Genomic DNA, 72089 nt, shown 5'->3' with positions numbered 1-72089 from the left:
CCATGCTCAATTGAGCAAGCAGGGGGTACGTGACTGGGGGTGCATACACAGGTAATTAGAAAGGAACCGAACAGGACAGGGATCTTCACAGTGCCTTTTTAATGGAAATAACCAATTAGGTCAGGGGTCGATCTTTAACTACCAGGCCCAGGGTGTGGTGCCAGGCTGTCTGCTTGTGGATTTCATTTCTGTCTTTTAGTTTTTACTTCTTCTTTCTTTGGAGGCAGAACTTTGGCATAAGACAATATGAGGGGTGATCTCCTCCCTTAGTTTGAGATCACAAATAATGGTGGCCTTAAAAGTATGTTTGAGACAACTTCAAAATCTCCATACATTCTGGATTAAAGTCAAGGCAGAATATCCTGAGATTGCCTAAAAAGCATGGAAAAGCCTGCTTTCATTTCCAACACCCTATCTTTGTGAAGTAGGGTTTTCTGCAGTGACAGCAACCAAAATGAGTTATGGAGTAGACTGGACATAAGCAACACACTTTGAGTGTCACTGTCTTCTATCACCCCTAGATGGGACTGTCTAATTGCAGGAAGACAAGCTCAGGGCTCCCACTGATTCTACATTATGGTGAGTTGTATACTTATTTCATTATATATTACAATTTAATATATAATGAAAATGATAAAATTGTAGAAATAAAGTACACAATAAATGTACTTGAATCATCTTGAAACCATCCCCCAACTCTCTGCCAGTAGAAAAATTGTCTTCCATGAAACCAGTCCTTTGTGCCAGAAAGGTTGGTGACCACTGCTGTAACAGGTATTGCATGTATCATTAGCATACAAAATCTCTTCCTGGTGGTGTGTTTTTTACTATCAAAATAAGGAAAAAACTATTAAAAGCTAAACCTTGAGCCTAGCTACACATGCAGAACCTGAAAAATTTCTAGCCACCCAGTCGCCCTCCCCCTGCCCCTCACTCAAGGCAGGAATTTGTAGCTAATAGCTTCTTGGGTTTTGATGCTAATTGGCTGGAAATTGGGGAAGCTACAATATGAAGAAAGGCTTTTGTTCTCTTTCCCGGCTGTACTGGGTGTCAGGAACTTGTAACCATTGGGAAGCGGGCTGGTATCCTGTACAACTTCTTAGCATGGCCTCCTAAGCTTATTTATTCTGCCTCAAATTCACAACACAGTAACTAAAGGGATACTTTTAAGTCAGACCAGGTCCTTTGCTAAAGACACTCCATCCACTGAATTCATTGTTGCTGTTATTGTTTGGGTGAGGGAGAAGGGACCAAAATGGAGGAAGGTGAACAAGATGGCACAGTCCCGATTGCTTCTGGGTTCTTCATCACCAACTTTCCCGTGCCCGGGAAAGTGCAGGACAACCCAGCATGTGCCAGTTGACGTCAATCCGAAGAGATCGAAACTTACCCGGCCAGGCCTACGGAGACGCCCCTATCAGCCCTTATCTCGCCCACTGCCCTCCCCCTTCCAGTACCAATGTATAAAAGTCCACCGCGGGCACAGGCCGGCGCGACTTCCCCGGCCCCATACCTGAGGACCGGAGAACCTCGCCTGAGAGTTGCTGCATATTTGCAATTAAAACCTGCCACTTTCTTACTTAATTTGGTCTCGTGTTAAACTTATTTAACTCCCCTAAATTAATTAAAGCTCCCCTAAATTAATTAAAACAGTTATCTCAAGGAATTCCTACTTCCCTGCCCCTTTTGCTCAAGCCACATTGGCCTCTGGGATGGTTAGTATTGAGTGTCAACTTGATTGGATTGAAGGATGCAAAGTATTGTTCCTGGGTGTGTCTGTGAGGGTATTACCAAAGGAGATTAACATTTGAGTCAGTGGACTTGGAAAGGCAGACCCACCGTCAATCTGGGTGGACACCATCTAATCAGTTGCCATGGTGGCTAGAATAAAAGCAGGCAGAAGAATGTAGGAGGACTAGACTGGCTAAGTCTTCTGGCCTCCATCTTTTTCTCCCATCCTGGATGCTTCCTGCCTTCAAGCATAGGATTCCAAGTTCTTCAGGTTTTGGACTCTTGAACCTGTTGAGGACTAAACTCTGATTTTTTTTTTTATCTTGCCCAAATTCCTATCTAAGGGGTCTGGGGCGTAATGCCCTATGTCCTACAAACCATAAATTCTCATCAGGTGGGTTTTATTTAACCCTGTATATTATGACTTATTTTCCAACCTGATCCTGGCATGACATTATGAGACAAGGAAGAAAATAAAAATATTTTACCCCACAACATGTTTATTTGCTGCATTTTGAAATAGCCCTGCAAAGCTGTTCTTTGTGGGGGAAAATTTGCATCTGTAAAGAATCTCTGTTAAATAGCTAGATCTTTTTCTTCCAGACCCTCCCAAGCCTAAAGAGATTAACTAAGATCTGAATAAGAAACATTTGTCATCTATTTTCTCTAAGTGCAGCCACTAAAGACTTCAAAAGAACTTTGGTCTCCACAATCTTTATCTTAACCTGAACATTCTCTTTCTATCAATCTCAGGTCTTCAGACAAATTCAACCAATTGTCAACTAGAAAATGTTTAAATTCACCTACAGCCTGGAAGCACCCCACCCCCACCCCCGCTTTGAGTTGTCCCGCCTTTCTGGGCCACACCAATGTCTTTCTTAAGTGTATTTGATTGATGTCTTGTGCCTCTCTTAAATGTATAAAACCAAGCTGCGCCCCAACCACCTTGGGAACATGTTCTCAAGACCTCCTGTGTCATGGGTCACAGTCACTCATATTTGGCTCAATAAATCTCTCCAAATATTTTACAGAGTTTGAGTCTTTTCTTCGAAACTATCAATCGAGGAAAATGACAAGTATCAGTCATTTTAGGAGATTTATTTGCCAAAGTTAACAACATGCCCGAGAGACAGTCTATGCCTTTCTTCAAAGATGATTTTGAGGGTTTCAAATTTAAAGGGGAAAGGGCAGGATATTGAGAAGCATACAGTTTTCACATAAACAAAAGGGGGAGAGGAAAAATGTGGGGAATCTGCATTTTACCTAAGATAACACAGCCAAAATGGGGTAGGGGAACAATCACATACACATTTGTGTCTGGCAGGCCAGGTTGACTGCACCTGTAAAGATAAGCTATCAACTTGCATTGCATGGAGAAATTTTAACAGCTCACCAGGAATTTCCCTGTGGGAAAAATATGGGGGAGGCATGCAGCTTTTCATCTTGTAGCCACCTTATTTGGGAACCAAAAGCAGGAGGCAGGTTTGTGTGACCCAGTTCCCAGCTTGACTTTTCTCTTTGGCTAAATGAGTTTGGGGTCCCAGAATTTAATTTCCTTTCACAAACCTACACCAGTGGTTTGCCAGGGCTCTTGGGCCTTTGACCACAGACTGAAGGCTGTACTGTTGGCTTCCCTACTTTTGAGGTTTTGGGACTCGGACCGGCTTCCTTGCTCCTCAGCTTGCAGATGGCCTATTGTGGGACTTCACCTTGTGATTGTGTGAGTCAGTACTCCTTAATAAACTTCCTTGCATACCTACATCTATCCTATTAGTCCTGTCCCTCTAGAGAACCCTGACTAATACACCCTCCTTGCTGATCCTCATGTGGCTAGAGCCTTTGCTCTTCCCCAGAGAGCAGCATGGTTCTTTCCCTCTTTTTTTTTTTTTTTTTTTTTTGAGATGGAGTCTAGTCCTGTCACCCAGGCTGGAGTGCAATGGCATGATCTCAGCTCACTGCAACCTCTGCATCCCAGGTTCAAGCAGTTCTCCTGCCTCAGCCTCCTGAGTAGCTGGGATTACAGGTGCCTGCCACCATGCCCAGCTAATTTTTGTATTTTTAGTAGAGACGGGATTTCACCATGTTGGCCAGGCTGGTCTTGAACTCCTGACCTCGTGATGCACCCGCCTCAGCCACCCAAACTGCTGGGATTACAGGCGTGAGCCACCACACCCGGCCTCCGTCCCTCCCTTTCTGTCTTCTCACTCTGATTCATTTTTCTTCAGAGTTCTTCTTAGATAAATTCAGACATTTTGCATACATATCTGTGTATTGTCTGAGTCTCCATGTGAGAATGTAAGTTTCATAAAGATAACAGTTTTGTTTGTTCATTACTGTGTCTCCATACATGTTTGAGATGTCTAATAAATATTTGTTAAATGAATGAATAAATAAGATCAAGTAAATTGAAATCAGTACAAGGGACAAGAAAAGGAAAATGAAAGTTTCAATGATGAATTTCAAACTTATTTTTTGTATATCATCCATGTAGTAATTTGCAATAAAGGATTTCTAAGCCACTTTAATGAGTGAATCCATTAACATTTAAAAAATACTGTATTAGTTTGTTTTCATGCTGCTGATAAAGACATACTTGAGACTGGGTAATTTAGAAAGGAGAGAGTTTTAATTGACTCACAGTTCCACATGGTTGGGGAAGCCTCACAATCATGGTGGAAGATGAAGGAAGAGCAAAGGGATATCTTACATGGCGGCCAGCAAAAAGAGAGTTTGTGCAGGGGAACTCCTCTTTATAAAACCATCAGATCTGGTGAGATTTATTGACTATTGTGAGAACAGCGTGGGAAAGACCCACCCCCATGATTCAATTACCTCCCACCAAGTCCCTCTGACAACATATGGGAATTACAGGAGCTACAATTCAAGACGAGATTTGGGTGGGGACACAGCAAACTACATCAAATACTTTAAATAAACTTTTTTATTTAGACTTCTAAAAATTTAGTCTTTATATACCTTTATAAGTATTATTTTAAAACACATAATTATGTAAATATAAAATAAAGGTTTTTAATTTTTAATTTTATATTTAATTTAGTATACAGATGACTAATCTTAAATAAGATTGTATATCTACTATATTGAAATTACCACTTTAATTGTTTCCTTAGTAACGATTTATATTCATTATTTTGTGTGTGTGTGTATATATATATTCATTTGTTCCATGATTATACCAAGTATATTTTTATTGTTATTAATCACCACTTTTAATCAAAGTAATCCACTTTTACTTTCTCCAAAGAGAAAAATAGAAGACAGAAATCTATGAAATGTCTAGCTAAATTTTTATGAGTACATATTTTCGTCAAAGAAAAACAAATCTTGAGGACCCAAAATCACTTAGCTAATGGGAAGAGTCAAGCTGGGAACTGCTTAGGGCAAAGCCTACCTCCCCTTCTACTCAAAGTCACTCCTCTGCTCACTGAGATAAACGCATATCTGATTGCCTCATTTGGAGAGGCTAATGAGAAACTCAAAAGAATACAACCATTTGTCTCTTGCCTACCTATGACCTAGAAGCCCCCTCCCCACTTTGAGCTGTCCTGCTTTTGCTTTGAGTTGTCCCACCTTTCCAGACAGAACCAATGTTCATCTTACATATGTTGACTGATGTCTTATGTCTCCGACTGTATAAAACCAAGCCGTGCTCTGACCACCTTGGGCACATATTATTAGGACCTCCTGAGGCTGTGTCACAGGCATGTGCCCTCAACTTTGGCAAAACAAACCTTGTAAATTAACTGAGACCTGTCTCAGATATTCAGGGTTCACATTTTGGTAACCATGAAGGGAATCTGAGTGGAGGTACCGCTGATCTGTAAGATAAAATAAATCTTTCTGAGTTCTCCTCAAAGTGTTTAGCCTGTGAACTTCCTTACCAAGGCGAGACGTGTCCCACTGCCCCATTGCGGTGGCCTCAGGGACGGGAGATCGAGACCCACCCGTTGTGACGAATAAACCCAGACTCTCAGCAACGTGGGGAGGAGAGGCTTGCCAATACTGCGGCGAACAGGTAAACTCTGTGCACAGACCAAGGTAGGAAACGTCGCAGGGGCGACAAAGTACTTCTTTGGTGGTCGGAGGGTGTGGTCGGGGCATTCCGGAGGTTGAAAGTGCTTGAATGGTAACAAGCACTACTGCTGTGCGCAGTGAGTGAGTCCAATCTGCGGTTCCGTGGTCACCTTATACGGCTTAGGGCGACCCTTTGGGGGTCCCATCAGGGATTTATACTGACCCGCCATCAATGCTAAGAGGGAACTGAAACATTCCCGTGAGGGAAGTGACCAGAGCCGACGAAGCAAAACAAGGGTGCAGGGACCTCCAGCAGGCGGAGATAGGCGAATTAAGCCTTAGCAAAGCTTCCACTGAAGGATAGGCAAGACACTGCTAATATGAGGGGTTGAGCCACAAGGAACTCCCCTAATAGGCAAGAGATCCCTAATATGAGAGGATGAGCCACAGCAAGACCCCGCTAGGCAAGAGATTCCTAATAAGAGGGATTGAGCCTAGCCAGGACCCAGTATGGGAAATATTACAAGCAAAAAAGATGAAGTTAGCAACAAAGATATCCCTCTTGATAGTCCCCTAGGTCTCAAAGATATACCACCTGATAGCCCTCTAGGTCTCATGCTAAAAGGTTGGGAAGATAATGAAATAACTAAACGTAAGAAAAAGCAATAAATGATAAAATATTGCTGTTCTATTTGGACTCAAAGACCTATCCTCCATCCCTCAATCTTCTGGCCAAAGTTTGGGTCAACTGACGATATACTATGTCAACTTTTAATTCAACATGCAAATAATAAAAGCCCTGTTTCTCAAGAAGAACTGGTCTATGCTCTTTGTTGGAAGCAAAGACCTGTCCTCCCTTTTCCCTTATGCACCTGCCCCTACTTTAGAACCAGTGAGGGAAGAGGCTCAGGGGATCCTGGCAAAAGGAACAGCACACGGGATCCCCTAGGCCATCCTCCACCTAACACCCATAGTCCCCCATCTAATACACCCAACCCTTCCCCTTAGGCCTAGCCTAAGTCCCCCTCCCCAAAAGAATTCCAAGCTCCTAATTCGCCAGGTGGCTTTTGCCGGGTTGGCAACATCAAGGATCTGCCACAACATGTTGTTGGCATCATCCAGCCCATAGTACACCCCAGCGAGGGCAAAGCCCATGCTCCTGCCCGCTGGGTGGTCCAAGGTCCCGGCACCATATTGATGGCAGCTCTGCAAGACACACAGGCCAGGCCCCAGCCTATGCCCTGAGCAGACTACATTATGGGACATCTGCCTTGCTTTTGGCAGGGCCAAGTAATACCAGGCCTCAGCCGCAGCTCCTAGCAGCCAGGCATCTCTGCAGCTAAGTCTCCTGAGGAGGTAGTAGATAATCTTTCAGCTGATATATCCACTAGCATTTATTATGGTCAGGCCAGTGTTAAAAGTGAAAATATCCACCTGAAAAGAACTCTGATTCTTTAAAGTTTTATATTATATATTAAGGTTTTATATTTTATATTAAAATGCGCCACCAGAAAAGAATTACATGTGTATAAGTATGAGGCTATTCTGTTAAAAAGGATGGTTTAACATTAATTACTGACAATTCACTTAACCTAGCAAGTTTCTTAATGATATATCCAAATCTAAAAAGAAAGCACACATGTTTAGATTTAACAGATTACCACACAAACATCTGGCCAAACTTAAAATAAACCCCCTTCAAAAGTGATTAAGGGAAAAAGAACACAACAAGTGTTCAGTGATTAATAAAAGTTCCTAGAGAGATAAAATCAAAGTGTTTAATAAGTAGTCTATCCACATTTTTTTTTTTTTTTTTTTTTTTTTGAGAGGGAGTCTCGCTCTGTCGCCCAGGCTGGAGTGCGGTGGCGCGATCTCTGCTCACTGCAAGCTCCGCCTCCCGGGTTCACGCCATTCTCCTGCCTCAGCCTCCCGAGTAGCTGGGACTACAGGCGCCCGCCACCTTGCCCGGCTAGTTTTTTGTATTTTTTAGTAGAGACGGGGTTTCACCGGGTTAGCCAGGATGGTCTCGATTTCCTGACCTCGTGATCCGCCCGTCTCGGCCTCCCAAAGTGCTGGGATTACAGGCTTAAGCCACCGCGCCCGGCCTCTATCCACATTTATAAGCTGTCTGCACTTAGTTAAGCTTTAGAGTATCTGCAAGATCAGGAGAGAACCATCTATACCAATTCTAAATATGCCTTTATGGTGGCTCATACATTTAGAAAAATTCAGACTGAATTAATCATAAAAGTCAAAGCCTTGTTCATGAGGAGTTAATCACCCAAGTGTTGAACAGCCTTCAGTTACCAGAAAAGAAAAAATAGCTATTGTCCATGTACCCAGGCACCAAAAAGCCTGTCTTTCAAAAGTCAAGAAAATAACCTAGCAAATCAGATAAGCTGGACCAGCTGCCGTTTCTCCTGGGAACTCAGAGAAATGTTATTCAAACCTTTTATAAAGAAAGTCCTATCCCACCTACATTAGAGGACTCATTAAAGACCCCAAGCCATGTAGAGTATAGTCAAAGTTTATACCTGTATAGGAATTTATACCCTTAGCCAAACAAGTCTGGAGACTTGGTTGCCAAAAATCAAATATCTTCTGACTTCCTATTACCCTAGTAAGAATCCAAACTACCTCTCAAAGCAATCCAACATTCCTACGTACTTGGTTTATCTTCCACTTTCTCTTCCTTCAGAACTCATGATTTTCCAGTACAGGCTGCCCCTAGAGTTTCCAGGACATTGACACCAGCCTGAGGAGCCAGCCTAGTGCTTCTAACACACTGAAACCATAGTCCAAATAGGAAGAAAAGATGGACCTATCATACCCGAGTCAAGAAAGCACTGCCATCTCCGAAGTCATTGGTCATTATCCAAGAGAAAAACCTCCTCAAAGTTTAACTCTCTTTTATCTATTCTATTACTCTTTCTTTTTTCCTCATTATATTGCTGTCCTTGTTATGAATGTAACTAGGTCAGACTCATTCCAAATCATTACTTTCGATGCTTGCCTTGTCATGCCTTGTCAAAAGGATGAATACTGGCAAAGATATGTCTCTACTTAAGAAAAATACCTCTGCCCCTTCAGAGAAGCCACTGACCACCCCCCCCCACCTTGCTCGTGGCGGGGGTACCAAGGCACCCCAAGTTAGGAGATAAGTTCTCAATGGGCAGATGTCATCCTAACTACCAGAGCACACAGCGGGACCTCCCCATAAGGCTCTACTGACCTAAAATCTTACCTCTGCCTTACGAAAGGAACTACCCCCTCTAATTGTCAATTTGACCATTGTAACCCAGTAACTATCTCTATTAATGCCCCTACCTCCACCAACCCTGCGCCCCCTTTAGAACGCTTGTATGGCTTAGGAGCAGAAGTCAATGGATATGACTATATAGGCTTCTTTAAAATTTGCTTTATTGACCCCCCCCCTTCTTCTTCTCCATCTGAACCTTCTACCCTACCTAACAACGTTAAAGTATATATTTTAGAAGTAAAAGATTTAAGACAAATCCTAACATTGAAACAGGATATCAAGATTTAAATGCCTGGTTGAAATGGATTCAATATTCCCACCACACGTTAAACAAAAGCAGTTGTTATGCTTGCGCGCATGGCAGCCCAGAGGCACAGATTGTCCCATTTCCACTAGGATGGTCATTCAATCAACCAGGCATAGGCTGTATAGTAGCTCTTTTCCAGGATAATACAGCCTGGGGCAACAAATCATGCCAAGCTCTCTCTTTCTGCTATATCCTGAAGTCCAACACCCTGCAGGTCAGTCCCTGAGGGCCATCCAGCTTCCGGTTCCCAACATCAATTTCACCTCATGTCTCTCACAACGGGGAAAATTTGGCGTTCCTTAGAAGCTTAATAGGATGCAGTGAGCTTAAGCCCTTCCAAGAGCTTACCCATCAGTCTCCCCTTAGTCATCTTCAAGCGTATGTATGGTGGTGTTGCGGTGCACCCTTACTGAATACCCTGCCAAGTAACTGGAGCAGCACTTGTGCTCTTGTCCAGTTGGCTATCCCTTTCACCCTGGCATTTCATCAACCAGAAAAAGAACCACAACACCAAAAAATAAGAGAAGTCCCTTATGGGTCTTTTGACTCTCAAGTTTACATAGATGCCATTGGAATCCCCCGGGGAGTGCCCAACAGGTTCAAAGCCTGAGACCAAATAGCTGCAGGATTTGAATCCATGTTTGCATGAATAACTATTAATAAAAATATAGCTTGGAGAGATTACATCTATTATAATCAGCAGCAGTTTATTAATTACACCAGGGATGCTATCAAAGGAATAGCTGACCAATTAAGGCCTACTAGCCAAATGGCTTAGGAAAACAGAATAGCTCTAGATATGTTATTAGCCAAAAAAAGTAGAGTTTGTGTTATGATTAAAACCCAACGTTGTAAATTCATCCCAAACAACACTGCCCCCGATGGGAGCATGACAAAGGACTTGCAGGGACTTACTGTTTTATCCAATGAATTAGCTAAAAATTCTGGAGTCAATGACCCCATTTCAGGATGGCTAGGAAAGTAGTTCGGTAAACAGAAAGGAATCGTGGTCCCAATTCTTATTTCCCTTGCAGTTGTAATAGGTGTACTCATTCCCGTCAGGTGTTGTGTCATACCATGCATCCATGGGCTAATACAAAGAATTGTACAAGCAGCACTTACTAAAGCCTCCCTTAGTTCTCCTCCACCTTATTCAAGTAAGCTTTTCCTTTTAGAAGATCAAATCAAACAGCAAATCCAAGACATGTTATAAAAGTTTGAAGAGAAAGAATCATAAGAAAATTAAAAGGGAGGAATTGTAAGATACGATAAATCTTTGAGTTTCTCTTCAAAGGAATTAGCCTGTTAACTTCCTTATCCTTTGTTCTCAAACTCAACTTTCTCGTTCTTCCTTGCCCCTTGTTTGTTACCGTAAACAGCCTACCCACTTCCCATCAGTTCTAATCAATAACTAACATCTGTTCTTTTGGTTACCTGTACCCACTGTTCCCCTGAAACTGCATGTCTCACATGCTCCACCTCTGTACCTCACGTCCCCCTTCCCTTCTCTATTTAGGAAAATATGTACAAGTAGCCAATTGGGTCAGCTCAGATTGTGCAGTACAACTCCAGCCCATGGGGGAGTGACACAGAGATAGGGACTGCATTAAGGATAAAAACCCTCTGGTCTCCTTTGTTCTCTGTGCACTTGTGATCTTGATTGACGTGAGTGGCACCCTTTTGCAAAAGTAAATTGCCTTGCCGAGAGCATTAAACTTTTGCCTGGGTGCTGTTTTTACTTCACTGCACCAAGCATTTTATATCCAACAGATCTCTGACAAATCTTTTATCAGTGCTTGGTACCAGCATGAGCTAATTTTATGGCTGAAACCAATATGACAATTTGCTGAGGTCTGGGAGCACCCCCTCCAGAGAATCCCTAATCTCCCAAAATTTGGTGAAGATCTAAAGTTTATTTTGCTGTGCAGCTCCCATTTTTGGAGTTTTACTTGCTTCCAACAAGGAAAGAAAGATTTTCTGCTTCCATGATGATGGAAGGCAGGTAACTCCTTTACCGGAGTTTGAGCTTGCTCCTAACAAGAAAGACAAATTTGAGTTTTTTCCTGCTTGTAGGATGGTAAAGCAGTCTTCAGCCTGAGACCCATCCCTAGGTAAATAGCTGAATTGGGGTTTTGTCCTGGCTAAATTTAAAAAGCACTTGGTCTTAATTTCTCTTTACCATTAGAGTGCTCAGTAATCATATTGTTGGGTTTTTGGTTGTGGTTTATTCTGGTCTTTCTCCCATCAGATTTGTCCAACTCTACCTGACTTGGTTAAATCCGAGTGAGAATTCCAAATTATGGATAACAAAGCCTCTCTAATTTGGCTAGAATTCCTCGCAGCTGCAATAGAGGGAAGAAAAACACACAACAAAACAAAACAAAAAATACGATGCACTTGATTTCCATGTTTGCTTCCTGTCCTAAAAACCAAATCTTCTTTCATTTACTTTTTTTCCACCCTATACCTCCTTCCCCCTTTGCCATCTGCAGTACCGAAAAAAATCTAGAGAAGGCTTCTAATAACTTGAACCCCTTTAAAGAATTCAGAACAAAGCCACCACTAACCCTTTTTGGTGTGTTCTGTTTTCTTTGTGGAGTTTCAAGAGTCATGGGCAGACTCTTCTTAGGTCCAAAGCTCTTTTTTCCTGTATTGAATGACCTGACCTCTTTGGCTTTGGGTGTACCAGAGATGACCTTGTACTGTGAGAGGATTTGACCTTGGCATGTGTAATGGCAGATGAGAACTACAATGTTGGGGTGGCTGTGCACAGTTTACAGGAAGTGGTCTTGGCTGTTTTTTGTTTCCTCCTAGGAAGTTGTTGTTTAACAATCCTAATTCTAGTTCAGAGATGCATTCTAAAGGGTCTTCTCTATTGCTTTTTCTCTGAAAATTAATCTTGATTTGGCTTGTTGGTGTACATTTGCATGAGTAACTGAACTATTGTTCAATTCATAGGTAAATGAGACACTGAGTTTTCTCAGCTCAGAAGAGAAAGGGCATTTTGCTTCTCCCAGCCAAAAGGCACCCCTGGGTGACTGGGGGCCTCCTGGGAGTGTCTAGGGGGTTGGCCCCTTGTTGGGAGCTGAAAGCCTGAGGGTCGTGACCAGCTCAGCATTCTACTGGAGGCTATATGATCAAACAGCAAACTGTTTATCATGAATGCAGGATGTGGGCAAACTCACATCTGCACCTGCCGCCAGAAGGTATGCTGAGGGCAATCACTCCCTGGCACCACGCTCCTTGAGGTTATCTACTGGGATATCTGGAGCCTACCGTTCAAAGAATGCAGTCATGCAGGCCTGCTCTAAGTAAAGCAGCTGACTGACAACCACCCCCTTCTCCCTATCTGCTTTACTCAATAAATATGAAGGGCTCTAGAAGCTCAGGGCCCTATTCACTAGAAGCAAGGAACCCCCTGACCCTTTCTTCCAAATATACACTTTTGTCTTTGTCTTTATTCCTGCATTTGTCCTCCTTTGTTCAGTCCACCAGGGTCCGCGGCAGCCCCTCACAACATGCAGTGGCCCTATAGGGAAATCCACAACAAAAATTAATTTTCAAAAAGGCAGCCAGGTGCAACGGCTCACACCTGTAATCCCAGCAATTTGGGAGGCTGAGGTGGGTGGATCACGAGGTCAGGAGTTTGAGATCAGCTTGGTCAATATGGTGAAACTCCTTGTATACTAAAAACAACAACAACAACAACAACAACAACAAAAAATCCAAAAATTAGTCAGGCATTGTGGCATGCACCTGTAGTCCCAGCTATTTGGAAGGATAAGGCAGAGGAATCACTTGAACCTGGGAGGCAGAGGTTGCAGTGAGCTGAGATCATGCCATTGCACTCCAGCCTGGGTGACAGAGACAAAAAAAGACTTGTCCAGGAAAAGCATGTAAGGACTGATCACCCAACATTTTGAGCCCTCACCTCGGGAGAGAGAAACTGAGACATATAAGGGGTAGAAACAACTCAGTGGTGACACACTGTGGAGTCCTGCCCATAAGCAGAATACATTGATCCACCATACAAAAACTGTAATCCAGGGCCAGGCATGGTGGTTCACACCTGTAATCCCAGCACTTTGGGAGGCCAAAGCAGGTGGATCACCTGAGGTCAGGAGTTCAAGACCAGCCTGACAAACATGGAGAAACCCCGTCTGTACTAAAAATACAAAATTAGCCGGGCATGATGGTGCATGCCTGTAATCCCAGCTACTCAGGAGGCTGAGGCAGGAGAATTGCTTGAACCCAGGAGGCAGAGGTTGTGGTGAGCTGAGATTGCGCCATTGCACTCCAGCCTGCGCAACAAGAATGAAACTCCATCTCAAAACAACAACAACAACAAAACCCTAAGCCACAGCTCAGTTCTTCCTTTTAAGAAAAAAAGTAGGGCCAGGTGCAGTGGCTCACGCCTATAATCCCAGCACTTTGGGAGGCTGAGACGGATGGATCACCTGAGGTTGGGAGTTCGATACCAGCTTGACCAACATGGAGAAACCCTGTCTCCGCTAAAAATACAAAATTAGCCAGGCATGGTGGTGCATGCCTGTAATCCCAGTTACTTGGGAGGCTGAGGCAGAAGAATCACTTTGAACTGGGAGGCAAGAATGATTCAACATTTGCAAATTAATAAATGCCATATATCACTTCAACAGAATGAAGGACAAAAACCATTTGATCATCTAAATAGATGCAGAAAAAGCTTTTGATGAAAACTTCAACATCCCTGCATGATAAAAACTTTTAATAAATTGGGTATAGAAGGAAATAACTTTAATGTAATAATAGCTATATACAACAAACCCATAGCTAGCATCTTACTGAATGAGGAAAACCTCAAAGGTTTTCCTCCAAGAACTGAAACAAAAACAAGGATTCCCAGCCTTACCACTTTCACTCAACATAGTACTGGATGTCCCAGCTGGAGCAATTAGGCAAGAGGAAGAAATAAATGGCATGCAAATTGGAAAGGAGGGCATTAAATTGTCCCTGTTTGCAGATGACATAATCTTATATATACAGAAAAACCTAAAGACTCTACCAAAAAAACTCTTAAAACTAATAAAGGAATTTGGTAAACTTGTAGGATACAAAGTTAATATATAAAAATCAGTAGCATTTCTATTCACAAACAGTGAGCAAGCTGAAAATAAATTAAGAAGGCAACCCCATTTAGCTATAAAAATAAGATAAAATGCCTAGGAATAAATTTAACCAAGGGAGTAATAGACCTCTATAAGAAAAACTGTAAAACAATGATGAAAAAAATTAGAGGGTACAAACAAATGAAAAAACATCCCATGCTTATGGATTGGAATTATTAATATTGTTCAAATGACAATACTACCCAAAGTAACCTACAGATTCAATGCAATTCTTATTAAAATACCAATGACATTCTTAACAGAAATAGAAAAAAAAATTCTAAAATTCATTATGAACTAGAAAAGACCTTGAACAGCCAAAGCAATTCTGAGGAAAAAAGAATAAAACTGGAGGTGCCAAACTACCAGATCTCAAATTTTGCTACAAGATATAGTAACAAAAACAGCATGACACTGGCATAAAAATAGAAATATAGACTAGTGAAACAGAATAGAGAATCCAGAAATTAATCCACATACCCACAGCCAGCTGATTTTTGACAAAGCTGCCAAGAAGAGTCATTGGGAAAAGAACAGTCTTTTCAATAAATGGTACTGTGAAAACCAGATATCCATATGCAGAAGCATGAAACTAGACCCCCACCTCTCACCTTAAAAATCAACTCAAAACAGATGAAAGACTTAAATGTAAGACCCTAAATGATAAAACTATTATTAATAGAAAAAAAATAGGGGAAACATTTCAGGACATTGGTATGGGAAAAGATTTTATGAATAAAACATTAAAAGCACAAACAACAAAAACAAAAGTAAACAAATGGGATTATATCTAACTAAAAATTTTCTGCACAACAAATGAAACAGAGAGTGAAAAGAAAATGTACGGGATAGGAGAAGATGTTTGCAAACTGCTTATCTGACAAGGGATTAACATCCAGAATACATAAGGCACCAAACATTTTAACAGCAAAAAACCCAAACAATCTGATTTTTAAATGGACAAATAATATGAACAAACATTTCTCAAAAAAAACATGCAAATGGCCAAAAAATATTTGAAAAAAAAAAATGTTCAACATCACCCATCATGAGGGAAATGCAAATCAAAACCACAATAAAGTATCATCTCACTCCTGTTAAGAGGACTATTATTAAAAAGACAAACAGTACAAATGCTGGAGAGGATGCAGATAATTGAATTTAAGATTATCCATTTTGACCAACTGCTATCCCCAAGCAACTGCAGCTAGAAGAACAACATAGAAATCCTTTTTGAGAGAGAGAGAGAGAAAAAAAAAACAACCTTCAACACAGGACTAAAGAATTATTGGCTGGGCGCGGTGGCTCACGCCTGTAATCCTAGCACTTTGGGAGGCTGAGGCAGGTGGAACAGTTGAGCCCAGGAGTTCAAGACCAGTCTGGGCAACATGGCAAAACCTTGTCTTTACAAAAAATGCAAAAAAAAAAAAAAAAAAAAAAAAAAAATGCAGGCATGGTGGCACCTCTAGTCCCAGCTACTAGGAGGCTGAGGCAGGAGAATCACTTAAATCCAGGAGGTAGAGGTTGCAGTGAGCAGAGGTTGAATCGTTGCACTCCAGCCTGGGTGACAAAAAATTTTAAAAAAAAGGATTCCCACAGATAAAAGTCCAAGGGAAAAAAATAAATGAGTTCATAGAAAAAAATTACAGGCCAGGCACAGTAGCTCACGCTTGTAATCCCAGCACTTTGGGGGTTGAAGTGGGCAGATCACCTGAGGTCAGGAGTTCGAGACCAGCCTGGCCAACAACCCCGTGTCTACCAAAAATATAAAAATTAGCTCGGCATGGTGGTGGGTGCCTGTAATCCCAGCTACTTGAGAGGCTGAGGCAGGAGAATCACTTGAACCCTGGAGGCAGAGGTTGCAGTGAGCCAGGATTGTGCCACTGCATAAGACTCCATCTCAAATATAAAAAAAAGAGTAGAATAGTGGGGTTACCAGAAGCTAGGGACAGTAGGGAAGATGGGAAAATGGGGAGAGGTTGGTTAATGTACAAAATTACAGTTAGAAGTTCTATTTATTGCACAGTATGGTGATTATAGTTAACAATAACGGATTGTATATTTCAAAATAACTAGAAGAGAGGATTTTGAATGTTCTCACCACAAAGAATTGATAAGTATCTGAGGTAATAAGTATACTAATTATCCTGTCTTGATCATTACACAATGTATACATGTATCAAAACATCACACTGTCAAAATTTAAAAATGAACTTGAATGCAACCAAACAATCCAACTATTCCAGGGCACAAGAAGTTTGCTCCTTTAGACTTTGCCTTTCTCACCTCCACACTGCATTTTCAACTGCTGTCTACTTTTTTGCACATTTTTCCCTGTGCTCTGACCACAGCCTTCTCCCAGTGTCAGCTTCCATGTGCATAGTAAAAACAGGCATGGTGGCACCTCTAGTCCCAGCTACTGTCTCTTGTATGTAACCTAGATGTTACTACCATGACCCTGGATTAAAATAATTGGTAGAATGGGCCTGGACGATCCAGAAACTTTAGAGACAGAACTGAAAAATATGTGGCCATCCATATGGCAAGCCATCCAGTGCCTTAATTTTAGAGAAAATATAAAATGTTGATTACGTTCTTCTTGCAAAGTATGGGAGGCAGAAAACCATTTTGTTTTTCAAAGTCAACTACTAACTTGCATTAGTCTGGTTTCTCTGAGAAGCAGATGCCAAGAAAGGATTAAACGATCAAAGATTTTATTAGGAGAAACACCTGAGAGAGAAAATGGAGGTAGCTAGGTAAGGTTGAGAGGGCCACCAGTCAGTCATACAAGTTTGATCCTGAGCGAAAGAGAGAGGGAAAGAAGAGTTGGTGAAAGCATCCTATACTGCCTTTCACTCTCCAGAAGTTTTGGCAAGGCCACTGGGGAGTTCTTGAGCCAAAGTCAGATATCAAAGTCTGACGACTCTCAGGAACAGACCTATATCCCTGCAGGACTTAGTCATTGACTGGGAGTGGCCCATGGAAAGACCATTCTCAGAGAAAATGCAGAGATGGATCAGACCACAGCCGGTCAACCCCTTTGTCAACTAAAATCCCCTGTAGTTGGCCAGCCAGGTGTAGTCTCCTGGTTACCATCCAAGCAAACATCTGGGCTTTGAAGGAGGAGATTTCTATACATATGTAAAAGAAGAAATTTCAGCCTGGTGATATCATTATTGATCAGTTCATTGACAGGACAATCATAAGTTCTCAGATCTTCTATGACAGGAGCCATTCCTATGACATATTCCAATGACTAAACAAAGCTGCCCCCAAACTAAAGAGGTTCTCTACAACTGCCAAGAAGCTAGGACTGTGATGTCACTCAAAGGGGACAATGGACACAAATGCAGGCCTCTGTTTTAGCTCCTGAGCAGAAATATTCTTGTTCTATACTGAAGGGGTGGATATTATATGACTACAATTCCAGAGGTGGAATTCTAAAAGTGATAAGCTGGAATTTACTATACCAACATCGCCATGGCTACAGATAGGGATTGCTATAAGGAGCATGAATATGCAGTTAATAGAGTTTTGAAGACCCTGATAGAAAATGCAAGTAAGATCTTAAATTTACTCTTCACTATCATATCACATATAGGGTTCATGGAATATTCAAAACCTCTTTATTATGTGAAGAATAAGAGCTAATTTTGTTAGATTACAAAACTAAAATAACATGGCTGCCCAGGAGAAAATATTATAATTTCAGTCACATTGGGATACTTAACTTGAAATAATGTGATAAACACACACAGTTTCATGTCTTGCTCATTTAGGAAGAACTAATGATATGACAAGAAATTGCTTATGTTGGAAGCTCCTACAAGATCTGCACTGCTTAAAATGTACAGAAAAGCAAAGCAAATCAGCTGTAAACATATGGAAAAAGATCATACTTCATTAATTATCAGAGAAAAAGTCCAAAATTAAGATAAGGAGATAATATTTTACCTCTATTAAAATTGGTAATAATAAAAGTTTGAGAAGTAACATCTACTATTCTCTTTGGGCAAGGGATATGAAAAAAATGGACATTTCTGGGACATTCATTGGTATGACTATAAATAAGTACAATCTTTCTGTAATTTACTAAAATGTATCAAAAATTTAAAAATAGCTATACTCTTTGAATTGGTAACTCGTTTCCCATAATTATCTTGAATTATTAGCAATAGTTATGTATAAAAATTAGTCATAAAAATTTACAATCGCAAAAATTTAAAACAATATGAAATAACAAATATTTGGAGATAAAGTATGGTACAGCTATAATTAGACTCTGATGTAAACAATGAAACTGAAGATCATGTTTTCAAAGAATACTTACTGTCCTCAAGAAATGGTTACTCCAAAATGTGAAAAATCAGGATATAATTTTACAGTATTTTGTTTTTAAAGTTCTATATATCCACATAAAAGGACTAGAAATGAATACACAAATCTTTCGTTGTTTGGGGGATAATGCGATAATGGGTATTTTCTATTTTAGCATTCTTCTGCAACTTTACATTTTCCATAATAAATGTAATCAAATAGTAAAGTCGATCATTTTAAAGAATGAAAACAACCTGAGAAAGTTCCAGTTCTTGAAAACACACAGATTCTGGTGAGGCAAAATTTGAGGCTGGAGTATTACGAAAAGTTGTTTTTTTCTTAAAAATTAACTCTATGCACCATAGAAAGAGGATTATTAATGTCTATATCCCACAATCATATTTGTATATATGATAGTCTATAAACTATTTTAAGACTATATACACAACGTAACTTTTTTTTCAGATTATTTCCACTCCTTTCACACCGTATCACTCTTCAAGTACCAAAGTCCCTAGCTAGTATTTTTCTCTCTGCTCTAATGTTTAAGAATTATTACCAGAGTTTTTAGCTGTACTTAGTGGGAAGAATACGAAAAAATATGTATGCTCCATTTGTTTAGAACCAGAAGTCACTTCTCTCAAATATCGCTTCATATATTTTAATGCTATGTTATTAGGTATACATAGGCTTAGAATTGGTGTATCTTCCTGATGGGTCAAATCTTTTATTATTTAGCAGGGTCCCCCTTTATTATCTAGTAGTCACTTTTTGCCTTAAATGTTTCATTATAATATAGACATACCAATTTTCTTATGGCTAATATTTGCCATTATATCTTTTCCATCTTCTGTCAACCTTTTAATGTCTTCTGAATACGACTTTGGAAACAGTATGGTGCTAGATTTTTTAAAAATTTGAACTGACAATTTTTGCTTTTTAATGTTTTGCCACAAATTATATATTTACATTTATTTCTCATCAATTTTTTATGTTTTGTATTTACCTTTTCCTCCTTTCTTGCCTTGAGATTGAATTCATTTTATCTCCTTCAAAGGCATGCACTCTATCGCTAGTCTATTCTTTCAGTGGCTACCCTATTTTGACAAGCATTCTTAACACAGTCATCAGTTAATCATTTATTTTTACCTTGAACCTTAAGACTACAAGGACCTTAGAAAATTTTAATTCTGATGATCTTCTTCCAATTTATATCTATTGCTCCTTATTTTAATACTAGGATTAACATTTCCCAAAAGATTAGCCATTCATGTTTTATAAGTCTGGATTATTTTTTTTTACAATTAGCAAATTACATGGAAAGTAATTTCATAGATCTAAACACATTAACTTTTCAGACTCTTTTTTTTTTTTGAGATGGGAGTTTCGCTCTTTTCATCCGGGGTGGAGTGCAATGGCGTGATCTCGGCTCACTGCAATCTCTGCCTCTCGGGTTTAAGAGATTCTCATGCCTCAGCCTCCTGAGTAGCTGGGATTACAGGTGCCCACCAGCACGCCCAACTAATTTTTGTATTTTTGGTAGAGATGGGGTTTCACCATGTTGGCCAGGCTGGTCTTGAACTCTTGACCTCAGACAATCTGCCTGACTCGGCCTCCTGGGATTACAGTGCTGGGATTACAGGCCTGAGCCACTGCACCCAGCCTTCAGACTCTTTTAAGTAGGCACAAGTTAAATCACTTTAAAACACTCTGTAACAGAGCACAGTGAAAAAAAAAAACATAGTTCTTCCTGTAGAAGACTTCCAAGAATAAAACAAATGGCATTCTCATGAAATTAACAATAATGAATACACAGACGAAAAACAAGCTTCTAATTTTTATTTATTTTATTAAAAAACCTCGTAAACTCATGTAAATCATTGGCTCATAAAAGGAGTGGAAATAAAATATTAATCTTAAAAATAAACCATCCTACCTAGTATGTGTATAGATTTTTTTTTTTTTTTTTTGAGATGGAGTCCTGCTCTGTTGCCCAGGCTGGAGTGCAGTGGTGCGACCTCGGCTCACTGCAACCTCCCCCTCCCACGTTCCAGCAATTCTCCTGCCTCAGCCTCCTGAGTAGCTGGGATTACAGGTGCCCACCACCACGCCTGCCTAATTTTTGTGTATTTAGTACAGACAGGGTTTCGCCATGTTGGTCAGGCTGATCTTGAACTGACCTCAGGCAATCCACCTGCCTCGGCCTCCCAAAGTGCTGAGATTATAGGCATGAGCCACTGTACCCGGCATGTATATAGTTTTAAATAGTTTAAGTTTACAGTCTAACAGTATTAAACACCCATCGTAAGAAGTTGTTGCAAACAAATATCATTCTGGGATATAGATAGTGATAGTTATTTTTTTTATGGTACAAAGACAGAGTTGACTTTTAAGAAAGAAACAGAACTTTTCTCAGTACTACCGTCTCAAATTTTGCCTCACCACAATCTCTTAACTGTAATCTGATGTACAGGAATTATACTGTTAAACACAATTATTTATTAAAGGGTGTTTTTAGATTTGACTACAATGATTCAACTTATCATCAGTGTAATGATTTAGGTAAAACGAAAATAAAGTATGTACTTTATTAAGACTTTGCTCTATTAGGTTAATTTATATAAAGATGTTATTTAAAATTTGTGCTGTATGACAATTTCCCAATGTGTTATGGTATGTTAGTAGTATACTAAAGTATGCCTGAAAGGAAATTTTTAACTAATACATGCTCAATTTTAACAATGAATGAACACATTTGCATTTTAATGACTAAAGGCATAAAACATAAACTACTAAAATTAACAAAAATATTATATAAGAAATTAGAGAAGTATGAGCATAGTCATAATTTTACTTATGAAACTGAAAAGAAAAATATTTAGGATTATAGAGTGATAGCAAATTTTGGGGGCTTTTTCCCTTGATAGAAATATCAAACAACAGCCGGGCGCGGTGGCTCAAGCCTGTAATCCCAGCACTTTGGGAGGCCGAGACGGGCGGATCACAAGATCAGGAGATCGAGACCATCCTGGCTAACCCGGTGAAACCCCGTCTCTACTAAAAAATACAAAAAACTAGCCGGGCGAGGTGGCGGGCGCCTGCAGTCCCAGCTACTCGGGAGGCTGAGGCAGGAGAATGGCGTAAACCCGGGAGGCGGAGCTTGCAGTGAGCTGAGATCCGGCCACTGCACTCCAGCCTGGGTGACAGAGCGAGACTCCGTCTCAAAAAAAAAAAAAAAAAAAAAAGAAATATCAAACAACAGATGTGAGTTAAGATTTTATATTCTTATAAACTTTAAACCTAACTTTTATAAAAACAGATTAATGTTTAAATTCTAGAATAAAAATGCTAAAGCTGATTTTTAATGGTACAATTAAAACAGAAACAACTGAATTATTAAGATGTTGCTCAAAACCACCCATCAGCTGTCTAACAAATTCTGAGACAATGTATCATTCTGGTTTGGAGAATACTAAATGTATTTTTCTAAATGTCCCAAAAAAGCTGAGCAGAGTTTTCTCCAAGGACTCTCCAGCTTTAGAATGTTAGTCTTGGAGATAGATGAAGCTGTCTGTGGGAAAGGAGAGCAGAAATATGCCACATTAAGAAGTTAAAGAGAATGGTCAATATGATATCTGATGAATATTAAGAATGTAATATAGAAAAGATACATTCTATAAAGAAATTATAACCAAAACAATCATGTACATTAGCAATTTAAAATATTTTTCTCCGAAAATGAACTATTTGATTATTCTTGTCCTTTATCAAAATAATAACTATTTTCTCATAAAAGAGTACCAGTGTAGTTTTGCTTTATTATTTTTAAAGTTTTAATCTAGCTGGCTGTACAACACATTATAAAATTAGAGATAAATTATTTAAACCTTTATTAATATCACCCGAGTACAGTGTTAGTAAAAACTGAGAAATTTTTAACATTATAATGTCTTATAACTAATTATAAGTGACAGAACTGCTCTGCAATCAATCTTGATAAATATAAAAGAATACCTAGCCAACACAAAAACAACTGGGGAAGCAAAATCAGCATATAAGCTTTAAAAAATCAGTATGTTTTAAAGAGTTTTATATTAAATAGACTGTTTCACAATTTACTCACATTGTTGAAAATCAAAATTTTATTCCTAAAAGAGGGACAATATAAAGCTAGGACCTTCATGAACATTCAGGTATCAGAAGAAAGTTGCCAAGGACAGAACTGATTTAACAGCAAGAGATTGGTCTTATGCTTATTACCCAGCACCATTACTAACTGTTAAAACAACCAAAACTAAGCAAATCAAATGCATGGCTATTTATTTTTTGTTGCTTTTCACAGATGAGCCTTTGATGTGGAGTTTATCCCCCAAAACATTTGATCTTCTTCCACGTTCAATGGCTGGACTTTGTTGAGGTTTCTCCCTGAGAAATATACATGTGAATATTAATATGATTTATAAAATGGCCAATGGTTTATAAATCAATAAACATGTTAAAAACCACTGTAACATAAGAAAACTTTTATCTTAAAAGTTCCTTAATAGCTTTGAAAAACAAGGCTGGCCAGGTGTGGTGGCTTACGCCTGTAATCCCAGCACTCTGTGAGGTCGAGGTGGGCAGATCACGAGGTCAAGAGATTGAGACCATTCTGGCGAACATGGTGAAACCCCATCTGTACAAAAAATTAGCTGGGCGTGGTGATGTGCACCTATAGTCCCAGCTACTCAGGAGGCTGAAGCAGGAGGACTGCCTGACCCTGGGAGGTGGAGGTTGCAGTGAGTCGAGATTGCGCCACTGCACTCCAGCCTGGTGACAGAGCCAGACTGTCTCCCCCTCCAAAAAAACAAAAACAAACAAACAAACGGGAAAAACAAGGCAGACTATTTCAGTGAATTTAAAACAGCAACAGCTGTTTTCCTGAGATAGATTTAACTGTTTATAGTTTAAACACTGTTTAATGTTAACGGTATGGTAGCCACTAACCACATTTATATTTGAATTAAACTAAAATAATTTAATACTTCAGTTTTACCAGCAATGGTTCAAATGTGAATCAACAGCCACATGTGGCTAGTAATTACTACACAGGACAGAATAGATATATAGCATTTTTCTCATTACCGAAGTCATTTCAGGAAATGCCATTGGACAGTGCTGGTTAAGAGAAAATGCCACTGTTAGGGCCAGAAATTTATAGGTCATCCATAAAGAGTATGCCTTCTCTAAGTGGGACCTGGATTTCCTATTCAAACTTGGCACTGCTAGGTTTTTAATCAGTACATTTTTCAAATGAGAAAAATATCTGTAATTAATATAGGAGCAAGTTTTCAAGCAATTCAATAGAAAATACCAGGTCTCTAAATTCCTAAACAAGTGTTTTAGAAGAAAAGATCCTAGCATATGAAATTCTCCATAAGGCTTCTGATTTACTTGATACTCACTTGTCCACCGCTAGTTCTGTGAAGCCTTCTACCTTCTGCAGCAATTCTCCACTCTCTTATAGCTTAGAACAGATTTCTATTTAAGGTCTGGTGAGGCCTTTCTCTTTAGTGTAACTTCATAGGAAATAGATATTATTATTCACTTCCCCCCCCGCAGAGAACCACATTAAACTGTAGCTCCAGGGTATGTACAAAATGTATTTTAAAATCTCTATAATATTTATTTATTCATTTTTGAGATAGAGTCTCAGTCTGTCACTCAGGCTGTAGTGCACCGGTGTGATTTTGGCTCACCACAACCTCCGCCTCCTGGGTTCAAGCGATTCTCTTGCCTTAGCCTCCCAAGTAGCTGGGATTATAGGTGTATGCTACCATACCTAGCTAATTCGTATTTTTAGTAGAGACGGGGTTTCACCATGTTGGCCAGGCTGGTGTCAAACTCCTGACCTCAAGTGATCCACCTGCCTCGGCCTCCCGAAGTGCTGGGATTACAGGCATGAGTCACCATGCCCAGCCAGAAATCTCTATAATCCTTAATATGTGGTTTCAGCAAATTTATTTTTCTCAGCTATACTAAAAGGGAATTGTAAAATAAGCTAATGTTCTTGCAAAATTCTTCCAAAACACCTAAAACACATCAAATATGGTATTGCATGTACTGTTACATATTGTACCCGTGTCTGAAATTTCATTTACGATTACATGATAAATTGTGATTTGTTAAGGAAGTTGTTAAGTCTTCCAAATACAGCCCCTCTCCCCTTAACATATCTCTAGGTATCTTTACCAGTGTGAAATGTATAACTCTATAACCATATTAGAATCTGTTTTACAAGAATAACTACTCCGTAGCAAATCAGTTTTCCTGAAGAGGATTTTGGTCTCTGTCTTCTGAGGCATAATTTACTAGTGAATTACTAACCATACAATCCTAAACTATTATTGATTTTTAGATATAAATTTAAATTTGTGCGGAATACTCAGTTTTAGTATAAAATTATAACATCTTTCACAAAAGATACTGTGGATACAACTTGGATGATCATCAAAACTTTCTGATAACAGAAATAAAATTATGTAACTTTACTTCAAATTCTTCTTTAAAAACCAAACTATTTTAGAAACAACTTTTACCTTCTTTTAAGTTCTTGGGAGCCAGGATTCTCATGACCAACACTTCTCATTCTAGTGTTTTCTAGATTGTGTCGTCCTGGTTTGTACTTCAAAACCTCACTTTGCCATTCCTCATCAAAAGCATGAGCATCATCTATGTTAAATAGAAAAATAATGGGAATAAGTATTAAGGTATCAACTGTCAGTAATTGCCTTGCTCCCACATATTTCAGTCTAGTCTGGTGTTTTCATTAGTGTAACCTCAATATAGAGGCAGGAAGCTGCTTCAAATATAAGGGTCTTTGATGAGAGTAGTATTTCTTTTCCTGTCTGTTGCTCTCCTATTCCTACTGATGACCTAGTTATTGATGATCTATTTTTTCACCTGCCTGGATATCATATTATTTTACCCAATGGAACAACTGACCCAATTATAATAACTAACAGTTTTTCTTCCTGGGTCATCTCACAATGAATATGTTCTTCCTGTATACTGTATACTTCTGTGACTAGCACTTCTATTCACCTAACCATCTTTCTATGTAACTTGACCTCACAAGTTTCTGTTGTCAATTTCCTAAGACAGGTTACTCAGCTAGAATGTCAATTCATGTTGTTATGAAGTAAGTAATCTAACTTCCATAGTAGCAACAATAGAGAATGATAGTACTTCTTCTTTAAGACTGCTTTAAAATATTATGTTCCTTCACTAAATTTTTCATTAAAATGTTGATTATTGTGAAATACTCAGTATATATATAAATGTGATAAAATTACAGAGGTTACAATTAAACACAGGTCACTATATCATGGCTTCTATCTTATTGCATAAGAATAATTTTATCAAACCCCGGCCGGGCGTGATGGCTCACGCCTGTAATCCCAGCACTTTGGGAGGCCGAGGCGTGCGGATCACAAGAGGAGATCGAGACCATCCTGGCTAACATGGCGAAACCTCGTCTCTACTAAAAATACAAAAAATTAGCCGGGCATGGTGGCGGCTGCCTGTAGTCCCAGCTACTCGGGAGGCTGAGGCAGGAGGATGGCATGAACCCGGGAGGCAGAGCTTGTAGTGGGCTGAGATCGCACCACTGCACCACTACACTCCAGCCTGGACAACAGAGCGAGACTCCATCTCAAAAAAAAAAAAAAAAGGAATAATTTTATCAAATCCCAATGTTAACAGAACTTCTTCTTCCCCCCAACCCAAAACGGAGTCTTGCTCTGCTGCCCAGGCAGGAGTGCAATGGTGTGATCTTGGCTCACTGCAACCTCTGCCTCCCAGGTTCAAGAGATTCTCCCGCCTCAGCCTTCCCAGTAGCTGAGATTACAGGTGTGGGCCACCATGCCCGGCTGAGTTTTGCATTTTTATTTTTACTTTTATTTATTTTTTTTGAGATAGAGTCTCACTCTGTCACCCAGACTGGAGTGTAATGACTCGATCTCGGCTCACTGCAACCTCCACCTCCTGGTTCAAGCGATTCTCCTGTCTCAACCCCATGAGTAGCTGGGATTACAGGCACGTGAGCCACCACGCCCGGCTAATTTTTGTATTTTTAGTAGAGACGGGGTTTCACCATGCTGGTCAGGCTGGTCTTGAACTCCTAACCTCGTGATCTGCCCGCCTTGGCTTCCCAAAGTGCCGGGACTACAGGCGTGAGCCACCATGCCTGGCCAGAATTTCTTTTTTAATACAACAATTTAAAATTTAAACACTTTATTATGGAAAAACATTATTCAAACTAGTTTCTGAAACTAGGAGATGAATCCAACTAAATTTTAATATAATTTCATTATTGAATTAATACAATTAATTAAATATAAAAGCTTAATACTGATTTAAAAATTAATAAAAATAAATTTAATGATTAAATTTGTTAATAAATTATAATATTATTAAAAACTACAGGGAGAAAGGACACTAGAAGGACATAAATGCACTGAAGAATAAATATAAAACCTAGAAAAAGAAGATTTACTTGAGAGAGAGAGACATACATGTAATTCAACATACAACAGAAATTAAAATCTTATCTATACAAAAGCCTAAGTACTGAACAGTACAGAATGATTTAAGTAAAAATTATGGCTTATTTACTATAAAAATTTTAGGTAACCACTTAAAATGTTTTTGAAAAATGCATCATAAGTGACTTTACAATTATAATGGTAAATTAAAATAAGCACAATATAAACTATATAAAAGTAAAATAATAATTTGAGGAAAAAGCATGTTTATATATATAAAATGATTAGGAAGTAATACATTAAAACATTACTAGTATTTTGATTTTGGATTATGGATGATTTTTGTCTTTACACTTTTCAAATGTACTTTCTTGATAATCAGAAAAAATATTTAAAGAAGCATTTTGCCTACTGATAATATTACTAAATAACAATTCAAAATATTCCACTTTCCAAGGATAAAATAAAAATAAGTAATATCCCATATTGCCAAAAATCACTACAAAAAAGAGCTCTCCTATGAAAGGATGAAACCACAATCCTATTTCTTTGACAAGGTATTCTCTACACATATTATTCAAAAACTACCTCTTATAACATGTTTCTACAAAAAATATTAGTCAACTTTAACTGTTATTTTAACTTTATGAGAAAGAATATTATTTTTTTGTGATAACTTACTTTCATTCATATTGATGAACTCCTGGTTGACCTCTTCATCTCCAGTCTTCCTGTTCTTTGACTTTTTAATGACATGAGCTCGGTCATGGATATGATGACCAATAGCCATTTTTTCTAGTCCACTGTCAGAATCTCTCATTGCTTTCCTGGTTTCCTTTATCTGTAAAAATAAAGAAATTTTGTTATTATTTAAATATATATAGAATGTATATAACTCTAAAATTCTCAGGGCCAGCTTACCTACTGAGGTATGGCCATAGATCTACCACTCTAAAAATAATGTGTACTCAGTTCCACTATTAACTTGTGGTAAAACTGTGGTGATAAGTCTCTGATATTTCCTGAACTCCTTAAAATGAAAATGTCTAGAACAAACAGAACCCATACAATTTAACCTGTTTCCAAATTATAATCAAATATTAAAACAAAAGTAGCAATTATAGTTTAATGCCTTCAAGACTGTTTTAGACAATGTAATAGAAGGAAGTTTATCGTAGCATTCCTACAAGTAAGGGCAACTAATTATTTTTCATGTTGATTGGCTTGAATCTCATCATTCCCGCCTATCAACTCTATGGAAGTGTTACTAGAATATTTATGATAGCTACTAACATGATTTACTGGGGGACATCTACAATTATATTGTTTACATTTAAGATTGTCACTTTTAGAAAGTTAAAATTAAAATGTCTGAGATTAATTAGCAGAACTATGGCAAGAGCATCATTAAAAGGTTCATCTTCATATGTAAGAACTAAAAAATGTACTACTTCACACTCATTAGATGGGTAAACCTAAATTTTTACTGTAAGTACTAACAAGGAAGTAGTCAAATGGAAACTCACAAGCCACAGTTTGTGGAAGCCAACAATTTCAATCACTGGGATAGTAGCTTGGAAATGTTAGGTAAAGAGGAAAGTACACATACCCTACAACTCAGCAATACCACTCCTAGACTCTTTATATAAGGAGCCGTGTATAAAGATGAATTAGTGAAAGATTAGACTCACCTACATATCGATCGACAGAAAATGATTTAAAAATAATGGTACATTCATATTTTGGATACTACGTAGAAGTTAAAGAAAACAGGGCCACATGTATCAACTAGAATAAATCTCAGAAGCGTATTAATCATAATATATTCGTATTTTGGATACTATATACAAGTTAAAGAAACCAGGGCCACATGTATCAAGTTGAATAAATCTCAGAAGTATATTACTCAGCAAAGACAAGTTGCAGAGGACACATGCAATATGATACCCTTTATGTAATGTTGGGAAATCTGGAAAATAATCCATTTTTTTAAGATAGAAAGATAAGTAATAAAATTGTAAAAACATGCATGAAAATGATAAACTCCAGATACAGGAAAATGGTAATCTCTGAGAAGGGGAGAAAGGGGAAACAGACCTCAGAGGAATGTATTAGAAGCTTTAACTGCCTCTGTACATTTTTGCTTAAAAAGAAAACAAAGCAAGAGATAATTTGAGGCAAATAGAGAAAAATGTTATGATATGATTAAACTGGGTGGCACGAATATGGGCACTTATTATGTTATTCTCTATATCCTCTCTGTACATTTCAAATATTTCATGAGTTAAAAAATTAATTCACTTCAAATGTAAACTTAAAAATAGACATTATTTCACGAAACAAAGGCTTTTCGTGTTTTTGTTTACCTTGTCAACATGTAAAGGTAATAAACATCCATAGATATTTACATGAAAAAAGGCACCCTCACGGGTGTGGGGGCACGAAAAATCGCCACAAACTGAGTAAATACAGTTGAGTTTTAATGGTTTCCACAGTGAGGACTACCTTACACCCGACCCCCACACCGCCCTCCTGTCCCCCCGCCATCATGTACCAGATTAAATTTTAATAGTTATAATTTGATCTAGACAGTCTATCATCCCCTAACTTTATAAAGCTCTAGGAATGCTTATAGAAAACTTACTCCTCCTGGAGCTCTACGGGTTTGAGTTGAGGCCTGAAAAACCTTTGGTGGTTCATCTCCTATTTTGGAATAAGTCATAACTGAGGAAGAACAAAATGAATGTCCATTTGGATCCAGTGAAAGTTGACCCTAAAGGTAAACAAATTGTAAATTCGGTCGAGTCAAATATAAATAATTATTGCCAGAGAGTTCAAATAAGTAACACTAGCTGTAAGTTCTACTAAGGATACTAAACTACCAATATGGTATAGTCACAGGGCACACCCAGGTTCTCAAGTGAGAAGTGACTTGAAAAATTACCTCCACCCAAAAAAAAGGCACCCCTAGAGGGTCCTGATGGTCGTCCATTTTAGGTACCATCATCCCACTCTCATTACAAAGACTAGTAAGTGACTAATTCAGAGATCTTTAAGTCTTTGGGTGCTTGTGGCTTAGATTTCAATGAAGATGCTATGCCCCCAAACCTGTGATACTTCTATAGTCAGTGGTTGACCCTTGTGCGTAATCTTGCCAACGTCAAGCCAATCAGTTAGTTATATATCAAGTTTCCTCCTGTAGGTACCAGATTGCTACATTACTAAAACCAATAATGCCCTAGATTATTTGGGCATTCTGAAATGATCCATAGAATTCAAACTGGATGACTAGAATGATATGGGTCTTCTTCAGATCAAATCAAGTGACTGGTTTTGATGTTAATATAGAGAGTACTGTTATAGTACTAGTTTATAAGTATTTGGACTATTAGGGATCTATACCTAAACATCATTCCTAAAATTTCTGTTTTCAGAGTTGTTTATAAAACCCTAAAACTCTTTAGATGTTACAAATCCTTTTAAGTAGACAGGTTATTAATAAAATTATGCAAATTCAAATAAAATGTTCATTTACAATAGTGACTTTCAATAGAATCAATGTTTTTGAGGTCAATTTTTTTCCAATTTTTAAAAAAATTTTGAAAGTTAACATTATTTTTCAAACTTGGAGGTTATGAACTCAATTTATTATTTTTCAAACTTGGAGGTTATGAACTCAATTTAGTGTGTTGTAACCAGGATTTTTAAAACATGAAATAGACTAGAAAATAACTGTATATACTGTAAATAGTATAGTCATTTTTTCATGAAACTTGTGCTTCAAATATATTTATAAAGTATACAAATATCGCTTACTGGGTTAATCATGTAAGATATCTTTTTTAACCACTATGGTTAAAAAAGTGTTTGAAAGCCACTATGAAATAGAATATACCAAAGTATACACAATGTTCTCAATGCTTTGTTTTCAGTACTTACAAAGTTTCTTTCTAATTTCTGCATATAGTTTCTCATATTTGACACCATTTGGTCCACTGTCTGAAAAGGGCTGACATCTGTATGCTACAGAATATCAGAAAGTATGTTATTAACTATAAGTAACAACACAAAAGATGCAAATACATCTTCCAAAACAGCTAAAACATTTTTTTCCAATTTATTTAGTGAAATCTCATGCAGCAATCAACCAGACAAAGATAACTTAAAGAGGATATAATAACAGTGATTAGTTAAGGAGAAAATTGAAGCATACACAAAATCCCAAAAAGACAGCATACAAATAATTAGGGAATTGTAACATTATAAACATATACACACGTGTATATATACACATACATGTGCATGCATAAATACACATACACATACACATCTAATCACTCATTACTCACTTTTTCAAAACACAATTTGGTATATGTTAAATACTAAGTGATATATTCTTCAGCATATGATCGTTTTCATAATTCTCCTTTTTATCTCTCAATACTCCACCATACAAATAAATAAAACTTGGGTATAAGATGCCAGTGTCACCTCCAGCAGTACCACATGGCTGATAGAAGTTGCCCCTCAAGTAAGTAGCCAGCCTTCCTCTCATCATAGTAGGATCCAGGTGACAGAAGCCAATTCACTTTACTAATAGGCCTTCAATTTGCTGCCTACTGAAGGGTCAGTAGGCTATACCCTTGAAGCACGAGGTATGTGTCTTCAGAAAAACAGTTAAGAATTCCTGTAAACAGTAGTTTCTCAACCAAGATTGATTTTCATTCTCAGGGGACATTTGGCAATAACTATACTCATTTTTGGCTGTCACAGATGAGGAGAGCCTATAACTAGCATCTAGTGGGTGGAGGTCAGGGATGCTGCTTAACAACCTACAACGGATAGGACAGTCTCCCAGAACAAAGAATTACCCAGCCCAAAATGACAATAGTGCTGAGGTTGAGAAACTTTGCTCTAGGAAAATCTACCATTGATTTTAGGTTTTATCACTGGAAGACTCACCAGAAAATAAAAGTCAAGCACACATTCCAATGTATTACCCAGTAAATCACCTGTTATAAAACAGAATGAGTTGCTTGGTTTAATGAACTTCTCTGTTCAAGCAAGCGGAGCTCTGAATCCTCTAAGTTCTGTTTGTGTCTCTGTCTTTTATTGCTATTGGATTTTTACAGATATTAATAATGTAAAATAGGTGGGAAAACCAAATTCCTCCTTAGAACCTGCACTTAATATAGTAGGGAACAACAAAGACACATTTAGGAAACACTAATATATATTTGGGTACAAAAAGGACCGAAGTAGAATTAATTCTGCATTTCAGAGAGGCAAACGCAATCCAGGAAATATTCTGAATATTTGCTTTAACACTAGATTGAGAATCCATTCTTATTATCATGAGATATGGAAGGGTTAACCCAAAGAAGGAAAAAAAGAGAGAGAGGAAAAGATTAGGCATTTGGGTATTTCTGTCCTCTTCTCAATTCACGTTCAAATCAACCATCAAAAGATGTATCTGCACTTGCTCTGGGGTGACCCAACACACTGGAGTGACAAAAAGTTGGGGTACAAAATGGAGTTGAGACTTCAGTGGGCCCTTAAGGCCTTCAAAAATTTTGTACACGTTCTCCTCTTTCTGCCTTAAATGTTTCTTCCTGACTTTTAGCCTAGTTAGTTCCTTCTCATGATTCAAGTATCACCACCTGAGAAAGGCCACTGCTGGTCACCTGTCTAATCCTTACTTCACTTTCCCCCATCTCTATATCATTACCCTGTTTCATCTCCTTCAGGGTACTGTGACTATCTGAAATTATTTTGTTGTTTACTACTGTCTGTCTTCCCACTTTATATAAGTAATCTCTCTGAGGGCAGGGCAATTTTGTCTATTTTATTCACTACAATATCCCCAATACATATATAATAATTCCTGGCACTTAAGAGGGTTTAATAAATATTTGTGGAATGAATGAATGAACAAATTATCTCTAGCTCAGCTCAAATCCATATATCCAACAGTTTACCAGATAAATCTACCTGGAAAACCCACAGATGGCTCAAATGCCAAACACCCAAAACTAAAACGATCGTTTTGACCACCCCACTCCTATATCTGTACTGAATCAATGCCTTATCTCAGTGGCATTCCCATCTACCTTATTCTTCATGCCAGAAAAATGGGTGTGATACTCCCCTTCTCCCTCTCTACTGCTCCTTCAACCCTATCAATCACCAAATTCTATCAATTTACCCTTTTAACTGTCTCAAATGAAGTAATTCATTTTTATCACCACAGACATTACCTAGTAGAAGTAAGCCATCACTAATACTTTACCAAGAATGCTTCAACAGCCTTCTGGCTTCCCTGCCTCCACTACGGTCTCTTCTAATCTTTCAAGAATCTGAACTCTATTACCCCTTTGACATAAGTCATCACTGCTTCCTCTGCTCTTAAGATACTGTTTACTCTACTTACTATGGCCCAAAGAAGTCTCTGGATACCTCTTCTTCCTCATCAATATCTACTGTTCAACTCATACTCTAGGGTTAAGTGACACTAAACATGTTTTAGCTCCCTAGCCTCCAGGTCTTTGCAAATGCTGTTTCCTCTCTGTTGAACAGTATTCCTTTCCCCTCCCTCCTTTTCAGGCTAACTTTTACTAATCCTTAAAGTTCAGGAAGTCTGCTTGGACTGACCCACCCTACCTCAAAAGGTGCTTTTTTCCATCTGTGCTCCCATAGCATGCTGAACTTCCTGATCATTTTATTCATAACTCTGTGTTATAACTGCTTTTTTTGTCATTTGTCTTACTAAGTACACTGGTCAGGAGGGACGAATGTTATACCTTTATGTCAAACTTCAAGGAAACAAATGATTCAATTGTAGCACAAAATAATAATTAAAAAAAAAAAAAAAACTCGTTTCATGAGACTGTAGATACAAATGTTCCAAATTCATGTTATTTTCTGCTACTCCCCAGAATGCTTTTAGTGTGTTGGAAGCTAGCATCACAGACACAGCACAAAAACCCTAAGAAACAGGTGATAGAAATGCTGGTTGCACAGCAGCCATTCTTAAATACAGACAAGAAAAAGCTGCACGGGCAAGGTGGCAACAAAATCCTAGAGAAAGCAGTCAATCTGTGTTTTTCCAAATGTTGTGCTTATCTATCTACAGTTTAGTACTTTTTAAAAAATCTTTTGGAAAGTAATCATAAGCATGTGGAAGTCCTCAACTTTCAAACACAACTATGAGGATCCCTTTTGTAAATCAAGCAAATATTCATCCAATAAAATCTACTTCTTATTTTTGAAGATGAATTTTATATATGTTGAAATGACTTACTTCAGGAAACATGTGCTTAAACTTTTTAAGGTAAGTTTGATACTTGAAACAGAGGTTTTCAGTACAAATATTAAAAAGCCATTATGAAAGTGAGGCTGCAGGCCAATTTAGTCCGCTTGAGTTAATGAAAAATAAATATTTGTCAGAAAATATTGCTAAAATGATTTGTGTCTTAGGATACGAACCATACCACCAAAACTGCCAAAAGGTACAAGAGAACAACTCATTGCCTGGAAAAATAATATCCAATTCATTTTGATTATGACATTTACTATACAGAAGTTTCTCAATTTACCAATTAAATGTTTACTGAGTTTCAAATATCTACATTTCAATTGCTGAGATTCATCTTTATAGAAACCCCTGAAGGCTTGTTATCTTAGAACTATTATTCCTGAGGCTGAAAAAGCAACAGAAAAAAAAAAGGGAAAAAAGAATATGGTTATGATATATAAATATCCTGTTTTTTAAAAAATTTTAGTTGAGTATGTTTGTAACCTCTAGCTTTGCTCTAAGGCAAGACATATGAAAATATATTTCAGTTGTAAGGCTTTCGAGAAACAATTAAAGGTTAATCTAAGCTTTGAAGGTCCAGAGGTAAGATTAGAGAAGATTAGTGTTTCCTGGTCCAATAAAGACAATCCTTTGTAGCTTTTGATACGATTTTCAAGTATTAAAACAATGAGTACGGGAGAGAAAGGATATTTCCTTGCCTGTTCTCATTTCAGATATTGGAGGAAATTATAAGGTGAGAAACATACACATAAATATAAAAAATAATGGTTTAAGTTTTGCTTCTAATATATAACCCTATGGACCTAAAAGTTTTGGTTAGCACAGTGGAATTCTATATAGCTGACAAGTCACTGTTCAAGAATTCACCTTTCCAAAGTTCCCCCCTTTAATATAATAGTGATTTCTACAACAAGAATATTAGTCATATCCTATCATTATACATATATACTTCTGTAATAATTTTCTTCAAATTCCTACAGGGTCTTCTCACTAACTGTCTTAAAAAAAAGAACTTACAGTCAAAGAATCTTCATCATTATGTCCTCTATGATTACGAGCTCTCCCTCTACCATCAGGGATACTGAGCAAGTCTCTTCCAAAGGGTTCAGATAAACTTCTCATCATCTGTGGCATATTTTCTCGGTGTGCAAGAATGGACTCACTGTTGAAAATATACATAATCATGAAAGATTCAGTGTTGGAATTTAAATAGTAAGCAGGCAGTTAAATACTACAAAGAATTATTTTGGGCTAACATGTTTGTTAGATACAAGAAGAGTAGAAGAGAATTCTATTTTATACAAAAATAGAATTATCTCATAAAGATCCACTATTAGATGGTTCCCTACTTACAATGGTTCAAGTTAAGGGTTTTTGACTTTACTGTGGTATGAAAGCACTACACATTCAGTAGAAACAGCACTTCAAGGATCCATACAGCCATGCTGGTTTTCACTTTCAGTATAGTACTCAATAAATTACATGAGATATTCAACACTTTATAATAAAGTAGGCTTTATGTTAGATGATGTTGCCCAACTGTAAACTAATGTATATGTTCTGATGATACTCGGTAGGTTAAGTGTATTAAATGCATTTTGATGTATAATATTTTCAATTTGCGATGGGTTCATTGGAATGTAATCTTCTCATAAGTTGAGAAACATCTGTAGTTACAAATAAAATTAATGAAAACCTGTTTTTATCCAATATAATTCATTTAAAGCATAATAAAAACTACACCTTTATCCCATACTGCATAAAAATAAATATCAACACTCTATAATCTGATGTTTACCCTTTTGTCACAAGTCTCATTCAAGAACCTATTTTTTTTTTTTTTTTTACTTTATCACAATGGTTTTCCAACTTTGTTCCAGTTGGACAGTTACTGACCCACTCATCAATTCCTTATTCCTTATTCTAGAACTTAAGGTACACCATGATTGAAGCTCACTTTACCAAGGCAATCTTATGCTTCCCTGCAGTCCAATGGAATCCCCTCTCCAATAGTCTGGCCTCCTTTTAGATTCTCCACTTCAGTTACATTCTTCTTAGGTCACCCTTCCCCCTTCTAATTTCAATCCTCTGATGTCATCATAAAGCAGCTAGAAAGTTTTTTAAAAAATTTTTCTTGGCCAGGCATGGTGCCTCATGCTTGTAATCTCAGCACTTTGGGAGGCTGAGGCAAGTGGACTGCTTGAGGTCAGGAGTTCAAGACCAGCCTGGCCAACATGGTAAAACCCCGTCTCTACTAAAAACACAAAAATTAGCTGGGCGTGGTAGCATACACCCATAATCCCAGCTACTCGGGAGGCTGAGGCAGGAGAATCGCTCGAACCTGGGAGGCAAAAGTTGCAGTGAGCCAAGATCACACCACTGCACTCCAGCCTGGGTGACAGAGCCAGACTCTGTCTCAAAAAAAAAAAAAAAAAAGGAATTTTCCTTGTAGCTCCAGCTCAGACGAAGCTTAAAAATTCTGTCTTCTGCTCGTAAGTCCAAGTAGAAAGAGCTTTTCCTCTGAATTTCATAGTATTTATATACATAAACCTATTCCAAAAGACCTCAGATTTACTCATACATTACCTTGGAGGTTAAAAAAAGTATAATTGTTCCAAGTGTGAGTTTAAGATTAGCAAACTGCTTAACTGGATTTGTGCTTGTGTGTATAGACAGATGTTTTCATTCAGCCTTGTTTCATTACATTCAATGAAATTTACCAATTTTAGTTGTACAGTTTGATGAATTTTAAAAAGTGCAGTCATAACCTCCACCATAATTAAGATGTAGAACATTTCCATCATTCCAAAAAGTTCCCTCATCTCTTTGCAGATAATTACCTGCTCCGAGCCCCAGTTACCACGAATAGGCTTTCTGTCATTATAGTTTGGTCTTTTCCAGAATTCATAAAATGGAATCACATAGTATGTCATCTTTTGTGTCTAGCTTCTTTCCCTTAGCATAATGCTTCTGTAATTCATCCATGTTGTTCCCTATTTCAGTTCATTCAGTTTTATTGCTAAGTTCATACATATATCAATATCATAATCACAAAACTGTCTTTAGTTTTTGGCTACTATGAATAAAGCTACTATGAATATTTATGTACTAGTCTTTGTGTATATTTAATTTGTCTTAAGTAAACACCTAAGAGCAAGGACTGCTGGCCTGTATTAGAAGAGTATGTAAATTTTATAAAAACTGTGAACTGAGAGTTACAGTTGCACTGCATTCTTGCTGAAATGTGGGATAGTCAGATGTTTAACTGTAGCCATTTGAGTCGTAGTGTCATAACATCTCATTGTGGTTTTATTTTGTATTATTTGTCATTCATATATGTTCTTTGATAGAACTGTCTTTTCAAATACTTTCCTCATTTTTAAAAATCACGTTATAAGACTTCTTTATATATTCTGGACACAGACTTTTATCAGATACAGGTTTTAAATTTTTCCCAGTCTTGGACTTGCCTTTTTCATTCTCTTAACATGAATGTATTCAGCCAAACAACCATGAATCTTTGTTAGGCCTTCAGTTTTTACCACATTTTGCTAATGTGATTAAGGATTTTGAGACGGGAAGATTATCCTGGATTATCCCAATGGACCCAAGGTAATCACAAGGATCCTTATGAGAAGGAGATAGTAGTGTCATAATCAGAAGATGTTACACTGCTGGCTTTTAAAATGGAGGAAGAGGCCAAAAGCCAAGGAACACAGCAGTCTCTAGACGCTAGAAAAGACAAGGAAACAGATTCACCCCTAGAAACTCCAGAAGGAATGTAGCCCTGCCAACACCTTGATTTTAGCCCAGGGAAACCCATTTTGGACTTCTGATCTTCACCATAAGACAATTTGTTGTTTTAAGTCTCTAAAGATGTGGTAATTTGTTGTAGCAGCAATAGGAAACTAATGCAAGTTCTTAAATTTTAATTTTAAAATATACAAAAGTCTCACTCCTCTTTTAGAGTATAAGTTCTTCTAGACTAGGAACTGTATCTTCATTCATATTACCAACCTCTGTGCTTGACACACAGTATACATTATAAATGTTTATGGAGGGCTGGGTGCGGTGACTCACGCCTATAATCTCAGCACTTTGGGAGGCCGAGATGGACGGATCACGAGGTCAAGAGTTTGAGACCAGCCTGGCCAACATGGTGAAACCCCGTCTCTACTAAAAGTACAAAAATTAGCTAGGTGTGGTGGCAGGTGCCTGTAATCCTAGCTACTTGGGAGGCTGAGGCAGGAAAATCACTTGAACCCAGGAGGCAGAGGTTGTGATGAGCCAAGATCGCACCACTGCACTCCAGCCTGGGCAACAGGGTGAGACTCCATCTCAAAAAACAAAAAACATTAAAAATAAATAAATAAATAATGTTTATGGAATTTGAACCATCCTATATATCAGATGGTCCCCCCTACCATTTCTTGGCAAAATTACTAACTATTCTTAATTAAAGGCTCACCTTGGTGCTTTCTACAGAGAAAAATCTCCACTGCAACCAATACCTGCAGTCTTGAAGTTCTTCCTTAGTGGCTTTTGATTTCAGGGGAGGGGAAACTCCTATTTAAACTATACTTGGTTTTCTCTGGCCCAAGTATTTTAGTACATGGGACTTACATGTCCTGACAATAGTTCCAAGGGCTTCTTGTGCTTCAGTTTCAGCTGCTGCAGAGTAAGACCACCTGTATGTCTGAGAAACTACACCTTCAAATGAGGTTTATGCCATAGAAGCTTATGTCTTAATTGAGGCCATCCTGAATGTGGTCTCAAAATTTTGCAAATATCTATAAGTATCTGTTTCTTATGATGCAGAAACAGATGTATAAACTTTTTGTAGATTTGTAGTTCATTTTCCTGTCTTTAGATGAAACCATCAAAACTGATGACTTAGAATGAGGGCAGTTTTAAATGTGTTATCCTTGTATTAGTTATCTATTGCTGTTGTAACTTAGCTTAAAATAACATTTGTTATGTCACAATTTCTATTGATTAGGAATCAGGAGCAGTTTAAGTGGGTAGTTCTGACTCAGGGCCTCTCTGTAGGCTGCAATGAAGTTATCAGTTGAGGCTTTAGTCATCTCAAGTCTTGACTGGTGGAGAATCTACTTCCAAGTTCCTTCACATGGCTGTTGGCTAGTGTCAAAAATGTGCTTCTAAGCTCATTCAGGTGGGCCTCTCCACAGTGCTGCTTTACATTATAGTAACTGCTTTCTCCAGCGTAAGCCACCATGTGTGAGAGAACACCTAAGACAGAAGTCATGCGCTTTATTTATTTATTTATTTAGAGACAGAGTCTTGCTCTGTCACCCAGGCCGGAGTGCAGTGGCGCGATCTCAGCTCACTGCAAGCTCTGCCTCCCAGATTCACGCCATTCTCCTGACTCAGCGTCCCCAGCAGCTGGGACTACAGGCACACGCCGCCACGCCTGGCTAATTTTTTTGTATTTTTAGTAGAGACGGGGTTTCACTGTGTTAGCCAGGATGGTCTCGATCTTCTGACCTCGTGATCTGCCCGCCTTGACCTCCCAAAGTGTTGGGATTACAGGCATGAGCCACCGTGCCTGGCCAAGCCATGCTCTTTTAAAAATGTAATTTTGGGAGTGACATCTTATCTCTTCTTTTGTATTCTGTTTATTAGAAACAAATTAGTAAGTCCTAGCCCATGTTCAAGGGGAGATTACACAAAGGCATGAATACCAGGGAGTGGGGATCACTGGAAGCTATCTTAGTAGCTGTTTACCACACATAAATTTGTGGGTTCATTAGCTTACCAGAGACACATATAATCAAGTTTATAATATTCTTAATTAAAATTAAGTTCAACAATATCAGTATATTTTGCAACATGCCATAAACAAATACTGATATCAGATGATATTAAGATAACAAACTTTCAGACAGGAAATTCAGAAGGTACATTAGAATAATCAACATAATTATTTTAAAATTTGTAAAGAAATAAGTGAATGAGCTACAAGGAAGTAAAAGACACATACAGATGACTATTTGAAGATTTTTCAGTGCTAAAGGGAAAAAGATAATAGCTTGCGTAACAGCAAAGTTTTGGGAAGAGGGAGGGAATGTATATGAGAAGCCTTTCTTCGCTAGATTAAAACAGTTCTCCTTGGCATAGATGTCATAAATTCTGATTATTTATTTAATTTTGTAATCTTTCAATAGTCTCAGAAAAAAACTCAAACATTTCCTTGAATTACAACAGGAAATAATAGTTACAAATCAGCCCATTAGTATAGAGAGAATGCTGCCACTGGGGTGGATACTTCTTCAAGTGCTGATGCTTTCAATATCTTTTTTTGACTTGTCCTAATTCAAGCTTGTATTCTTCACGCTATCACTCTTAATCATCATTCATAGACATACCATTCAACATAATAGTGCCAGGTTAATAAAAAGCTGTATTTTAACAGCACTTCCAACTTCTGAAACTATGTAGACTGGGCAGTAAGAGCTGGATGGTTTTTCTAGAAATTGCTTTAAATACTGTTATTTTTAAGGAACATATCTGTGGTAAGCAGAATGGTTCCCCTAAAGATGTCTATGTCCTAATCCCCAGAACCTGTGAATATGTTACATTACATGGTAAGGGGGAATTAACATTACAGATGTAATTAAGATTGTTGTTCTGGTAACTTTGATTAGCCTTGATTATCCAAGAGGGCTCCTTTAATTAAAGATCCTTTAAATCTGGAAGAAAGAGGCATGAGTCAGAATGACGTGATGATGCCTTTTTCCTTCCCTTCACCTGTGCATTAAAACTGCAAGGATTCCCTTGACCTTCCAACTACTGAAACCCAAAGGTCATTCCTCTTCCTCCTTGAATTTCAGCAGCATGTATCTCTAACTTTGATGTATCTCTAACTTTGAACTCTGACTGATAAACTTCTTAATCGTTCCTTTTCCTTCTTGCCCTTTACAGAGCTTCTGAGTGTTACAGATAGGTGTCTGGTGTCTCAAAATGTTGATACTCTCATCTTGGGGTAGCCAGTGAGGACTGAGCCCTGGAGCTGGTTACTTAAGCTCCCATCAGTGTCTGTCCCTTCTTGAACCCCAAGTACATGGGCAAACATCTTTTAAAAATGAATGACATTAAAATGTTGAAAGTACTGCCCCCTAAAGACATGCTTTCTCCAGTTTTAATCCGTTATCTCTTCTCTTCTCTTCCCTGTCCTCTAAGGACTACTTCAACTTGAACATGCTTAAAAAATCACTAGAGGTTGGCCGGGCGCGGTGGCTCAAGCCTGTAATCCCAGCACTTTGGGAGGCCGAGACGGGCGGATCACGAGGTCAGGAGATCGAGACCATCCTGGCTAACACAGTGAAACCCCGTCTCTACTAAAAAATACAAAAAAAAAAAAAAAAAAAAAAAAATAGCCGGGCGAGGTGGCGGGCGCCTGTAGTCCCAGCTACTCGGGAGGCTGAGGCAGGAGAATGGCGTAAACCCGGGAGGCGGAGCTTGCAGTGAGCTGAGATCCGGCCACTACACTCCAGCCCGGGCGACAGCGCGAGACTCCCTCTCAAAAAAAAAAAAAAAAAAAAAAAAAAAAAAAAAATCACTAGAGGTACTTATTAAAATTACAGATTTCTGAGACATACACCTGGAATTTTGATTCAGTATACACTAAGCATGGCCCATTAATCTCCATTTTAGCAAGCATTCAATCTTTTCAACAATATTGTCAGGAATCTACATTCAATTTCTTCTTGTTTTAATGCAAACTGTCTCCTTTATTTAACAAATACTTAATGAACACATATATAAAAGGCACAGTTCCAGGTAGTGGGGATAAAGCCCTGAACTTTGGAGGTCTAAAGCTAATTTTCAATGTCCTATTGGCCAAGAAGTTGACATACTTTCCAAAGTACTCAGAATATAAATTACAAGTAATGATAAAGCTATGATTAAATATTTGCCTTTTTACATTCTAGTAACTCGAAACCTTATTATATTACCACATTTTTTCCTTAGTCAGCTTTTCCTTTTCATGTCTCTATTTCTATTAAAGGCACAACCATTATACTCCAAGTCATTCAGGTTCAAAACTTCAGGTATGAGCTATTTGGGGTTTTTAATCTGTCCTGTGCTAGCTCCAAGGAATGGAAAAATGGTGAAAAAACAATTCCATTGAAAGAATAGGGGAAGAGATAGCGCTCTAGAGTTCAGTCTCTTTCCATCAAGAAAAGTTGAGGATGGTTTACTTCTGAATTACCACTGCTTCTTGTATCTTATTATTTCCTTCTTGGATTCTAACATCTAGTAATTTGTACACAAATTAGTATCTTACGTCTAAATTCATTTCATACTCAAACTTAAACAATGGCTTGCTTGGGTATATAAATCTCCATTATTTTCTCTCAGTATTTTGATAATATTGCTCCATCATCCTCCTACATCTAGTGTAGCTAAACAGAAGTCTGATGACAATCTGGTTCTCATTCTTTCTAAGACATCTACTCTCTGGATGCTTTATGGTTATTTTGTTTATATATATTTAAATGTATCAAAATTGCATTTTCATGCGCCAAGTGTAGATTAAAAAAAATTATCCCAACAACCACCAAATTGCCCTTTTTTCTTTCTCTTTTTTTTTTTTTTTTGAGACGAAGTTTCACTCTTGCTGCTCAGGCTGGAGTACAATGGCACAATCTTGGCTCACTGCAAACTCCGCCTCCCAGGTTTAAGCAATTCTCCTGCCTCAGCCTCCCTAGTAGCTGGGATTACAGGCATCTGCCACCATGCCATACAAATTTTTTTTGTATTTTTAGTAGAGATGGGTTTTACTATGTTGGCCTGGCTGGTCTCTAACTCTTGACCTTAGGCAATCCACCCACCTCAGCATCCCAAAGTGTTGGGATTACAGGCATGAGCCACCACGCCTGGCTTAAATTGCTCTTTTCAATCTGAGTTCCAAAACAGTTCAGTCTTTCATTAATTCTAGAAATTGTTCTTAAATTACTTCCTTGGGTATTTACTATTACCTTGTTTCTATCTGTTTGCCTTCCTTGTCAAACTTTTCTTAAAGCATATTTTTCTCATCTTCTGTGATTCTGTGTTGAATGTTGGAAGAAATACCTTGGCTCAATTTCCAAGCTTATTAATTTACTCGTTGCTTGTGAACATTCTGCTTAACTCATTTTCTAAACAAATTTAATTTTCTGTATCTCTGGTTCTTCGTTAAATGGCTGCACTACCCTCTGACATCTCTAAAGATAATATCGTCTCCCAACTCTGAAGATATGTCTTAGTTAATTTTTGTGTTGTTATAGAGGAATACCTGAGGCTGCGTAATTTACAAAGAAAAGAGGTTTATTTGGGTCCTGGTTCTGAAGACTGAGAAGAAGCATGGAGCCAGCATCATCTTCTGATGAGAGCTTCAGGATGCTTCCACTTATGGAGGAAGGTGAAGGGGAGCCAGTATGTGTAGAGATCACATGGTAAGAGTGGAAGCAAGAGAGGGTTGGAGAGGTAAAAGGCTCTTTTTAACAACCAGCTCTCTGGGGAAGCAATAAAGTGAGAACTCACTTATTACCTCACCCTAGCCCCCAGGGAAGGTATTAATCTATTAATGAAGGATCCACCCTCCCATGTCCCAAACACCTCTCATTTGCTCCCACTACCAACATTAGTGATCAGATTCCAACATGACATTTTGAGGGTCAAACATCTGAGCTACAGCAAGATCTTTTCTTTTTTCTTTTTTTCTTTTTTCTGAGGCAGAGTCTTGCTCTGTCGCCCAGGATGGAGAGCACTGGCATGATCTCGACTCACTGCAACCTTAAACACCCAGGCTCAAGTGATCCTCCCACCTCAGCCTCCTGAGTAGCTGAAACTACAGATGTACATGACTGTGCCTGGCTAATTTTTGTATTTTTTGTAGAGATGGGTACCACTATGTTGCTTAGGCTGGTCTTGAACTCCTGGGCTCAAGCAATTCATCCATCTTGGCCTCCCAAAGAGCTGGGATTACAGGTGTGAGCCACCACACCGGGCAAGATATTTCATATATATTCACATATTTAACATTTTCAAGGTTGTTCTTTCCTTCTTTAATGTCCAAATTGCTATCTAATTTCCCTTCACTGAAGAACAACTTTAACATTTCTTGTTCTGTAGATATGATTGCAATAAATTCTCTGTTTTCTTTTACCTGAAAATATTTTATTTCATTCATAATTCTTAAAGGAAATTTTCACGAGATAAACCCAGGTTGACAGTTTTTTTTGTTTGTTTGTTTTTCTTTCTGCAGATGTTATTGCTTTATCTACTGGCCTCTTGCTTTTGGTGATAAGTCAAAGGTAATTCAAATGTTTTCGTCTTGTATCCAGTCAATGTATCATATTATCTGACTGTTTTCAAGATTGTTCTTTTTATCATTTGCTTTCAGAGGTTTGACAGTGATGAACTTAAGCATGGTTTTCTTCATATTTATTCAGCTTAGGTTTACTTATACCTTCTTAATTCTTCAGAGTTTTATCTTTTACCATACTGGGTAATTTCCATTATTATTTTTCAACTAATTTTATGCCATTTCTCTCCCTCTTCTCCAATTACACCAAACATTAGACATTTCAATATTTTCATATAGATTTCTAAAGAGTTTTCCCCCAATTTTTTTCTGGTTTTCAGATTAACTTTCATTTATCTGTCTTCAATTTTAATGACTCACCTGTCATCTCCATTTTGCTGTTAAGCCTATCCAGTGAATTTTCTCTTTCAAATATTATATTATTCTAGACCAAGCTTGTCTAATCTGTGGCCTGTGGGTCACATGCAGCCCAGGACAGCTTTGAATACGGCCCAAGCCAAATTCATAAACTTTCTTAAAACTTTATGAGATTTTGTTTTTCAGCTCGTTAGCTATCATTAGTATTAAGTGTATTTTCTGTGTGGTCCAAGACAGTTCTTCCAATGTGGTCCAGAGAAGCCAAAAGACTGGACATTCCTGTTAGACTTTCTATGGGTGGGGGGGTATATACCTAAAAAAGTATACATAAACACACACACACACACACACACACACACACACACACTTTCTCTTTCTCTATGGAGATTCAATATCCTTTCATTCCTTGCAAGCATATTTTCCTTTACTTCACTGGGCAAAATTATAACAACTGCTTTAAAATTCTTGTCTTTTAATTCTAACATATGGGTCTTTTTAGGATAAGTGTCTTATTTTTTAATCTGGAGAATGGGTGACATTTTCCTGTTAAGTAATTTTGGGTTGTACCCATACATTGTGGATATTATGTTGTATAGGGTCTGGATTTTGATATATTCCTCCAGAGTGGTTTTTTTTTTTTTTTTTTTTTTGAGACAGAGTCTTGCTCTGTCGCCCGGGCTGGAGTGCAATGGCCGGATCTCAGCTCTCTGCAACCTCTGCCTCCCGGGTTTATGCCATTCTCCTGCCTCAGCCTCCTAAGTGACTGGGACTACAGGCGCCCGCCACCACGCCCGGCTAATTTTTTGTATTTTTTAGTAGAGACAGGGTTTCACCGTGTTAGCCAGGTTGGTCTCAATCTCCTGACCTCGTGATCCGCCCGTCTTGGCCTCCCGAAGTGCTGGGATTACAGGCTTGAGCCACCGCGCCCGGCCCAGAGTGTTTTTTTTTTTAAAGTAGGTAATTAATCTGGTTGTCCTTAAAGGTCAAATTCTGTCTCTCGTGTGGTAGCTCAAATCTCCATTTAGTTCATTTATCCTTATTAGCTGAACTGCTCTGAGTCTGTCTTATGCGTATGTGGTTAAGCCTTAGACAGAAATTTGTACAGAATTTATTCACAGTATTTGGTGCTTAATCTTCTCTGGCTTTCTCCTTTTGGGGACTCCTCTCCCTCCCTTTCCAGTGACTGTGGTTATACTGAACTCTGTCTTTGGTTGTTAGGTCAAAAAGACTTTAAAGGTCTTCAAACAGTTCTAGTCACTCTACATGTAAGAGACGGGGCCTGCCTTTAGGCTAGACTTGTAACTTTCCTTTTGTTCAACTGTTGAGACCTCTCCAGCAAGTATCTGCTTTTTGGTCATTCTCTAGTGTCTTCTCCAGTAAGTTGTTTTTGTATTTCATCCTGGGCTTATAAAGTTAACTGCAAGACAGCTGGTCCAGTTGGAGCTCTGTTGGTCACAGTAGAAATGAAAAGTCTCCTCAAGATTTTAATTACACTGTTTTCTATAATCTTTTTCATTAATTTTGATTCCTTAAGTGTTGGTTCTTCTGTTTGGTTACCATAGCTTCTGTCTTTCATGGTGTCAGTTTTTATAAAATGTCTGAAATAACATATTTAGAATAAAATAAATTAATGAATGTTAGGAAATGAATAAAAGTAAAGCTACTTCCATAGATATGAACTGGGGGGAGTAGCTGTATGTGTACTTGGTCCTACAGTTTGCTTCAGTATCTGAGACTTCCATTTTCCATCTCTGTCTCTCAGACCTCGCATTGCCCTTTTTTTTTTTAAGTAGCTTTCCTGCTTTTACATGCTTCCCAAACTCTTATATTATAAGGGCGAATAGACTTACATCTTTTTTCTATCAAATTAGCTTCTCTAGCTAATTTTCTTGTTTTTCCCTTTGTTTCTTTCCCTTTATTTTTTTTTAAACAACATTTATTGTCTCACAGTTCTGGAGGCTGGAAGTCTGAGATCAAAGTGTCAGCAGAGTTGGTTTCTCTTGAGGCCTCTTCTCTCCTTGACCTGCAGATGGTGACCATCTCCATGTGTCCTCACATTATCCTTTCTGTTGATTCCTTCATTTCTCAGATTCCCTGCAGCAAAATAGCACCTGCGGGCAATAATCTATCATCCAAAAGGGAAGTGAGGGGAAGAGTGGAGTGACTGCAAATTAGTTCTTCCCCTGTCATATACAGTCATTTTCAACTACTGCTTTAAACTAGCAACACAAAGGAGAAAAGAACATTTTGCTGCTGGAAATTACTGAGCAGACTTAAGGCCGGAAGGGAGATACAGTTGGGGGAAAGGGAAGAAGACTATAAGACGTAGATTGGCATTCCATCCATTAAATGTGTGTGTGCCTATTATTATTTGAACAAACTGTTCTCTATTAGATCCATTAGGAATAAGAAAAATAAACGTGTTCATTTTACCTTAACTTACTCTCTGATGCTCTTGCTTTCTTTATGTACATCAGAGTTTCTGACTCGCATGATTTTCCTTCTCTCTGAAGAACTTCTTTTAACATTTCTTGCAAGGTAGGTCTACTGTCAACAAATTCACCAAATTTTTGTTTGTCTGAGAAAGTCTATTTCTTCTTGACTTTTAAAGGATAATTTTGCAGGGTACAGAATTCTAGGTTAGTGAGTTTTTTTTTTTCCCCTCTCAACACTTTATATATTTCATGCCATTCTCCTCTTGCTTGCATGGTTTCTGAAGAGAAGTCAGACATAATTATTTTCTTTGCTCTTCTACAGGTTTTTCCACCGCCCCCCCCCCCAGCTTCTTTCAAGATTTCTTCTTTAATTTTGATTTTCTACAGTTTAAATATGACATGCCTAGGCTTAGTTGTTTTTTGTTTGTTTTGCATTTATTCTGCTTGGTGTTCTCTAAACTTCTGAGATCTGTGGTTTGGTGTATGATATTAATTTGGCGCTAATTCTTAGTCTTCATTTCTTCAGATATTGCTCCTGTTCCTTTGTACTCTGGTGCTCCCATTACACCTGTTACACCTTTCGTGGTTGCCTTACAGTTCTTGGATACTGTGGGGGTTTTTTTCAGTCTTTTTTTCTCTCTGATTTTCAGTTTTGGAAGTTTCTACTGTCATATGCCCAAGCTCAGAGATTCTCTCCTAAGCTGTTCATAGTCCACTGATAAGCCCATAAAAGGAATCCTTCATTTCTTTTACCCTTTTTTTTTGGACACAGAGTTTCCCTCTGTTGCCCAGGCTGGAGTGCAATGGCACGATCTCGGCTCACTGCAACCTCTGCCTCCTGGGTTCAAGCGATTCTCCTGCTTCAGCCTCCCGAGTAGCTGGGATTACAGGCATGCGCCACCACACCTGGCTAATTTTTGTATTTTTAATAGAGACAGGATTTTGCCATGTTGATCAGGCTGGTCTTGAACTCCTGACCTCAGGTGATCCATCTGCCTTGGCCTCCCAAAGTGTTGGGATTACAGCCGAGAGTCACCACACACTGCACTTCTGTTACAATGTTTTTAGTCTCTAGCATTTTATTTTATTTTTACAATTTCCATTTCTCTGCTTATATCTGTTCTGGCATGTTGTCTGCTTTTCCCATTAAAGCCCTTAGCATATTAATCATAGTTTAAAAACATTCCTGGTCTGATAATTCCAATATTCCTTGCTAGAAATATGGTTTGGATACTTGTTCAGTTTCTTCAAACTGTTTTTTTTGCCTTTTAGTATGCCTCGTAATTTTTTGTTGGAAGTAGTACATAGTTACTGGGTAAAGGGAACTGCAGTAAATAGACCTTTAGTAATGTAGTGATAAGGTGCTGGGGGAGGCAAAGTGTTCTGTAGGCATAAGATTAACTCACAGTCTTTTGCTTAGCCTGACCTTGGGTGGTAAACCTCAGCAGTATGCCTTAGTCCTCCTCCAGTGTGATCAGATGGCTGGAGGAGCTGGAGTTGGGTATTTCCCTTCCCTCAGGTAGACTGGGCTTTGGTAAAAAAGTTTCTCTTGACTGCAGGCCTTGCTAAGAAAAACAGAACGCTCTGGCATATTTAATGGTTACTTTCCATCCCCCTCTGTTCTGCTGGAAGCATGAGAAGATATTCTCCAATATTCACTGTGAGAACGTGGTAGAGCTCCTGCAGGTAAAACCCACAAAATTATGAGGGACCATGGAGTTTTTAACTCTAACACTTGTCCACTCTGAGTCTCCAGTAATTTGTCAACTACAGGTCAGGTTTTCCTACTACCCTCACACTGGTTCCTGAGGAGGTTTCTGCATCAGTTAAGTTGTGATTCTCTGGATCTGCCTATCTTCAATTATGGGGGCAGAGATTTGCCCAGTGACTTCATTTCTCTGCTAGATATAAGAAAAGTTGTTGTTTTCTCAGGTTGTTCAGTTTTTAATTTGTTACTAGCATGAAGTGGTAACCTTAAGCTTCTTACATTGAATATTATTATTATTATTATTTTGAGACAGAGTTTCATTCTGTCAGCTGGAGTGCAGTGGCATGTTCATGGCTCACTGCAGCCTTGACCTCCCAAGCTCAATCGATCCTCCCACTTCAGCCTCCTTAGCTGGGACTACAGGCATGCACAGCCATTCCTGGAAATTTTTTTTTTTTTTTTTTTTTTTTTTTTTTTTTTTGTAGAGACAGGATTTTGACATGTTGCTCACGTTGGTCTTGAACTCCTGGGCTCAAGCAATCTGCCCATTTCAGCCTCCCAAAGTGCTGGGATTACAGATGTGAGCAACTGTGCCCAGCCACATACCAGACTCTTGTAGGATTTTTAATATGAATTTTTGTCTTGAGGGGCAAAGGAAATTTAAGACTATCATTCCTAGATTTCCTACTTGTTAAAAGTTTGAGAATCACTATTCTAGCAGAATTATATGCAATGAGCACTATGAAGAAGTTGTGACAATTTAAAAATTAATTTTGATTTATAATCTCGGTGTGTACAGATCAATAGTACACACTGAGCAGCTCATGTTTTAACACACTAGAAGGCAGAAAGGGAGTTGTTATGTGTTTTCCAAAATCAAATCATGAAGAACAAAAGTTACTTTAAAATTAAGAATTCAAAATTTGGTGTATGTATCACTTTACTTTTTTTTTCCACCTCACAAAATCTTTTCTTTTTCCTTTTTTTTTTTTTTAAGTTCCAGGGTACATATGCAGGATGTGCAGGTTTGTTACATAGGTGAACATGTGCCACGGTGGTTTGCTACACCTATCAACCCATCATCTAGGTATTAAGTCCAGTATGCATTAGCCATTTTTCCTAATGCTCTCCCTCCCTCTTCCCCACTCTACTTTCTATTTGAAGATACAGAGTTTCAAGTAGTTCTAAGATGCATAAATGAGTTACCTATGCAACATTTTCTAACTCCTACCTCAAAAAAACAGATTATTCTAAAGTATTTGTTACACCTTTACAGTATGTTTGAAATATTTCATAATAAATATAACTGCATGAGGTTAAAGGATTTCATACGATCTGATGTTTTAAAATAGGCATTTCAAAAGGAGGTCCTTTTGCTTAGAGCTCCAAACTCACTGGACATTTACAGCTTAGAGTATGATTAAAGTATGCAGACTAAAATGCTTGTTTCCATTAATATACACTTACTTAAGAAAACCAGTCAACTTTTTCTTTAGATATGTGGATGTGATTTGACTACAATGAAGAAAAGTATTTCAAGAAATACTAAATTTGTTCTTTGAATAAGGAAGTGCTAAACAGCTATTACTTTTCTACAGAAACAAAATTTAGTAAATCAATTTTTCTCATTGCATTATAATTGGGCTAAAAATTAATCAACTAAATATGGCTCATTTAAAATTTGCCCAGGTTTTTCTTTCTTTCTTATAGAGGTAGGGGAATATTTAAATGTTTGCTTGAATATGCATATGTTCAGCAAATGCTAAAAATTTTATTTGAGTGACATGAACAAATGACTGCCTGTTGGAAGATGCATTAAACAAAAGTGAGCCTATAGTTTGGTGTTTGCACCTGTCTGAACCATTCAGGAATAAATCTGGCTGAGACTTCTAGTGAGTTTAATTCATGTCTACCCAGAACAGCAGATGCTTGGAGATATGGCTTTAATGTTTCTTTTGTCCAAGTTTGAATTCACTTTGATCAAAGCTAAAAAAACTTCTATGGTAGCACAGAGTTGTTTTAACATTTTTAAAATTAACCTAGGCTTTTCTTCTCAAATGAAAAATTTTAGCCCATTCATAATGTTCTCTTTTGAAAATAAACATTTCATTCTTCTAGGAAAATAAATTGGAAATAGGTTTTAAAAAGCCCATACTATACAAGCTAGTCATTTCATGTACACGAAAGAGTCTAAGGTAATAATTTGAAAATGTTGTTAAATATTTATGTGAGAAATATGCTTTGTATGTTCATAGGATGCAATATTTTGCAGATTCTAAAGTCACGCTTTAGTGAATATCTGAAGACTAGGAAAACGTTCATGGTATATGTTGCAGAAAAGCACTGAATAATTAACCATAAAGTGTGGTCCTAATTTTGGAAAATAAAAATCCACATGTGGACATCTGAAACAAAATACATCAAAATAATGGGTTGTATTATTTCTGCTACCAAACTTTCTATACTTTTCAGATTTTCCATGAGGATGTATTTTCATTTAGGTCAAGAAAAATGTACTTTTACTTACTATGATAATGACTATATACTACCTCTTTTAGAATTGCTGACACAAACCACAGCCAAACTGAATAAACTTTGGTCTCAAACATACTTTTTCTATTCTACATTATTTACCTGTAGCATATATCACGAGCTAGGAAAAATAAATTGTTGCCTACTTCCCCTTCAAAAGTGTTTATGTCTTAACTCTTTTTTTTTTTTTTGAGACGGAGTCTCGCTCTGTCGCCCAGGCTGGAGTGCTGTGGCCGGATCTCAGCTCACTGCAAGCTCCGCCTCCCAGGTTCCCGCCATTCTCCTGCCTCAGCCTCCCGAGTAGCTGGGACTACAGGCGCCTGCCACCTCGCCCGGCTAGTTTTTTTTTTTTTTTTGTAATTTTTAGTAGAGATGGGGTTTCACTGCGTTAGCCAGGATGGTCTCGATCTCCTGACCTCGTGATCCGCCCGTCTCGGCCTCCCAAAGTGCTGGGATTACAGGCTTGAGCCACCGCGCCCGGCGATGTCTTAACTCTTAGATTGATTCCAGGTCACTTGGGAATGATTTCAACGTAGTGTATGTACGTACGTACGTGTGTTTAAGGGCTGGTAATGTCTCCCTTTAGAATAATGTTTTTAAAACTCTTTCTCTCTCTCTCTCTCTCTCTCACACACACACACACACACACACACACTTATTCTGCCTAAGTTACACTTCTCTTTCATCTATGTAAGAATAAAGATACTTGTGCTTCTAAGTAAAAAGCATTACCTATGACATAAGGTTCTCAGATAACTGACATGGCAGGTTCATTCATTAAGGGAAATTCCTCCCTTCCATTATACATGGTAGTGGCAAAAGCTTTAGCCAGCAGATGGTTATGGTTCTCTTGATCGTAAAGAAATGTTCCCTAGTTTCAATGAGGTCTATAAGGAAAATAGACCAGAAGATCCAAGTTTTGATACTAGAAATAATGCATGTAACATTTAAAGAAGTCTCTTGAGGGTAGGGGCCAAGACATCTAAAAATTTAAACGAGAACCCACAGGGTTGGGCCTATAGTAGAAACTGAAGAAATACTTAAAGAATGAATTACATTTCTATTAAGCAATTCTATTTTTCCATTGTCTTGAAGTTCAAAGTGTTGTGTTGGTGTGGCAGAAGCCTTTGATATCAAAAGAATTGTGGAAATGATTATGCTCCCCTGATATTTTATAAATATTTCGCTCCTTTTACGTGGATATTTACAATATTAATTGGCACAAGTAGGCATTATCTTGTGGGTACATGCTACTGTACAGCATTTTTGACCAAGCAACCATGTCCTAATCATGTTGTGTTCCCTGGCTCCTAATTCAGTGGTGTTTACCTCATGAACCAAAGAATGCCCCAAATGAATAGTATACCTTAGTAATCCTTTCAGCTCAAGGCTTACAGTGTCATTCTTTCAAATATGATCTTATAATTTGCAAAGTTCATTTATAAGAAATTTATATATTAAAATATTCCTAAGAACAATTACAGTAGGTAATTTCACAGTAGGTATTCAGGGTCTTAAAGTGGGACCTTGAAAAATCAGTAACTTAAATTTTAGCTGAGTATTCTCAAGCTACTTTTATTAACAATATGTTTAGAATGAGAGGTATACGTGGCAGAATATTAACTAGTCAAGTTGTGACAATTTGGCGAAGACTCTACCTCAGACTGTATGTCTGAAACAAATATTTAAGTATTTAAGTAGTAACCTTGAATACTGTTTCCAAAAGCTTAACAAGGTGGTTTTATTTCCTACAATGAGAATGTTTTCCATCAATAAAAAAGTTAATCCACATCTTGTACACAGAATACATTCACTTTGAACTCCACCAGTGGATAGGACAAAGCAATGTCCTTTAATAAATCCAACTACTTCCAAGTATAAAATACAAATTTGTAAAAATTTTTAGAATTGAGATTATACATATAAGGAGACAGAAGAAGTAACATCCTGTGAATACATGCAGTATTTTAACCAAATACTGGTCATCAGATATATGATGATCACATGGAGAGTTGAGAGGCTTAAAGAAGAGACAATAATTTATGATTAAACATTAAGGTTGGCTGGGTGCGGTGGCTCATGCCTATAATCCCAGCACTTTGGGAGGCTGAGGTGGGCGCATCACGAGATCAGGAGTTCGAGACCAGTTTGGCCAACATAGTGAAACCCCGTCTCTACTAGAAATACAAAAAATTAGCCGGGTGTGGTGGCAGGCGCCTGTAATCCCAGCTACTCGGGAGGCCGAGGCAGGAGAATCACATGAACCTGGGAGGCAGAGGTTGCAGTGAGCCAAGATCATGCTACTGCACTCCAGCCTGGCTGACAGTGCCAGACTCCGTCTCAAAAAAAAAAAAAAAAAAAAAAAAGAATTAAGGTTGACAGATTTGCCAGCCTGCTTCTGAGCTTTCTATCTCCAATAGCTGGTAAGTGGTAACATAGTTATTCTTTGTAGACTTGCCAGATCAGAATTATATTTTTGTAGCTCAGAAGATTCAAAGTTCCTGTTTCGTACCAAATAGAAAATTCTGGACCATACTACATATTTATAAACTTTCATACTACATAATCAATGTTTTTTAGGGTATAGGATGCCAAAACCATTTAACCTCAAAATCCTCTTGTCTATACATATTTACTTAACAATATGCATATTGTTAGCAAATACAGATGTGAGAGAAAGGTAGTATTCTTGAGAAAACTGCATGCCAGGAAGTGCTAGCTTTTAACCTTTGTGTTTTTAACCAAGTAACAGATATTGTTTAAGAAAGTATATCTGAATATACTGTGATGTAAATTTTCAATGAAATAACTTCAGCCTTGAGACACAATAAGATACCAAAGTTTAAAAATCCCAAGTATGGAACAAAACACCAAATTTTAAAATATCACTTTTAACATTTCCTTTTACTTTTCTGAAGAAACATTTAAGATGCACTGTTATAATAAGGTAAACATTGAAACTGAATATATTTGAATTCAAAACTACAGATTTTAATTACTTTTTACTTAAATATTTTAAGCAATTAACAATTTAACCACAGCTTCTTATCAGTCTAGTATTTAGTAATTCTATTTTTATATCAAAGAAGTATATATTTTTGGTCCATTTTTGAATAATTAGTAAATCAGTGGAGTTTGCTTATATTCAATGACCTTGATTGTGAACAATATAAGCAACTCTAATGGACTATTTAGAAAATGGTAATGTTCTGATTAGAAAATACCATTATCAACAATGCTATTTGTTGAATGCAATTGATAATTACTTTCAGCAATCAACTAAATACCAGATTGACTACAAGAAAGAGAATAAAGGACACCAACTCACCATTAAACAATATTTACTCTTTTCTATGACCTGACACAATGTTAGCAACAGCGATAATATTTATATAAAAGAGAGTGGGCATGGGCTATGTGTTTCACATCTCTATGTTCCTAAGGTCAGTGGATGATTCATTAACGAGTTTGTCACCTTTATGAATTCTTTATGTTTGACTTAAGAAATGGATACTCATTTTGTTTGGGAGTTGAGGTAAAAGGTGGGGGGGATCAAATAGATTACCTGAAATAAACATAAACTCACATTCTTTTTCTCCCTTATCCCCAAAAGTGTGTTAAATATAATTCATTGTGGAGAAAAGAAATTGTTAAGTGTGAATCAATTTTATAAAGTCAACTGTAATATGGTGATAATGAAAGATGGTAGTCTGTAAGCAGAGTTCTGGCCACTGTTTTGGATATTTAAAAGGTCTATGCAGAAGCTTTGTGATGAATAAAGGAGATTAGGCTTAAAAAAAGTTAACTGCAACAATTTTACGTTAAATTTTTATGATATGGCTCCCTGCATTTGAAAAAGGCTTTAGATAGTGATAACTGAAAGAGTAACTGATGGTCCTTTCCATCCTAAGCATGGAGGAAGAGTTCTTCTGTATGCTGACTATTTGTAGTCTGTTACTATTTCTGACCCTGACTCTTGAATTCATTGCCTTTGCTAAGAAAGAATCACCCAAGAGTTTAAATTACACTTCCGCTAGACATTTTAAAGAACATATTATACTCATTACACATTCAGTTTTGTTAAGGATAGAATCCTTAACTATAACAATGAAGGATATAAAACAACTTTTGGTATAATCAAGGATATAATACAACTCAAAAATTGTCGATCATAATCTTCTTAGCTGTTACCCATTGTACGATGTCATATTTACATATGAACGACTTCAACAGCTCAGTAATCTATGGATTTGTAGTACTGTGATTCTCTTGAAAGCCAGAGCTTATATAATACAAAATAATAAAATTATGGGTTTTACAAAATAATATTCTCTGGCTCAAATATTCTTTTTTTTTTTTTTTTTTTTTTTGAGATAGTGTTTCGCTCTTGTTGCCCAGGCTGGAATGCAATGGCGCAATCTCGACTCACTACAACCTCTGCCTCCTGGGTTCAAGTGATTCTCCTGCCTCAGCCTCTCAAGTAGTTGGGAGTTTGTGTCACCACGCCTGGCTAATTTTGTATTTTTTTTTTTCTTTTTTAGTAAAGATGGGGTTTCACCATGTTGGTCAGGCTGGTCTCGAACTATGGACCTCAGGTGATCCACCCACCTCAGCCTCCCAAAGTGCTGGGATTATAAGTGTGAGCCATCATGCCTGGCCTCTGGCTTTCCAAAGAGAGAATCACAATAATACAAAAATTTAAACTTGTTAAAATAACACTGTCCATATCCCAACAGCTCCTAAACAAGTTAACTAAAATGGCACAACAAATTTGCCTGAGTTCCTGTATGCCTTAATAAATAATCTTCAGAAAAAAAGTTATTATTTTATCTTTCTATATTAATCATTTCATTTCCCACTGTTCATTATCTTTTTAATTATTAATGTTATTTTGCTTTAAATCAGTACTAACACATTTAAGTCAATCATTTATTTAAACAACAACATTGGCTAGGCACAGTGGTACATGCCTGTAATCCCAGCATTTTGGGGGGCTGAGGCAGGCAGATCACTTAAGCTCAAGAGTTTGAGACCAGTCTGGTTAACATGGCGAAAACTTGTCTCTACAAAAAAAATTAGCAGGGTGTGGTGGCTCCCTCCTGTGGTCCCAGCTACTTGTGAGGCTGAGGCAGAAGGATGAGCCTGGGAGGCTGCGTGAGCCCCTGCACTCTAGCCTGGGCAACAGAGTGAGACCCTGTCTCAAACAAACAAACGAACAAACACACACAAAACACCCCCCACAGATATTGTTTGAAAAATATGTGCAATAAACTGTGATTTTAAAACCTTTTTAAAAAAATGCTCTCCAAATTGCAAACCTAGAAAATTTAAGGGATCAAAATAAACTAGACATGAATTCAAAATTCAAACTGGCAAAAAACACTTGGGCTAAAAAGTATTACAAATTTCCCCTCTTAGGGATACAACTAGACTATGTCAATATGTTTGTAACAATGGCCAAAGTTAGAATTAAGAAAAAAACCCCAAAAACCCACTACTCAAAAATAAATCATAGTGAAACTAATTTCTGGATGCCTTCTTCCTAGGGCATCACATTAATTCACTGGGAACCTTCATAAGGCAATGAATGGCACTTGCTTACCTGAGGTGTTAAACTATCAGCTCCCTGTACTATTTTTAGTTTTGACAGAAAGAGGAGTCCCTTCACAAACAAGGTTAGCTCTGTAACAAAGCGAGCAAAGAAAACAGTGCACTTGGCAACGTCCAACAACTTCGAAGAGAGAGCACAACTCTCCAACTTTGTTGTGCTCTCATAGACACATTCCCCACTCACATGGAAAATGCTGTTTTAAAAACTTCCCCTTTTCAATGAACTGTCATGCTATAAAATATTACCTGCTCCTATTTGCAATTTTAAGGGGAGCTATAAAATATTCCCTGATCCCATTTGAAATTATGTGAGCATAATTCTCACATAAGTTTCACCGAGATGGTAGTTGTCACCTGCAAAGCCCTTGCAGGGGCAAAGGCCAACTCTGCACACAGGAAGCCATGGCGGACACCCAAAGTCCGGCCAAGTGGAGAGCAGCACGCACCTCGGGAGCGTGAGGGAGGGAGGCTACTAGGACTTCTTTCCACCTCCTGTTCCCAAATCCTCCTCCCAGCACCTGGGGCCCTCAACTCTTGTCTACCTCACGTCCTCAACCCTCCTCCCCCGACCTCACGCCCCCAAACCCTCCCCCCCCGCACTGCACACCATCAACTCTCCTCTGTCCACCTCACACCCTCAACCCTCCTACCCCTACACCTCATGCCCCCAAACCCTCCTTCCTCTGCCTCACACCCCCCAACCCTCCCCCCACTACCTCTCACTCTCACCCTCAACGCTCTTCCCCCTACCTCACGCTCTCAACCCTCCTCCCACATCACGCTCTCAAAACCTCCCCACCAACTCACGCCCTCAACCCTCCTCCCCCACCCTCTTCCCACATCTCACGCCCCCAAATCCTCCTCAGCCCCTAAATCCTCCTTGTCCACCTCACACCCTCAACCCTCCTACACCCTCCCGACACTCCCAAACCATCCCCAACCAACTCATGCCCTTAACCCTCCTCCCTGCATTTCAAGCTCTCAACCCTCCCCTGCACCTCACACTCCCAAACCCTCCCCACCAACTCACTCCCTCAACCCTCCTCCTTGCACTTCAAGCTCTCAACCCTCCCCCGCACCTCGTGCTCCCAAACCCTCCCCCACCTCACACCCTCAACCCTCCTCCCCCTACCTCACGCCTTCAACTCTCTCCCTCACCTCATGCTCCCAAACCGTCTCCCCACTTCATGCCCTCAACCCTCCTCCCCCTACCTCGCGCTCCAAAACCCTCCTCACCCGACCTCATGCCCTCAACCCTCCCCCACACCTCATGCTCCCAAATCCTCCTCCCACCTCACACCCTCAACCCTCCTCCCCCTACCTCATGCCTTCAACTATCCCCCACACCTCAGGCTCCCAAACCCTTCCCCCACCTCACGACCCAAATCCTCCTTCGTCCGTCTCACGCCCTCAACCCTCTCCTCTCCACCTTACTCCCCCAAACCCTCGTCCCCCCACCTCACGCTTTCAACCCTCCTCTCCCCACCTCACGCTTTCAAACCCTCCCCCACCTCACGTGCTCAACCATTCTCCCCCCACCTCAAGCTTTCAACCCTCCTCCCCCCATCTCACGCTTTCAAACCCTTCCCCCGCCTCACGCGCTCAACCCTCCTCCCCGCACCTCATGCTCCCAAACCCTTCCCTCACCTCACACCCTCAACCCTCCTCCCACACCTCACGCCCTCAAGCTCCTCCCCCCCACCTCATGCTGTCAACTCTCCTCCCCCCACCTCACGTCCCCAAACTTCCCTCTGCCCACCTCACGCGTCCAAACCCTCCTCTCTTCACCTCATGCGCCCAAATCCTTCTCTTCCCTCTCTCACACACCCCTAACTCCTCCTCTCCCTTCCCTCCCAGGGCTCTATATCCTCGTCTCCTTCAAACCGCCTCCAGAGTTACCCCGAATTCTCTCTCGTCCTCTAAAACTCGCTCTTTTCCCTTAAAATAGGTCCCCTCAAAATTCCTTAATTCCCGCGCGACCGCGGACTCCTGGCTCCCATAACTCACGAGAAGAAGGGGTCATCCTCAAAACTGCTGCTCAGCATCCTATACATTCTGGCTCTGTCTTGGGCGGCGGCAGCCGCGGACAGATTGGAAAACCGATGTTAACTAGCCGCGGCCGCGACCGGAGCCTGCCTCCAGCACTGACGACGCCTCACTCGCTGCGCAGGCGGTGCCCGCCGGGAAAGGAGGTGCGTGACGCCGAGGTGCTTTCCCATTGGACATTGCTCTGTGACGTCACCAGGACGAGGCGGAGAGCAATGCGCGGCTGCCCTGGCAACCACAATCAACACAGTGGAGGCGAGAAGTTTGGCCTTGCGCCGGCGGGGCAGCTTTTCACCAAGGCTCCCGTGGGATGGGATAGCTTGTTCTCTGGGCTGCAGGAACCAAAACATTAGACCACCCTTTCTGTGACCTTGGGCATGCCGCCCTCGGTTCCGAGCCACAAGTCTTTTTTTCGGGGAAAATGAAAAGGGGTCAAGATTTGGACCAGATGACACCCAATGTCCCATTCAACGGTCGCATTCTGTCATCCACAGCAATTAGTCCTGTATCCGAAACATTCTCTGGTAGTCAAAAGCTGTGAACAAATAATGAGAAAAAAAATGTGCAAAACGTTTTTTAGTACAGTTAGCAAATAGTTCTTGAAGGAAATGGGATGAAGCCTATTAGATTTCAACAAACTTTTTTACCTCTTGTGAGTTTGAAACTCAAAGCAATAATGTTTCCCAAAGTGGGAAACGCTTAAGTAATATGTAGACGTAGTATTTAAAAATAAACGAGAAAGCTGCTCTCTTTTCGGTTGTCTTTCTGTGTCTCTCTTTCAAAGATCAAGTCTCACTTTGATTCTGATATGTTTTTAACACTTCTCCAGCATTTCTTAACAGCAGGATTCAGGCACAGGCCTGCAGCAAGCAGCCGTATCCAACTAAAATTCCACTACCATGTATTTTTGTTTGCATTACATTTAGCAGGGAGCTTTCCATTTATGGCAAGGAAATTGATTTTAAATTTAAAGCAGTGCTATACATTAAGAGCTAGATTTTGCATTTTTAAGTGAAAAAGTAAGCTATCGAATAGAACAGGTGGGATTTGGATATGGTGGGGCAGGGGGTTAGGCAGAGCAGGGGAGGGGAACATCATGATAGTGGTACTCAAATTACTACGTTTTAGAAAACACTATCACGGGGACTTTCAGGAGCCTGGAGACAGATGGAGGAGAAGACAGAAGAGAGATTAAGTAAGGAGAAGAACCGTAAGGGTTTAAGAAAAGAGAAAATACATCTTGCATGTCCACCCTTAATTCAGTGGGCTCCCCAGCTTCTCTACAGGGCTGTCTTGCAGAGATAAAGGGGCATCCATAGCTCATCAGGGCCCCCTGGGATCAGGCCAGAGGGGTGGCACTTTGCCAGCATGAAGAAGTGTGCAGGGCCTGATTTGGAGGTGACAGGAGTAGTCAGGGGTTATTTTGAGAGCTGGAAATTTAATCCTTTGGACCTTTTACTCCCCACCCCCGCTTTTTAGCCAAGTTCTCTGCCAGCTTCCTTCCCCTGAGACTAGTAGCACGAGGTAGGGCAGACTTCACAGCCCAAGATGAGATGGCACAGCCCATCCAGGGAAGAGGATATTTTCTTTTCCTCTGGACTCAGAATAAAGCTCTGAGAGCATAGATACACAATTTCTAAAATTTCTAAATAAATTTCAAGGCAAACAAAATTGTTTTACAAGACCTTAAATTGTTTTCCTCTTTAAAATAGTACAAGCACAAGATGTGAAGGAGGCCATACTTAAAAAAACTTGAAATGGACTAAGTTATGTGATAAAAGATAGTATTACAATAGTTCTGGATTAAGGCCAAGTAAATTTGTAATGTTACCCTCTAGTTTCTATGGGAATTTTTTTAGAATCATATTGTTACAAAAGCTTTAGTCCAGGCACAGATTAGTTAGGGAATTAGCTGAAGCCTGTGAAAGCAGTTTGGATCTAACGACAAATGCAAAAAAAATAGGAGGGCACAGGAGAGTTGGCACTGAAGAGACCTTGACATCATTTTCAGAACTGATGGGTAAGAGGTGGAAATGAAAGAAAGGGTGGGTCAGGAGAGAATGAATACTCCAGCATGGGAGGAATAGAGAAGCAGAACAGAACTGAGAGGAGAGGGTCCTGGACTTGGCTGTAAATATCATCATAATAGCTAATATTTATTGAATGTGTGCCAGGCACTGTTGTAGGCACTCCAAATGCATTACCTCATTGAATCCTCATTAACAGTTTTATGTAGTAGAGATGGCTTTTATCCCCATGTATAGATGATACATTCAAGACACAAAGAAGCTGAATAAATTGCCAGGGTTCACACAGCTAGTGATTGAACTGAGCTGGGTACCTGGAGCTTTCCTCGGTGAGTGCTGGGTATATGGTATGTGAGTCAGGAGTCATACTTAAAAGATGCAGGATGAAAGCTGGTAATCATTTTTCAAAATCACGCTGACAAGCTAAGCGGACCCAAACTAAAAAGTACAAAATTCAGTGGGAATATATTCAAATCACATAAATTCAATTCCACAGATGTTTATTGAGTGACTACCCAATATTGGGGACTGATCTACAATCTTAGGCATCATTGAACAAAATGGACAAAAATCTCCTTCTTGGAGTTTATGTTCTTGTAAGGACAGACTCAAAACAAACAAAATAGAAAATAGTATATTGTAAGGTGATAAGTGTTAGGCAGAAAAGCTGATCAGGGTAAGGAGTATGGAGAAGTGCAACTATAAATAGCAAGTTTTGTGTATGCCTTACTAAGGGGAATTTAAGCAAAGACCCATAAGAAGGAAGTGGATGTCTAGTGGAAAAGCATTCCAGACCAGTGAAATCCTAAAGTAGCATTTGAGCATTTGCCTGGTATATATAATGTACAGTTCTACTCATATGTCTTAAAACTCACCTTCCGAGTGAGGAATGAGATGAGCGAAGTAAATTGAAAAATTGCCTAATAGTATAATAGCTCTCATTTACACTTCATATGTTCCAAGCATTGCACTAAGTGCTTTACATATGTTTTCTCATTTAACCTTTATAGCCACCATGTCTAATATTATGTTTGTCCATATATTACATATAAAAAAGCTGGAACCCAGAGAAATTTGATAATTGAATTTTGATAATTGATTTGAAAGTTGATAATTTGATTAAATTTTAATAATTAAAATTCGATGTCAATTCAAACCCAGATTTGTCTTACCTCAAAGCCTATATTCTCACTACCATCCATACTTTGCCTCCCTATTTTAAAAATTAACTATTTATGGAGCAAATATTTGCAGTAAACACTTTTACATATATAATCTGTAACTACACTGTTGCTTAGGTTTCATTTGGAAGGACACTGACTAAGGAAATACAGAGAAAAGCATGAAACCCAAGCCAAGTCTGCAACTCTATTAAAAACACCAAGACTTCAATATGTAAGTGATTTCATGTTTCTTTCATTGATTTATCAAATACTTATTAAGGACTAGTAATATCCCAGACATTATTCTAGACATTGAGGTTACAAAACTGCCTGGCCTTTTGGAACTTACATTCTAGTGGACAGCTCTTTCCCCAGCTAAGTTTACAAATACTGTTGTTACAGCACCTCAGAATTTTCATAATGTTTCTGAAGACATTATCTCATGTGCCCAAAAGAAAATAAACAGGCTCTTGAGTGCTGAACTTTTAACTTAATTATAGCTTTCCAGAGCCATGAGTATTAGGCCATTACAAACACCTTTACCACAATTAAGTTCAATGTGTCTAGGGTTTCCTTGTCCTAATCCCTTTGTCTTAAACAGTGCATAGAGGTCCTCTGAGAATGAGATGCCACAGCGAACTCACAAGGGGTTATGGGACAAATTTTGAGAGAAACTTGGCATGCGTTAGACATTGTGCAATGTGCTAGTTTAGGGCAGTTCGTGTATTTCAATATTAGATTGCACTACATTGTTTTAGATGATGTCATATCATTGGAAAGGTAGGTTTTTGAAAGTTACTATGATGAAAATGAAGTGCCTGTCAAAGTGTAACAGGAAAGATTGGCGGCAACATTCGGTCTGTTTCTAAGATTTGAAAAATTGTGCTGTGCTAGGCAGGCACCCATCTGTTAGTATGATTATTTAAGAGTTATACAAAAATATGTTTCTTTCAATTTATGTGCATTATTTTTTGAAGTTACTAAGTTTTTAGGTCGGAAATATGCTGTTTGTATCTAAATTATACAACAATGGACCTATTCAGTATTTCTTTAGACCTAGGGGGCACAATGAAAAAATTACTGAGGAACTAAGGGTTCATGAACTAAGATAGTTTGGGGACCTCTGTCTAACCCCACAATCTTTCTTTCAAATTAAAAAGAAATTTAAAATATCATGCATTCATTTTCTAAGAAATATATGTTTCATTTTATTTTTCATGTTTATCTTCTTTCCAGTCAGCTGACTTACCAGTCTTCTAATAGCTTTGCTTTATATCCTTTTGAGAGATGGGAAAATGGTGCATAGCAATTAAGTGACCTATAAGAGCATAGATCCCAAGGTCCTCAAACTCCCAATAGGGCTGCCTCTAGTCCATATGGCATCTTTGCTCAAATTAGAAAAAAATGCCTCCCTCTCATGATACTTCTATTAATGAGAAATTTGTCTTAATAAATATACAAGGCTGTAATGTATGTGATTTGACTGGTGCTCTCTTAGGTGTTGTATACACGTCCATGGCAGCACTGTTCCTAATCTTGAATTCTTTCCACTACATACATTTTAACTGAGTGCCAAGCTTCACCCCCAAACTCATGTGCAAGAAATGTAATTTTATTTTCCTGCAATCAACCTTAACTTACCTTCTGGGCTTACATTCCACTGGGAGTCATTCCCATTTCCTCTTCCAGGGAGACAATGCCAAGGTGTAGTTGGTTGCTAGCCATGCTGCATTCCTAAAGTCATCTTTATTGCCCTCACTGGGTAGGGCCAAGGGCACTAAACATCTCACTCACAGTCTGGCACAATGAATTGTCCTTCCCTAAATAGCAATCCTCTCCTTTTAAGAAATATACTCTCTAGAGCAAATGTTTCCTCCAGTGAAGCAAAAATTTAAAGAAGAATTGAGTTAACAAAGGAAAAAAGTGGCAGACTTTTAAAGTCGTATTTACTTTTGCAGCTTTTATCTGTAGATGTGTATGCCTATGACTAGTGGTTTATTTTGCACAAATTATAATTCAGGCATATTTTAGTTTGAAAACTATTGAGTAAATACCACTTTTGAGGGGGTTGGTAAAAAGAGATCGGCTTTAGTGAAAAGATGCTAGAGGCAAGAAGCTGGGGCTTTGGGCCCTGGAGTTGGGTCCTAGAATTCAGGTGGTAGTGAGGGAGTTGTAAGAATTCAGGCGGTATGAGGGTGTATGTAAGCAGAGGAATGATCTGTTTCAGTGATGGATGGGCAGAGTGGGTGAGGATGACAGAAAAATCTGGAGAGGAAGTCAAGATCTGCTACTGGGTCATGGCTGAGCCAAAGATTATACTGTTGTTTAATAAGCATAGGCAAAAGTTTTGGCCTTTCCCTCATTTCTTTGATGTGTATCTTTGAGGCTTGGATACTTAGGGATGTATTTCATAATCTTTAAAAAATAATCCTTTACTTTCTACCATAAAGACACATACACATGTATGTTCATTGCAGCCCTATTTACGGTAGCAAAAACATGGACTCAACCTAGACACCCATAAACGATGGACTAGATAAAGAAAATTTGGTACATATACACAATGGAATACTACACAGCCATAAAAAAGAATGAGATGGCGTCCTTTGCAGCAACATGAATCCAGCTGGAGGTCATTATCCTAAGGTCATTAATGCAGAAACAGAAAATCAAATACTGCATGTTCTCACTTACAAGTGGGAGTTAAACATGAAATACACGTGGACACAAAGAAGAGAACAATAGACACTGGGGCCCACTTGAGGTTGGAAGGTAGGAGGAGGGTGAGGATTGAAAAACTACCCACTGGATACTATGCTTATTACCTGGGAGATAAAATAATTTGTACAACAAACCCCCGTGACACACAATTTATCCATGTAACAAACCCCATGAACATAAAATAAAATTTGAAAAGAATAAATAAAATAATGATTTAGGTAAGTGCTAATTTCTATTCAGTAATAGTTCCTGTTTAAAAAGTATCTACTGGGCTGCATGCGGTGGCTCACGTCTGTAGTCCCAGCACTTTGGGAGGCCGAGTCAGGCGGATCACAAGGTCAGGAGTTTAAGACCTGCCTGACCAATAGGATGAAACCCTGTCTCTACTAAAATTACAAAAATTAGCCTAGTGTGGTAGCATGTGCCTGTAGTCCCAGCTACTTGGGAGGCTGAGGGAGAAGAATTGCTTGAACCCAGGAGGCAGAGGTTGCAGTGAGCTGAGATCATGCCACTGCACTCCAGCCTGGGTGACAGAGCAAGACTCCATCCCCCCGCCCCCCCCAAAAAAAGAAAAGAAAAGAAAAAGAAAAAAAAAAGTATCCACCAAGAGTTTTGTAAACTTTTATCCCAACTAATTCTCTCAATAATGCTATGAGGGAGTCATTATTTATATTTTGCATGTGCCAACACAGAGGTTCAGGTGGGGGAAATGATTTTTAGCTTGCATGGTTCAACTATAAGTGGTCTTCTAGCTGGTGAGTGGTTTAATGTGAATTCTGATCCAGACCTGATGATTTTGAAGGCCATTCCCTTCTCACTGCACCCATAGCCAACTCTCATGATGACAAAAAGGCCTTGATGCTGTGGAATTACATAAATGTGAAGCTGCTGGGAGTATCCAAACTTAGGTTGTTTGGTTTAAGTACATAAAGATGTTTTTCAATTTTCCTGAAAAACGAAACAACACTGAAACTGTCATTCAATGAATAAAACAAAGGTTGTTACTTTAAAGAGAAATAATTTGAATGGCAATGTAAAATACAAATATACCAATTATTTTGGTGACAAAACTCCAACTTTCCACACAGCCTGTAATGGATTCATGAGCAGTTGATGAATGAAAGTCCACATCCAAAGCTTGCTTAGTCTTTACAATTTACGCTTTAAATTGAGGTGTAACTTAAACATGATAAAGTCTACTACACTTCAATGTATAGCTCACTAGTTTTTTACATACGTGTAAACCTATGTAAACAACACCCAGTTGAAGATATAAAGTATTTCCAATACTCAAGAAAATTCCCTTATGTTCCTTTCCCATCCATGTCCCTCTAGGGTAACCAGTATTCTGAGATTTCTTTCTTTCACTTAACATTATGTCTGCAAAATTCGTCCTTGTCATTGTGTGTAGCAACAGTTTATTCTTTTTCTTTGTTGTATTCTAGTATATGAATTTGCCACAAGTAATTTACCCATCTACTGTTGATGGATTTTTGGATTGTTCTTTTTTTTTGGCTTAAAACACAAGGCTACTATGATCATGCTTGTGTTTTTCCTGATTAAGATTTAAAAATCAACTTAACATTCAGCTATTCTTGAATCTTATTGTCATTGAGATTCTGAAAGCTTTTTTCTACAGACAATTTTATAAGAAAGAGATTTGTGTTGAGTCAACACCTTGATAGTTGCTACTGTCTTAGAAACACTTCTTTTAAAAAATAAAAAAATCTTAGAATTATAGAGTCTAAAACAAGTTGAATAGTAGAAAGCACTCTTCAGAAAATACTGTTGAGGTCATCTGTTCTCAGGAACACTTTAATGTGGCTGTCTAGAGTGTTATTTTTAAATCCTTGATAAGATTTGAAGAGAGTTCACACTGTAGTTTGGAGGCCCCACTGCCAAGGCAATCAATTGAAGTCTGTTCAGAGGACAAGTAAATTATTTTGGAAAACATTAAGGACCTGGAATGACTTCGTCTCTTTGTCATATGCTTAGATGTCTTTACTATTTGAAATTGGAGGAATAATCACATAAGAATTGTTTTTAATTTCAAGAAGCTAGAAAGGACACAATAGTCATTATAAGGCCATGTGAGTTTTAATGCCATTTGTGGTATATATTCTGGGGTAACAAGGTAAAGGGGAGCTAGGGAATTGAGAATGAGTGGCTCCAAGCTATACCTGATTTCCTCCCAATTCATATCTCCCAAAGACCTAGAAATTCCCTTGGGAAACAGCCTCCAGGAAGGCTCACACTGCTGAATGGCACTGGCAGTCTGTTGGGAGAAATAAGACAGCCGAGGCCAGAGGTTGCCAGGCAGGGGGTAGGGGTGGGGGGTGGAGAATGCTGGGGTTTGCTGCAAGTTGTTAATAATAAAAGCTAAAACCTGTTTACTAGGCACATTAATTCACAACAGTTTTTTTTTTTTTTTTTTTTCTTCAACTCCTACTTTAAGTTCCAGGGTACATGTGCAGGATGTGCAGGTTTGTTAAATAGGTAAACGTGTGCCATGGTGGTCTGCTGCACAAATCAACCCATCACCTATCCTCAGCAAACTAATGCAGGAAAAGAAAACCAAACACCACATGTTCTCACTTGTAAGTGGGAGCTGAATAACAGGGACACAGGGAGGGGAGCAACACACACTGGGGCCTATTGGGGGTATAGGGGGAGGGAGAGCATCAAGATAAATAGCTAATGCACGCAGGGCTTAATACCTAGGTGATGGGTTGATTTGCATCCTTTTTAGCTTTTCTTCCTGATGCTCTCCCTCCCGTCGCAGCCTTCCACCAGCCCCATTGTGTGTTGTTGCCCCCAACGTGTCCATGTGTTCTTATCGTTCAGCTCCTGCTTATAAGTGAGAACATGTGTTGTCTGGTTTTCTGTTCCTGCAATTCACAACAGTTTTATTACTATTTTACATAAGTGAACACAGGTTTTAGAGAATTAACTAATTTGCCAAAGGCTGTATTGCCAGAAAGTGGAAGAACTGGGACTGGAACTCAGGCTGTCTGACTGTAGAATCTGGGCTCTTAATCACTGAGTATAACCTCAGCTGGGACACTCACTGGCTAACACACAGGAGACTAGCTGTCTCCTTCACCTCCAGTTGAGGGTAGGGCTTTACCTAGAGTTGGAGTCAAAAACACAACACCAATAGGGATCAGGCAAGTAAAAATGTGAGGCAAGTGAACTAGGTAAGATGATAAGGAGAATAAGAATTAATTATAATAATAATGCCGGGCATAGTGGCTCATACCTAATCCCAGCACTTTGGGAGGCCGAGGCGGGCAGATCACCTGAGGTTGGGAGTTTGAGACCAGCCTGACCAAAATGGAGAAACCCCGTCTCTACTGAAGATAAAAAAAAAATAATAAATAAAATAAAAAAAAAATCAACTGGACGTGGTGGTGCAGGTCTGTAATCCCAGCTACTTGGGAGACTGAGGCAGGAGAATCGCTTGAACCTGGGAGGCAGAGGTTGCAGTGAGCCGAGATCGCGCCATTGCACTCCAGACTGGGCAACAAGAGTGAAACTCCATCTCAGAAAAAAAAAAAAAAAAGAGTTAATAATAATAAAAATAAAAACTAACATTTGTTGAGTTTCTACTGTGTGCCAGGCACTGCTCTAAGTGCTTTACAAATTTTAACTCTCTTAATCCCTCAAATGATATAATGAGATAAACACTATAAGGATGCCCATTGTATATAAGAGGATGATACAGGTCAGAGAAGAAAAACTGCTTGCTCAAGGTCAAACAGCCAGAGGACCCCAGCTCTTATCACTGTGCTGTATATTCACAGGAACCTGGCATGGTGGGCACAGTCGGGCACTGAGGCAGCTTGCCTCCAGCAGGAGGAATACTGCTACTCAGCTCTAGATGATTGCCCTAAAGAAATTCATGCCCACTGGTAATATGGAATTGTTTACGAAATCTAATTTTTTAAAGTTAACAATTAATTAAAAACAAAATAGCAGGCCAAGCCAATCTTTGGGTGAAACTGGCCCATAGACTGCAAGCCTATGATCTAGTTACAGTGAGTTTTCATGGCATGAAAGAGAAACATGATCCTGGTAACATTCACATACTGCCTTTTGAGTGTAACTCAAAACTATGTTGATGGCAGGTCTTGTGTTGTGAGAGCTGAGAAGCAAAGCACCCTGACTCCTAGCAGTAGGTCTTTGTGAGTGGACACCAGTTACCAACCGTATCAATGAAGGGTCATATTTTAAAATTCCAGGGCCATGAGAGAGTTGTTTTATTTCTGCAGGATATTTAGATTACAGATTAACTTTTTCATTTGGACCACAAAAGGTTAGCACAACTTTATCAGGTTCTGGGTATTACATTACCCTTTTAATTCTCGTTAGTCAGTCTTAAAATAGATTGACATCATTTTGGTCTCTGCTTTAAAGTGCCTGCCTTTCAATTTCTTATTTATGAAGACAGTCCTCCCTGTATAGCTTTGCAAAATTAGACTCTAATAATGTATATAACACAATATCAAAAGCCCATATTTCCATATAAAAACAATCTATTAAACTAAAGGTGACTGCTTCCAAATTTTTTTCTCATAATATTAGTCATTTGTTTACTTGTTACTTGTTTTGTCACCTATTGTAGAGTCATAGGTGTTAAACAAAAAACTTACTAGGCAATATTTTTAGGAGAGTCTTTCTTTTACCTTATTTTCTCCCCTTCAAACCTTTATATTTATATTGAATATGTACTCTAGGTTCTCAGGAAAAAAAAAATGTTTAAGCATTTTATTAGTCTCTTAGGGTTGCCTTAAGAGAGTACCACAACCTGGTGGCTTAAAACAACACAAATTTATTCTTTCACAGTTCTGAAGGTTAAAAGTCTGAAATCAAGCTGTTGCAGGGCTGTGCTTCCTCTGGAAGCTCTAGGGAGGAATCCTTCCTTGCCTCTTCCTAGCTTCTCATGGTTGTTGATACTTGGCTTGCCTTGCATCACTCCCATCTCTTCCTCCGTCATTACATGGCCTTCTCCCCCCGTGTGTCTCTGAGTCCAGTTCTCCTTCTCCTTATAAAGACACCAGTCACTGGATTTAGGACCCACTCTGATACACTATGACCTCATCTTAAGTTGATTATATCTGCAAAGACATTATTTCCAAATAAGGTCATATTCACATTTTTCATGTGGATGTGCATTTTAAGGGAGGGTACTATTTAACCCAGTATGAGTATCTATTAGTAACTTGCACAAAAATAATCAGAATAGCTAGAGAACAAAATTATCAGAGTTAACTGTTATATAAGACTTGAAATATGACCCAACAATCAGCTGGCAAACTCAAAAGTATATGACTTTACAAAATTTTACAGTATGCATTGTGGAGATTAACCTCATTCCTTCTAACTTCTTACCTGTTTGTATTAGTCTGTTTTCACACTGCTATAAAGATCCTACCTGAGACTGGGTAATTTTTAAAGGAAAGACGTTTAATTGACTCACAGTTCTGCATGACTGGGGAGGTCTCAGGAAACTTACAATCATGGTGGAAGGCAAAGGGGAAGCGAGGCATGTATTACATGGTGGCAGGCAAGAGAGAATGAGGGGGAAAGCGCCAGAGACTTATCAAACAACCAGATCTTGAGAGAACATACTCACTATCATGAGAACAGCATGGGGGAAACCACCCTCATGATCCAATCATCAGTTCCACAGATCTTTAGGGCAGGGGCAAAATGCCACCACTTTCTTTGCTAAAGCATAGCAAGAATGACCTTTACTCCAGTTCCCAATAAGTTCCTCATCTCCATCTGAGACCACCTCAGCCTAGACTTCATTGTCCATATCACTATCAGCATTTTGGTCAAAGCCATTCAACGAATCTCTAGGAAGCTCCAAACTTTCCCTCATCTTCCTGTCTTCTTCTGAGACCTCCAAATTGCTCCAACCTCTGCCAGTTACCAGTTCCAAAGTTGTCTCCATGTTCTTGGATATCTCATAAGAATGTGCCACTACTTGGTACCAATGTTCTGTATTAGTCTGTTTTCACACTACTATAAAGATACTACCGGAGGTTTCAGGAAACTTACGATCATGGTGGAAGGCCAAGGGGAAGGAGGGTATGTCTTACATGGTGGTGGGTGAGAGACAGAGAGAGAAGGGGGAAGCACCAGACACTTATCAAACAACCAGATCTTGTGTGAACTCACTCACTATCATGAGAACAGCATGGGGAATCTCCCCCCACGATCCAGTCACCTTCCATCAGGTCCCTCCCTTGACATGTGGGGATTACAACTCACATTACAATTGGAGGTGAGATTTGGGTAGGGACACAGCCAAACCCTATCACTATTCTACTTTCATTCTTTCTTTTGTCCCATTTTATCCACTGGCTTGCTGAAATTTCTGTTTCATCTGGTCATATTCTAGGAATTTTGATAAAACACCTGGAGGTTTTCTGAAACAAAGATTGGTAGGAATAAATAAATAATAAAATAACCACTGCTAATTTTATGGTAATGTTGAAATATTGGCCTGCTTCTGA

At 38.7% G+C, this 72089-nt stretch overlaps 1 protein-coding gene across 2 annotated transcripts; it reads right to left on the bottom strand.

Annotated features, from left to right (window-relative positions):
- Positions 1–22594: 22594 nt before the first annotated feature.
- On the bottom strand, positions 22595–59769 carry MLF1 (myeloid leukemia factor 1). Of its 2 annotated transcripts, none has more exons than XM_005546224.5 (7): positions 59616–59769; positions 35654–35798; positions 31261–31344; positions 29966–30094; positions 28003–28162; positions 25375–25507; positions 22595–23221 (listed from the first exon to the last, which is right to left on the bottom strand). In XM_005546224.5, the coding sequence occupies exons 1-7, from the start codon at positions 59660–59662 to the stop codon at positions 23116–23118; spliced, it is 804 nt and encodes a 267-aa protein (XP_005546281.1). In that variant the 5' UTR covers positions 59663–59769; the 3' UTR covers positions 22595–23115. The 2 variants fall into 2 exon arrangements, with proteins under 2 accessions (XP_005546281.1, XP_065396180.1); XM_065540108.2 differs by having other exon boundaries at positions 22595–23217.
- Positions 59770–72089: the final 12320 nt, after the last annotated feature.

This window comes from Macaca fascicularis, chromosome 2 (assembly GCF_037993035.2).
Source record: "Macaca fascicularis isolate 582-1 chromosome 2, T2T-MFA8v1.1".
Lineage (NCBI taxonomy): Eukaryota > Metazoa > Chordata > Mammalia > Primates > Cercopithecidae > Macaca > Macaca fascicularis.
This window is presented reverse-complemented; position numbering and strand designations above follow the sequence as displayed.

Coding starts and splice junctions, on each gene's coding strand:
- MLF1 (XM_005546224.5), bottom strand. CDS start 59,662: ATGTATAGGATGCTGAGCAGCAGTTTTGAGGATGACCCCTTCTTCTC. Junction 28,163..29,965: donor CCCGTAGAGCTCCAGGAGGA/GTAAGTTTTCTA, acceptor TTATTTTTACAG/ATAAAGGAAACCAGGAAAGC. Junction 23,222..25,374: donor TCCCAAGAACTTAAAAGAAG/GTAAAAGTTGTT, acceptor TATATTTCTCAG/GGAGAAACCTCAACAAAGTC.